At 26.2% G+C, this 72089-nt stretch overlaps 2 protein-coding genes and 2 non-coding genes across 5 annotated transcripts; 2 read left to right on the top strand and 2 right to left on the bottom strand.

Moving 5' to 3' along the window:
• Nucleotides 1-1593: 1593 nt before the first annotated feature.
• LOC145840652 (uncharacterized) lies at nt 1594-13131 on the top strand. Of its 2 annotated transcripts, none has more exons than XM_082947973.1 (9): nt 1594-1735; nt 3533-3660; nt 4104-4296; nt 4464-4572; nt 6423-6628; nt 8164-8270; nt 8343-9485; nt 11899-12087; nt 12848-13131. In XM_082947973.1, exons 1-9 carry the CDS (start codon nt 1701-1703, stop codon nt 12850-12852), a joined length of 2115 nt encoding a protein of 704 aa, XP_082804099.1. In that variant the 5' UTR covers nt 1594-1700; the 3' UTR covers nt 12853-13131. The 2 variants fall into 2 exon arrangements, with proteins under 2 accessions (XP_082804099.1, XP_082804098.1); XM_082947972.1 differs by having other exon boundaries at nt 8340-9485.
• A 24597-nt stretch (nt 13132-37728) lies between these two features.
• On the bottom strand, nt 37729-38658 carry LOC145841504 (cathepsin G-like). The gene has a single exon (XM_082948864.1). It carries the CDS (start codon nt 38656-38658, stop codon nt 37729-37731), a length of 930 nt encoding a protein of 309 aa, XP_082804990.1.
• Nucleotides 38659-41088: 2430 nt separating this feature from the next.
• On the bottom strand, nt 41089-41195 carry LOC145841776 (U6 spliceosomal RNA). Its single transcript, XR_014370153.1, has one exon. It is a non-coding gene; the product is annotated as a U6 spliceosomal RNA (small nuclear RNA).
• Nucleotides 41196-44661: 3466 nt separating this feature from the next.
• Nucleotides 44662-44768, top strand: LOC145841775 (U6 spliceosomal RNA). Its single transcript, XR_014370152.1, has one exon. It is a non-coding gene; the product is annotated as a U6 spliceosomal RNA (small nuclear RNA).
• The last annotated feature ends 27321 nt before the right edge of the window (nt 44769-72089 follow it).

Genomic DNA, 72089 nt, shown 5'->3' with positions numbered 1-72089 from the left:
GCTCTCAGCATGGTAATTCTGTTCAAGCACTTTAAAGTTTACTGGAAGTTGCCTTCGGAAAGCGCTCAACTAGAACTTTTAACTGATTTATATGCAGAAAGTCGTGAAAGAAGAATGAAAAGAACTTGCCCAGCTGTAACACAGCATGCTATAAATATGAGAATATCTGTAAAGGAAAAAATGCTTAGAATGGCTGCCTGTAATGATTTGCATCCTCATAAAAGTAAAGGTGTACACAATGAAAGTAACACGGAAAACAATGAACTGTTACACAATTTCCCCCAGAACTTTAAGTACCAACTAAATAATTTTCTCTATGAAACTGCTGAAGAAACACCCTTGGAGGAAGTTACAGAAGAAGATGAATTTTGTGACACGACTGAAAAATATTCACAAGAAAACACATGTTGCCTCACTGATGACATTGACTTCTAGCTTTGAATATCTATCTTGTTTGTAACTTCACCAATCTAATAACCGTTGTTTTGAGTTATTTATAAGATGAAGTATATTAGAAGCAGGTTATTTTTTATCATTAAGCATTAAAAGTTGTTAAAAAAAAACTACAAGATTTTATACCTTAAAACATTTGAGTCAGCTATTCTTGATTTGTTTTTATAAAATAACTATAAAGACAAATTGATTGAAGATTCATTTAATAAATCCTATAAGTATGATTTACAGCTGAAAGGTTAAATTTATTGTTAAATTTATAATTATATAAAATGAGCAATAAGAACATAATTTCATTGAAAAAGCTATTAATTTCTAACATTTTGAAAAAACAGTTTAAAAAAATTTAGAAATTAGTTTAATGGTTTATATTAAAATTTTAAAAATATAATCAAAATAATAAAAAAATCGAAAAGTTATTAACTACAAAAATAAATCACAAAATGTGTACCCTATTATATTTAATCAAATACTTTCAAAGATAACAAAGTTTACTTAGACTATTGCTTTTTGTTAATTAAATGTAGTTCACCTTTGTTAAAATTTATGTTCAAAGTTTAATAGCTTTTATTAAAAAAAAAGTTAGTTCTTACTGCAGATCTTAATGTTTTTCTTTCAATTTTTGAAGCTTAAAATAGTTTTTTTTATAGTAGTTTATTATTAAACTAAAAAAATATAAATTTATGTATAGATTACTAGATTTCAGTTTTTTATTGTTGTCGATATTATTTTATCTTACTTTGTGTTTACTGAACTGACAGTAAAACTAAAGCAAAGAATTAAAGACCATTAGAAATAAATATCATAGCTTTAATTTTGAATAAAAAATTATAATAACTAATTGATTTTAAGAATATTTTTACAAACATTTTTGGTGCTAATAAAAAAAAGATTTATTTTGCACTAATTAACATGATCTTGTACTCTTTTAGTTTAAAAGTTAATTTTTCTCATGATTTATATAAAGTCTTAAAAGTAAGTTATAACATCACTTTTTAGATATATTTTACAGTGTTTGATGCTTTAGAAGTGAAGCAGAGCTTGTCATAGTTAAAAATAAAAGAATATTTGTTTCTATTTTTGACTGTTAATTAAAAACTATGTATTTACTGAAACAATTAGTAAAATGATAACTTTATCAGAAATTTCAATGAATTAAAATAAACGTTAATACAAGAAACCTGCTTAACAAAGAAAAAGTGAACCAGCCTGCAGCAATCTAAAAATTTAAAGTTTAAAAAATATAAATGTGCAGCTGTTTTTCGTCAACTGTAGTTGAAAAGTGAGTCTGCTTTACTAAATTTTGTTGATGTTATTTAAAATAAGGTTTGTAATTTACTTTAGCATACAAATATAATTCCTCTTAAGATGACAGTTTTATACAAAAAGTTATATTAGTCTGGAAAATTTCAGTCATATTTTAAAGATTTTGACATATGTTAGCAAAAACATTGGCGAGAGTCTGCAGAGCAGAAACCTGGACTCTCGTATGCCGTGAGACAAAGCTCAAGTTTAACAAAAGGGTTGATCAAACCAATTCGATCATCAGACCACAAGCCTTCGGTAGACTGAGACTGTTTTCGTCCTGATTAGGACTTGTCATTCAGCCTCAACCGAAGAATCTGTAGTTGTCAATCTACAAACAGTTTATATATGCAAGCATGAAGCAACCATTTGCTGGTAATGATCAGTGACGTCAGCAAAAGGTTTCAAGTTAAGGCTGACTGACAAGTCCTAATCAGGGCAAAACTAGTCTGAGTCTACCAAGGGCTTGTGGTCTGATGATTGAATTGGTATGGTCAACCCTTTTGACATATGTTAGTTGATAAGTATGCAGAATTTTTTGATTTTTATTTTTTATCCAATACTGTAACAAATGAATCAGGGTTGCCACACACACACTCAGAATGACTAGACCAGTTTGATTTTTTTTTAAACTTGGGTTAGTTTGAGATAAAAAAAACTCAGACTAGTTTTGATGTTTCTTTTAATCTCAAGCTACTATTTTATTTAAGATCTTCTTTTTCTAAAAAGTTGTGTTTTTATCAAGTCCTTTGAAATTATTTTAGTTTTTGTGAGTATTGAAGCTTGATCAACAGTATTTTTTAAGTTTTTAGCCTAAGATGTTATTTTTAAACTTTTTATTAATTCAGGTCATTTCAGACTATCTTGGTGTAAATCATGCTAGTTTTTGCTCATTCAGGCTAGTCTTTTTGCCTGAAATTGTAAACAACTTTTTTACATAGAACATATATTTGTTAATTCTACTAATGATTGGTGTTTTTCCAGTATAGTTCTTAGAAAAAATAAACTAAAAGTATGTCTCACTTTTTCATAATACGTTCCAAAATATTTATTAGAGACACTACCAGTTTTCAGGATTTCATAGGGCTATTTTTTTAAGTAGGTGAGTGTCTTATTAAAGTTATATATAATAACAAGAGCTATTACAGATTGCCAAACTACTTGTATAACCAAGAGCATAAAGTGTTATTTTTTGCATTTGTTATAAAAGTATACTATTAATTTTAGTTATATATATTTTTAAATATAGTTAATTTAAATAACAAATGCAGCTATTATTGAAGTTCATGTTTTAGTTTTTATCTGATTTAGTAGTACTTTATAATTATTTCATTAATTCATGAAATTTGTATATCAAGTATTGTTTTTTCTATACTTTTTAAAAAGATTCATTTTGTTTTTAGTTATCAAGGTCAATGAATTAAGAAACTATGCCGACCACTTGGAACAAGTTTTTAAAGTGTTCACACTAAAATTTTGTATCATAAAAGTTCTGCACTGAGGGAAATAATATTAAAAATGTTTTATTAGAAACTACAATTAAGATGTATTACAATGTGTTCTTGTCTAAGTTTGGTGCTATGCACCTAATAGTGCGTGAAAAATATTGTGTGAGTAGAATTCCTCTGTCAAAAACAGATTTGTTACTGATTAAATATATTATAAATTGTCATAAAATAAAATTTAATTAAAATCTTTCAAAATTAAAACTTGATTATTAAAACTAAGTTGCTCGCAATTAAAAACAGAATTAGCTCATTTATATTTTAAACAGTGAAGTAACAATTTCTTTTGTTGGACTTGATGGTGCTGGAAAGACAACAATAGTGAACAGACTTGCTGGGCAGCCTGTCAACACTGTGTCTCCCACATGCGGCCTTAACAATATTAGTTTCATTAAAGGTACGTTTTTAGTTTAAGAAAAAACATAAATTTTGAGATTTATTGATATTCATCAAGTTTGTATGTATTACATTGTAGTTTTTTAAAAAGATAAAGATGTAGATAAAACTGTGTTAAAAATAAAAAGTATGATGATTACAAACTTAGAATAACTTCAAAATATACTTGTTACTTTTATTATTACTTATGTTAATATCAAATTATTTTTTTTGTATATAGAAAGAAATATGAAGTAAGATTTTTACAAAAAAAGATATGTTATATATGTTATATATAAAATTGTTTAAGAAAAAAAAATTGTAAAACATTAATTTCCAACATAAAGTTTTTAGAAAATTAAAAAAAAAGCAATTAAATTTTTTTTAAAAGCTTCAAACTGTTGTTAAAGTATTAAAGGTTTTACATAACTTATATAGTTATCATATGGGTTTAAACTTTTACAGGTAAATTCAACGTTAGTGTTTTAGACCTTGGTGGGGAAATAAGAATAAGAGATATTTGGAAAAATTATTATCATGAGTCACATGCATTTGTTTTTGTTATTGACATTTCAAATTTAGTAAATTTAGATGAGTCTCAGAAACTGCTCTCATTTGTATCAAATGACCCGAAAAATAAAGGAAAACCTTTTTTAATGTAAGTATTTTATTAGAAAGAATATAATAGTATAATTTTAGTTAGTAATAGTTTTTTAAATAATAAAAAAATAAAAATCTAATGTGTTTTTAGATTGTATTTATCCTTAACTTAAACTAAAATAATAAAAAAAAAACTTATTAACAAATTTTTTTTTATATCAACAGACTGTTCAACAAGCAGGACAAAATAACAAATAAGGAAGATGTTGAACTACTAAAGCAAAAACTCAAAATACATGAACTAACAGAACAGACACAATGCTCATTTGAAACTGTAATAATAGTTTTTTATTATAAAATACTAATAAGGTTGAATTAGTTCAAAAACTACTAAAACTTAGTTTCAAAAATAAATAAAATTATATATAAGCTTAAAAGAAGTATTTACGTTTTTTTTTTTGAAAATAAGCATATAATTTAGAAATGTCATAATTTGTTTTAAGGGACTTATTTTGCTACTTTATTTTTGTGAAGTATGCACAATGTAAATAAATCAATTACAGGCACAAAATTATATACAAAAATTCGAGTAAAAAAAAATTTAAAGTTTATTTAATAGCATTTTAAAGATTAATAACCTTTTAGCTTCTATTAATTTTGATTCAGATGGTCATATTCTTGTTCTTGAAATATTTAAAGTTATAGAGTTATATTTTCAATTGTTTGTTACATTTTCAAACGTAAAAAAATCAGTTTTACTTCAACATATAGAATATTTAAATAACATAAACTTATTTAAAGATTGTTTTGATACATTCTGGAAAAGCTGTTAAGTAAAAGTTTAATATATAAGCCCAAAACGTCTTTAAATTACTTTGAAAGTAATAAAAGTTTATAGCTATAAACTATGCTTATAATCATTTATTTTAAACTAAATGAAAGCAAAATTATAACTCCAGGCAAACTTTTTTTTTCTCAGAACTTTGTTATAAAAAGATCTGTATTTAATAATATTTTATGCTGATTATAATTTATTTTGACATGTACTTTTTAATTTGTACTATACTGACTTTTCTGATATATATAAGATTGCGCTATTTTCAGGCTAGTTTTAATTTTTTTAAAAACTCCGGTTGATGCAGACTTGTTTGTTTTTTTTTTGCAAATTTTAAGCTACTTTTATTTACTTAAATATTTAATTTTGAATGTTTGTTTGTCGAAATTCCCTTAGTAGTTTTTCGTTATTTAAGTTTGATGGACAGTTACTTTTTTCAATTTTTGACTTATGTTAACTTTTTTTTCAAACTTTCTAATAAACTCAGACAAACTCAGACTAGCTTGATGGTACTCAGACTAGTTTTTATTACTTGGACTGACTTTTTTGCCTTAAAGTTTAAAAAGTTTATTGTTAATTAGATAATTCAACTAAACACACTTGAGTTATAATATAGTAGGATAAATACTGCAGTCTAGCTTTTTTATAAAGTTAAAATGTACAAGTATTTTAAACTGATTTTGTGTTTTGTATAATTTGTCTTTATTTAAAGGTATAAACTTTTTAAATAAATATTTTGAGTATGTAAACATACTTGTTGTCTTTTTTTTCTTTTGAATAATGATGTTTCTTTGTTTTTTATTAAGTTTTAAATTTTATTGGCTACATAGTTTGCAAATCTTGTTAATTATTGGTTTTGTTTTGGTTCATGTTATACATAAATCTATGTTAATTATTGCTATTTTATAATAAAATCAGTTTTAAATACGTAATGAAAAAAATTGTGAAAACGAATAGTTCTATCAAACTAGCTTAGGGAAACGTTGTTAGTTTTAATAAATTAAAAGGTTGTTTTTGTTTATGTATAACTTGTTTCTTTTATATTTTTTGTTTTAAATATTTATATAACCAAAATATCATATACTAGGGCTAATAGAATAACTTATCTCAGTTATCAAAATAGTTCGAAGTTAAATCTAAATATCCATACCTTTGAAGTTACTGAATTTTGTAATTAATTTCATTTAAAAAGAGTTTTTAGTAAAACGTGCTTTATAGAAACTTTTTCAAAAAAATATAAACATGTGCAATGTGCATTTTAGTTAAATTTACTATCTCTATTGTTAGCTTTTAAGTTGTTTTCTAAGTAATTATCAACATTTTTCGTATTAGCTTTTCTATAACATCAGGTCATAACTTGTGCTGTGCGAGGAAAAAACTTCAAAAGCTACGACAAAAGTCTGAAGTTTAGGTTTGACACTCTGCTTAAACAGTTGTCGCTGGACTTTGAAAAAGTTAACAAAAAGGTTTTGGAAGACACGGAGGTCCACGATGCTGAAATGAAAGAAAAAATAAAATTGCGCAATGAGAGAGTACAACAAAAAGTAGCTGAAAGGTGAGATAGCAAATAGTATGCCATAAATTGTTTAATCTATATATACTAACTATTGTATTTTAAGTTTAACAAAATCCTTGTTAGTAATCGAAAATTAAAACGTTTAGTTTGAAATATTTTCTAAACTAAGTCAAAGTATTAGGTAGTAGAATAGGAAGTATATGTTTTGTCTTCTCGAAATTTCTTTAAATTATAACTAGTAGTTTACTAAAATATTTATAACAATGAATACTTGTGTTTTGTTCCTTGATATCCTGATCGAGATAATAAGAATTTTTAATCGTTTTTTTTTACCTATATTTAAAATACTGAGTATAGTTTTAACCCTGTCAGAAAACTTAAAATTGATTTAGTTTTAAACTGCTGCATGAAGTATTGTATAATCACGCAAAGAACATTTCCTTTTGTTAATTTTTTTTTAACTTCTTACTTTTCTTGATAGTAGCCTCAAGCTTGTTTTACCAATTTTCATTAGGATTTCATTATATTATATTGTAATTTTCTTTTAAATTAAACAGTTGAAAATTCTCAATTTAAGTAGCTTTAAGGAAATTAGTTATATATACCTTACATTTATTTGTTCAAAAACTTTTTTTCAGAATTATTTTAACAGCTGACGATCTCTTATAACTTAATATAAGAGTGAAACATTGTTTTGTTTTTCATTATATATTTAATTATAGTTCGTAAACTTAAGCTAATGTCTCCATAAATTTTTTAATTAGATAATCAGATACTTATCATCACCAAGAATCTCAATTCATTATAATTATTTTATATATAAGTTCGTAAATCAATTAGTTTGTTTTATAGTATACATATAGTTGTATTGAAAGACTGACTAAACCTCAAAAGTTTATTAAAATTTTTATATCTAAAATTATTTGTAATTCAAAACTTTTGTTAAAAAAAAATAACTAAACGTAAAAAAAAAGTTACAGAAATCAATATACTAAAAGAAAGGGTACTATAGAAAGATTTAACTATATCAAAACTAACTACTGGTGCAATATAACTAAAAGTATAATTATTTTTACCAATTTTGTAAATATTATATGTTTAGTACTTTAGCTTTTAAACCTTTTGAACGTTGTTTTATTCAACATGTTTTAACAAGTAAACGGAAATATTATTTTTCTTGAGTCTATCATGTTTTTAGTTCTACTCCCTACAAATACATAAATACTTTAAAAAGTTATGCTCTTCTGTACAATAAGTTTCGTATTTAAAGTCAAAAACAGCCTATTTTTTGTGCAAATTTTATTTTCATTTTACTTATATATTATTCATTTAGTTTAACGAAAATCTTTGAAATCTATGGCTTTAATAACCACTTAAACGTTTTGGTATAATTTTTCAATCTTTTAAATTAAAAAAAAGTATTGTTTTTATACTAGAAAGTTTTACAAGATCAATTAAATAAGTTAGATATAGCAATAGTAAAAAAAAAAACTTTCATCAAAACAACAGTTTGGTTTTTAAAGTATTTTTAATTAAAAATTAACAATAAACTTAAAAGGCATATACTTTTAAAGAGAACGCCTAGAAGCAGCAACCAAGAACGAAACGACGACGGACAACAAAACTGAAGCGGAAGAACAACAAGAAACCACGTTCATCAAACCGCCAGAAGTTCTAAAAGGTACTTTTAGTTTTAACCAAATTAGATCACGAAAATCATCAGTTAGCTTAAACTCACGTTGTAAATCAGTAGAAAGTACTCCTCGCGCTTCGCTTGAAAACAACAGAAGCGAAGTCGTAGTCAACAGCTCCGTGCTGGAAGAGGCTTTGAGGGAAGCGGCAGAGTGCCGGAGCGTACAATCAGACGGTTCTAAAGAAGGGGAAAATGAAAATCTTGGTAGTGAAAAACTTGAAAATGACCGAACACCTGATAGCATAAACATGAACGAAGTTTGCGCGATCGTTGACAAGATGGGGGCTGACGGGCAACAAGAACTGTTTGAAAAGAGATGCAAGTCAGAGTACTACTTTGAGAGGTCGACCACGTTCGATGAGTTTTTGGACGAGCTGAAGACGGGAAAAAGAGTGGGCTTGGCCAAGCTGCTGCTGCAGTACTGCGATGAAATTGGTCAAGAAAAAAACTTTGGGGTTGAAATTAACAGTTTGATGACAAACAACAAACTTGCGAGTGGAAACTACGTGAGCGGTAAAGCTGACAGCAACAGTCTTTCTGACCTCACAGAGCTCAGCAGCAATGACGAGCTTGTTCAAGAGTCAGTGAACGAAGTTGTTCGGGAAACCCCCCAAGAGAAAATCCCGCCTGTCCCCGTGCCGCAGCCGCGTAGTTCAGTCGAGGCAAAAAGCAATCGGACTTCAGACGAAAGCTTACCTGAGAATTTTCCCATTCCGATTCCAAAGACCAGAAGCTCTACGAATAAACAGCTGGTTCACGTCAGCCAAAGCCTTGATTCTGAAAACGAAGCAGTAGTTTCGGTAGAAGAAAAGAGCTCAGACGCCAAGGCGCTGAACACGACTGGCATATTCAACATAGTCAACATGACGAGCACTGTTAAGACGAAGAAGAGAAATCGCAAAAAAAGACGTCTTGCAGAACGGTTACTTGGCAGTAAGCTCTCAGCTAGATCTGACAAAGTTGAAAAAATATCAGAAAACGGTTCGGAATTGCGCGATAACTCTGAAAACACGGAAGAAATTACAAACAAGCTTTCGGGTGTGGGTGATCAAATTTTAGATGAGTCTAATGATGTTTTGGGAGATCAAATTCTGGACGAACCTGATATTATCCCTGGATCGGTTCCAGAAAATGTCAACGACACTTCCTCGCTACTAAACGGAGAAAAATCTGAAAAGGACTCAGTGATCAGTTTTTCAGAAGGTAGTTTTTGAATGCCGCATCTGTTTAATAAGTAAAGTTGCATGTAAGTATGATAACTAACAGAATGTTGCGGGTAAAATTGCAATTGTTAGCGACGCTGCGTTTAATTTTTCTCAACTTGTTTTAAGGCGAGGTTGAATATTTACTTTTTTTCTTCATAGCAATTATTTTTTTTAGTATTGGAAAGTTGATTTCAAAATCTTACTAATATACTAATTCAAAATTTACTCATTTTAATTTTACAAGAACAATAAATTAGTTTAAAATAAAGTATTGTTTGCTACAAAACTATTTATTAAGGATTCCACGAATTTTATTTAGCAATGGCTGTAAAAGTTTATTAAAATCCTTACCTTAGTAATAGATTAAATGTAATCACATTTAAAAAACTGTTTAGAATAATTTTCAATATGAACTATATTTTAGGAAAATAAAACTGTTCTTTATAAAACTACTAAATAATTTAAATTGAAAACTAGATTTTACTATTTGAGGGCTAAAAGAAAAAAAAAAGTTTATTAAGTATGCTCAGCTTATTTTTCTTTTAAACTAGTTATTTTTTAAAAAGAATATAGAACTACATAATAGCTATTTATGTTTGTTTTAAATATCTATATTTTTGATATATATTTTTTTTAAATTTAGGAATATATAAAAGTCATCATCAAAACATGCTAGTAAAGACTATTTTTAGCCTTAGTTTTCTCTTAAAACACCACACTAGACATACTTTCAAATAACAAAAAATTTTATTGTACAAAGTATAAAGTTTGTGTAATAAATTTATGTATAAACAAAACACAGCTGCTCTAATTTAATTCTAAAAAACCAAAAGCTTTATTTTCGAGTTTTGGTTATTTAAGATGTTAACAATAAAAGATCCAAACATAAAAAGTTTGTTGGAATATAAAAACAATCTTTTCAAGTACTTCAATTTGTTGAACTAACGTTTTAATATTAAGTTAGCACAATAAAGCAATGTCAATTCAATGTTTTAAAGTGCTTGAAAAAAATTTTGTAAGTTATATGCCTAAACATTATTCGGTAAAAATTAATAATCTTTTATAGTTGTGGACAAAAAAAAATTAAACAGTAAAAAGTATTCTTTTTTAACAACTGATTTTTAATAACAGCTTTTTTATTAACTGCTTTCAAAAAAAAAAACAATTAATGAATTATCTTAAGTTAACATACTACTTTTACGTATACACATACTTTTCATCTATCATATTTTGTAATTATAAAAACTAGCTTCTAAAACTTAACAATTTACTAATGAAGTTAACTATTTAACAGTAAACTTTGTCTATCGTTTACACACAAGTTCTAGTAATCAATAAAATAGAAAAAAAGATAGTTAAATATACTTTCTGTTTTAGTATACATTCTTAAGTTTGTAAATATTTTGTGTTTAAAGTAAAAGCCTTTTTATGTTATCCACGTTTTACTTTCGTTAAAAGTTTTAAAGTTATATATAATGTATGTTCCAGTTTTAGCTAGACTTTTGTTTTAACAGTATTGTGCAACTAAAAAACCTATAATGTTATTAAAAAAATTCTATATAAATTGGTTTATGTACAATAAATAAAAATTACTTAGTGTGCTTACCTTTACTAAATGTTAAACTTTACTAAACACAACTTTAAAAACATTTATTTATGTATTTTTTAGTACCTCAAGTAAAAGTTAACTAGTTTTAAACATATTGTTGTATTTTGTATAAAAGTTGTTCTCACAAATTAACTAACTGTTAAATGCTTTCTATAGTAAATTCATATGGGGCTTTTAAACAGCTTCTGCTAGTTTTACTATTTTAAACGTATACTGCTTATTGCATGTTATGTTATTCAACAAAGTTTTTATTGTACAATTGATTTATTTTTATTTATTGTTGTTATCGGTTACTTACAACTTTCGTTACCTAGTTTAAGTAATAAAACACACACAGTTTTAGATATAAACTAATAACTACACATTGCAATTAATCTTAATTGTTTATATTTATTTAAATATTTAAATTTAAACTTTCTCAATTATTAACATTATCCATAGTTTGCACACTTTTGTTATACATTCACCATATAGTACGAACTTTTAACTGCTTATTGCTTTTAACTAAATGCTTAGGCTTACTATAAATAACAAGCTTACGAACTTAAATATAGTTAAATTAGTTTTATTTATGGTTTATAAAATTAACAAAAGTTACAAAAATTAAGTATACAACAACCTTTTTCAACTTGAAGTTAAAATTAAACTTGCAAAATTATACGGTAAATAATAATATTCTTTAAAGAGACATTAAAAAAAAAAAACTCAAGTTATTTAAGTTGTGATGTCTCTTATTACTAAGCTTTAACTTTTTTATTTCTACTTTAGCCTTTTTAGTTTTTAACTTTATTTTTTCCCATAGAGCACCACGGAGAGCCCGCAGAAACGGAAAGGAAGAAGAGCAAGAAGAAGAAGAAGAACAAGGTGAAGCCGATCATGAGCGAGCTGCCGCCGCTCAAGCACAACAATCAAGCGATCATTCTCCCTCCGCTGGGTGGCGTCAACAAGGCGTTCGTTCACAACGAGTCCGACCAATCCTCTGTTGTCATTGGTTAGTTTCGGTTGGGTTTTGTGTACATAAGTTACTAATTTGTTTTGTATTTATATATCATTTTGTGTTTAGCGGATTTTTTACAATATGATTATTGTTTTTTTTTATATTGCGTGGTGAAGTAAAATTAGAAATACAAGTAAGGTTTTAATTGTACTTACAAAAATACTATGAGTTGGTAAGTTTTATTTTTTCGAGATTCAGTTTTGTGATGATTAGTTTTTAGGAGTTCTGGTGCAATCCGCTAAAAAGTTTTCAAAAAATGCATTTATTTTTATTCAGTTTTAATATGAAGAAAGACTCAAAATTAGTTAGATTAAGTTTTGATTTATTTTCTTACACAACTCGTTGTATAATGTAGAAGCTCATCTATATTTTTCTATATGACTCAGGGTAATTCGAGAAAGTTTTAAAAGTAAAGTTTTTTATCTTTTATTTGTATTTTTCCGGAGCTATTTCAGTGTAAACTTTTAATTAATTTCCCAAGCGTAAGCTAAAGTTTTAGTTAAATCTTGTATTGCCTACTGCTGTTTTAAAAACTTATTTAACACAGTATTTTATAATTTTAATCTAGATTAGTGATTGATGTTATATGCATCTTTTAAGTGTTTTAATTTCGAACTAAACTAAAGCACAATTTAAACTAAAGTTTAAACTAAATTTGTTTAAAAATATTGTTGTTGATTTTGATCATCGTTTGTGAAAAATTTTCACTATGTCATTAGTAATGCTTTTTTAAATAATGTTTATAATTTTGTAGGATGATCAACACCTCAGAACTTACTTCAAAAATACAATCAGAATAAAAAAAGCCTTAGAAACATCAAAATTATTCTTATACTTTTCTTCAATTGACCTTTATAATTTTTTTATTTGTAACTATTCTAAAACTAACTGTCATGTTTTTGTTACTGTGGTAAATTTACGTTGCAATTAATTTAAATTATAATTTAACACAAACATTTGCTAATAAACTTTTTTAATAGCTTTTTTAATAAATAACAAACTATCTACTTATACGAGTTTGTTGATGCAATTTTTTTTTTTGATAATTTCAGAGAAGTACATTTCGATCAAATTACAAGAACAATTATTTTGTATTGTGACTTTTTTGTATGATTTTTATCACATTTTTAAAACTTATTGATTTTGCCAGATTATATTTTGAATGCAATAGCTGATAATTGAAACTTAGTCTACTATTATCTAGCATATAAACTGTTTATAAACTTTTCATGCATATAGTTTTTATACAAAGTAACACAATTTTTTTTTTGAAATTTTTTAATATAATTTTAGTTTATAAAAAACAAATTAAACGAATTAAAAATCTATAAAACCAGTTTATACTAAATAAAACTAACTTAAAATTGAATGAAAATGCTTAGTAAAGGCTTCTTAATTTTTACAAATATAACAAAAAATTTATACAATACTTATTAGTACATAAAAAAAATCTATTTTTAAAACTTCATACCAATTCTTAAAATTTTTAAATAAACACCTTTTAAAAACTAAATTAATTCTTTTTGCAGCAAGTCGTTTCAATCAAAATTAATGTATGATTTTTTTATTAAAAATAAATAATATCAAAATAAAACTTTTTAGTAGGAATTTTATGTTTTAATTATAAGCTCATATTGTTTGTTTTGATAGCACTTGTTAGATATTTATAAAACAGCAAGTATAACCAAAACATGTAAATTTTATTAACCTTTTTTGCATATTTTTGATTTGATTTGTATACAATTTTAATATTCTCCGCGGATTAAAAAACTTTAATCCGGTAGGATTCGTACATTTTGTATACCATTTTAATTGCTAGACACATATGTATTGTCTATTGCTGTTCATAAATTATTCAAAATTTTATCTTACTTTTACATATACTGGTATAAATCTCAGTTGCAAACTAAATATATTTACACTTGCACTTAAAATTAAAACGTAATTAAACACTATTATTTTTCAGTAAGTTCATTTAAATAAATAGTTGAAGAAAAAAAAATATTACAAAAACCTTTATAATGCGACCAATTTCAATTAATAAATTTAGTGAAAGCCGTTTTATATTTCAAGAAATTTTTGTTTAAATTTTAAACAAAGCTTTTAGATGTATTCTTTTTATTTTGCTAAGATTATATTAGTATGCTTAAATGTGAACAGAAAAAAGTTAAGGAACATTAGTTAATAGTTTTTTTTATTTATTTTAGAAGCACTTAATAAACTATTAAAAATTAAAAAGGATTAGTCACCTTTTATAAATATATAAGTAAATATCGTAGCTTTGATGTTACTAAATGTAACTCGATGCAGTTTTAATTTATTATAATAGGTCTGTAAAACCATTTTTTCGTTATAATTTTTGAAGGAAGTTGTGAATAAAATTTTCACTTATCCAAATAAAAAATGTTCGTCTTTAATTTAAAAAGCTAATTTTTTGTGTTCCTTTTCTCGTTTTATGATAAATTAAAAATCCTTTTTTTTTGGAATTTAGATTATTGACCTCTTACAGAAAAAAAAAAAATTTAATCAATAAGTTTACAAGCGGAATTTATGTACTTATTCTATGCTAGAGAACACTTTAAAGAAGCTTTTAGTTACAACAAAAAGCTAAGGTACCGCAATTTAATGAAATATACTGTATACTAAGACATGTCAGCTTTTTTTTTTCGCCGATAACGACTTGTGAATTAGTTAATGTGGTAATTAAAACGATAAAACAAATTTATTAGTTAAGTTCTACAAGATCATTAAAACATAGTTGTTACTAATGGTTACTAAACTAAAGAAATCTATTACATTTAAATCTATAAAAGATACCGTTCGTATGCTTTTATGTTTTCATTAAACATATAGTAAAAAGCTAGCTAATAAAAGAAAATCTTTATCTAAGATAAAGTAAAAGAGTATACATTGAATAAAAAAATTTAATGATCAACTAGATACTTTAATACAACTTCTACTTAGGACTTCAACTAATTAATGTTGCTTTTTTAACTTTCGTCTAGGAAATTTAGTAATAGTTTACTAATTTAAGTTTAAAAATTTTTTCGATAATGATGGTTTGTAAAAACAATCAAATTTTTGTCTGTTGTCACCTTGCACCAATAAGTAAAAAATTAAATATTTCACTGAAGTTTTTAGTAAGTGTTTTTTAACTCTAAAACTAATCTAACAATAGCTCACGTTTTTTTTTTGCTATAACTTTTAAGATGTTTTCGAGGCTTATTTTTGTGTTTTATACTCATTATTTGATTATTGCTTAATTTATTTCTTTAATTGATACCAAAGTTAAATGCTTGTTTTGATACTTAAAACTATAAATAACTATGTAATTTTAGACACGTTATCAGCTGAAACCGGCTACGCATGATGTGCTCAAAGTACGCATGGTGTGCTACAAAGTACACTAAACTGAAACAAAAAGGTGCATAAAAGTGAAAAAAAAAATTAGTTTAATTGCCTGCTTGGGTGTTTTAAAATACTTGGTTTTCTCTTTTTTTGGGTCTTTTTACACAATACATCGCCATTTGTCACTTTCATTAGCAAGTTTCGACCACTTGTCAGTAGTGACATTTTTGCTCCCTAGGTCGCGCTGCAGGTGTCCTTAAATCTTGTGCTGTCCACCCGTGATTACCGCCCATGGTTTCGTCTGCCGCCTCTCTTTACAACTGTCATTGGTATCACTCGTCACCACTGACAAGATCAAAAACAAGCCACAGAAATCTGCAATGACTGATGGTAATAAACATAGTATGTAAGCCAGTACGCCTTAGCATTTCCTCTTTGGTTATCTTTACTTGCCATCTTGTTTTATTGTAACGATGGCGTTATAAAACTCGGAAGATGATGATCTTTTTTTCTTGCGCATTCGACAAGGTCCACGTTTCGCCACAGTAAATAAAAACTTAAGTTTAAGAAGTTGACCTCTGATGTGATATCATAATGCATAGGATAAAACAGCAATACAAAAGTACACAGCTTAATTTTTTTCTTTTTCATAGCTTTTTTATTACATTCAGCAGCACTCATTTTGAAAATAAATACTTTACCGTAAAAAAACTATTGTTAAAGACTTTTCCGTACAACGCCTTAATAAAAATACTAAAAAAAGAATAACAATTTAAGAACATAGAATGAAGAAATAAGCGAAAGTACAATTTAAGTTTTAATAAACTAAGAGTTATAGCAACATTATTGTTGAAAATTATTAAACTCTAAAATTAAAATCACACTAAACGAATAACGAAATATAAAAATATAATAACAAAAATGAATTTTTAAAGTACATGTTATTACAATTATTATAAAACTTTAAAAATAAAAATTTAACAAGTCTAGTTTGAACCACAAACTTATTTGTTTACATAAACTGGGCTTTAAAAATTGTGTACATAAATGTTCTAGACTATTTAACTGATAAATATTTTTAGCTCGCAGTAAAATAAAAATCTTTTCATCATTATTGTCAATTAATTATTAGCAAATCGCAGAAAAATAACTTATCTTAGGTTTTTTTTTGGTACACTGTTTATTTTTAGAACTTTTTGCCATGCTGATTAATCCGTAAGTGAAACTAAACGTAGTGAAAAAAACGTCTAAAAGGTTTCACTTGCCGACCAATAGTGTAGTTTCTAATAACTAACTACTGTGCAATACTGTGCAATTACGATGCAATTATAATACAATTACAATGTAATTACTTTGCAACTACAATACAAGATTGTAGATATTTTTGAAAGAAAAATTTTATGAATATTTTTGGTAAACTAGTACTACATTTTTTATAAGTTTTGTTAGCTAAATTTAACATTTTTTAACGTGACTAAATACATTATTGGTTGTCTTTGTAATAAGTTTTTTTTTATATAAAAATCTTGCTCAGTATACTTATTTGTGCTTCAAAGTTGTCTAAGTAAATCTTATTTTAGAACGTTATTAAGATAGATGATTTATTTATATGGTAGTTATTTCTTATATGGTTTAAATTAGATTTGAAAATATCTGAACGTGAATATTTTGTTCATATTATCTGAATAAATAATTTAACTTTTCATTAATGTTGTATGATAACAGTAACTAAAAAATATTTCAAATTAATTTTTCAAACTAATACTTGTTTGAAAAAATATAAAACTATTTTTTCAAAGAGTTGCAACAAAACTTTGTTATGTTTTTTTTGTTTAAATAAACTAAACTATAGTTGGGTAAGAAATAGTACTAATACTAAACCTTAGCTTGAATTCTTTCTTTAAAAAACTTTAAAGCTAAATTTAAATTGGTTGCAACTTTTAGAAAATTGAAAAATGAGCTTTTTTTTGAAATAATATAATAATAAAAATGCAAATTTTTCTAAACTCTACAGCTGCCTGCTCGTTGGTCTTTCTGCTAAAACAGTTGCAAAACTGAGCTATTTATTAAAATCTTAAGCTAGTTGACTAAAAACGATCAGTAAGTAAAGTTTTAAATGGGTATATATTGTATTATACAAGATATAACTTATTATTATTGAGTTATTTTTTTACGTTTAATTTTTTCATGAGCTAGTTAACTGTTTAACTTAGATTTTTGTAGTTAAAAAAATTTGAAAGATGTTTTAAATTTTATTACTGTTTTAAAAGAAAAACATTTAAAAAAAAAAATCTTTTTTGCTAACGACACAATACAAGTTCTTTTGAAGTGTAACAAAAATTTTGGTTACGTTAAATATTGTTTGTAATTTCTTAAATTTTAAATAATAGATATCTTTGTTTTAGTTTTGTAACTATCAAATCGTATGAAAGTTTTAAACTAGTTTAAGTAAAATATCTTAAATGATAAATATTTTTAATATTATTATCAAAATAATGAACAAGCTTTAATTTTTATCATTTAAAAATATTAAAAACATGTAGCATTTTAAGCTAAGAATGTAATGCTATTATAGGTACAAAATACAGTAAAGTACGTACTTTAAGAGGTGAGATTGAGTCCGTAAGACTAATCATGAGTGGATCAAACTTTTTTTAAATAAAAGCATGATCTTTCATTGAAAGAATGAAGTTTAATAAACAAAACATGATTTTGAATTTATTAATTCAAATAAAAAATAGTTTTTATTTTAATCTATACGTTTTATATAAATTAGAATAGGCAGAATTTTTGTTTAAAATTAGTAGGTTGGTGCTTAAAGGGTAACGTTTGTCAACAAACTACTGAAAGGTTCACACAAGGTACGCACTTTTTCCTGAGCAATTGTCGACGTTTTTACTGCAGTTATAAAATAAGTTATTATTACGTCACATCAAAATACGTATTGAGAATTGAATTAAACTTGTTAAACATTAACTAGAATTTTAAAATTGTGTATTATTTGCACACTATCTTTAAAACATATTTTGACGCTTAAATATAAAACTTGACAGTCTATTATTTCAGAAGAAATACTTTATTTAGGTTAACAACAAAGTTTTACATATAATTTTTCGTTAAAAAAAAGTTTAATAAACATTTATTTTAAAAGAAGATGTATTTAGTTTTACGTTGCAAGTTGTTAACTTAAAGGTTAATTTTATTGTTCAAGTCTTATAAAACCTATTTTTAGTTCACGTTGTTTATAAATAAATAATTTTAAATAAGCTTGTCAAAAATTGAAACCTTTTTCATCCAGTATTACTTGCTGTCATTTCGCAGCTAAATCGCAAACTGAATAAAATACAATAATTTATTGCTATAATTTGCAGCAGAAAACTATTTTAATATTTATTAGAAATAGATAACCAACTTGATAAACTAACTGTTTTATACGTAGTGTTTAATAATAGAATAAAGTATTAGCTTATTCTTATTTATTTTTAGATATTCATTTTAACCAACAGAAATAATCATGTTTTAGATATACTTACTAACTTAGTTTGTAGAGATAAATTTTCAAAAGATATATGTTAGTTTTTTAAATGGTTAAGACTAATAGTTTTCTTTTATTATAAGAAAAGTCAAAAACGTGCAAACTTAAGTTTTAGACCAAATCATTACGTCAAGAATTAAAAAAAAATTCGAAAATCTATAGCGAAACTTTTTTGAGCATAGTGTAGAAAATAAAAATGTATAGGAAAATTTTTATTATACATTCAAAAACCAAGTATCGTTTTTTAGTTCCTCAAAACTTATTATGTGGAGATTATAATCCTACAACATTGAGTAACGATATATTGAAGTACTGCTTAACTTTACCATAATAATTTACTGAAAAGACGTGATATCAAAAATTCACATAATAGAAACTTCCTTGTTAGAAAAAAAATTATTCTAAGGAAGCGTAGCGTAAAGAAAATGTTTTCATGGGACAATCTCTTAAAACCCTGCGTATTAAACAAAGAACACTTTTCAATAAATTAAAGTTTGTGTCATATTTTACTTTAAATTTGTTAGTTGTTTAGGAAGACATATTTAAAATTTTAAATATATAACATTAAGGAGTTTTTGTAAATGTTTTTTAAAGTTTTTACAAAAAGGTTGATTTTAAAGTTTGGTTAATAATCTAGTTTTGTTTTAATATACCATTTTATTTGTTCAAAGAAGTCTGTTAAATTTGTATGTATATTATTAAGTCATGTTTAGAAATTATTTTAATTACAAATAGATACTATTGTTTGAAATTGTTTTAGAAACTGATTTACTTTTTGTTTTAAAAGTTTGATTGTAAAAACTTAAAAATTTAAACAAACTTTTGCTAAGCGTTTTAATCGAAATTTTAGGTTTCTTTTCATACTAATGCAATTAAACTTAAGTATCCCAAATAAACTTTAATTTAAAAGTTGTTTTAAATTTATTAGTTTATTAAAAACCTAGCCATAATTTTGTTTTAATTTAGTTTTAAAATGAAAAAAGGTTTAGTTATAAGAAAATAAATTTATACGCATTGATGATAAATAAATAAGTTATAGTTAAATTATGTTTTTTGAAAGTGCTCCAAATTTTTAATCATAAAAACAAATTTAACTTTTAGTTTCTGATAATATTAGCTAATAAAATATATAAAAAATCTAAAAATAATAAATAAGCTTTAAACTTAGACTAAAAGACGTAATTTTAGTTAGGTTTATTAAGTAAATAAAACATTATACTTAATAAAAATCAACTAAACTTTTATTTTAAACTAAATGTAGTAATGATTAAATATGTTTTATAATTTTACTCAAGAAAATTTATGTTTTCACAGTTTTTATTTTACTTACTTGCTTAGAAAGTTATTAAAAAGTACATCAAGTAAAAAAATCGAGTATAAATAAAAGTTTGATTAGTTTTTTTAAAGTATAACTCTTGATGTATTTAGTAAATAAAGAAGAATAAAAATCAAAGACTGATTAGCATTCCAGGAAAACTTGAGAAACTTAAATATTATAGAATTGTTAATGTTTGTAGGTTTAAAAATGTTTGGATAAAGATGGTGTTTAAAATTTGCCAAACCAGATAAGCTAATAACAAATTACACAACTTGTAGCAATTTTACTTTAAAACTTAACCTGATATTTTGTAAAGTATTCTAAATATAAATTGTAATGTTCTTAAAATTTCAAATTTCTGTTGATAAAGTTTAAAGCTTGTATGAAATAAATAAACTTTTATCTCTATCGTCAAATAGTAAATACATATTTATTTATTTACTAGAAAGTTTGCAAGGTTTATTAAACTGTGTTGTAATAAAACAAACAAACTAAATCTTGGCGATGTATTTTACTATAAGTTTTTTAAATTTGTAACTAAACAAGTTCATCAATTTTAATGTATTTAAATTATCTGCTAATGTACAATATAAACAAAAATATTTAAGAGTTTTTACTATTATGCTAGCTTCTAAAACTACTTTGTTTAGTTTATAATTTTATATGTTTTCCCCCTTTTAGTTTATAAAAAATTAGAACAGCACACATACAGTATTGTTTATTTTATAACTTTATTTATTGTTTTTGCTAAAATAAATATAGTTTAAAAACAATATATGTATTTTAGACTTAACAGTTTTTAAAAAATGCATCAAATCAGTTCAATAAAACAAAGAAGAATAGATTACAGAAAGTGGTCGACGACTTTTGCAATAATGACTTGCTTCCTGTACTCGAGCTTGTTTTTCTTGCTGCTCTTCTTCTTGTTTCCCAGATGCCTTTGCTCGGACGCTTACGTGCACATAACGTCAATCCCCGTGTACTACACAGTGGCTTACGTACTAGCTGTTTTGTACAACCTCGGCGGTGTGATAGCAACAGTACTCGTTGTTTTGCAGTTAAGTAAGCGGCAGTGCAAATATTTCAAGCCGTACATTGCAATCACGATATCAACCGAAGTGCTCTTGCTCCTTGTCGCCATTTTCACGGCCTACTTTTCTTCTTTCGACGTTTCGGAGTACGAAGCGATGCTTTACGAGTTCACGACTTCCTTCCTGGTGAAAGATGAAGTCCGGCCGCACATGACGAACTTTTTGAGCGCAATGCAGGGGTTCTTTTCCGTGCTAAAAACCGATTTGGACATTGACAAGGAGTCCTTCGGGATGATAGAAATGTTCGAAGTTTTTTTGAAGCCGGAGGTCGTGGTGATATCGGAGGCCGCTTTGAACGTGTTGAAGATTTGGGTGGTGTTTCAGCTGTTTCTCGTGAACTGCATTTTCGTGGCAACCTGCGTTTTCCTGTACTTGTACTACCGCGCCATAACAGAAAGCGAAAAGTTCAAAACGGCGCACAGAGTGCAAGAGGTCAGCATAAATGAAAACATGTTGAACAACGAGAGGGTGAGTCTAAAAGAAGGTGGGAGCTGTGAAACCAATAAAAAAACGATGCAAATAAGTCTGACGTCGAGCAGTTATTTGAATGAATCTTTGCTTTGAAGTGAGCCAACAGTAGGTTGCAAGTGATCGAATTTCGAAAGGTTTAATTGGGTGTTAACAAATTTACAGAAAAAACATATAAAAAAGATATGTAAATTAGTTTTATTTGAGATAAAACTAGTTTTGAAAAGTTACAAACTTTGAAAAGACAGTAATTAGTTCAAAGAAACTTTAAGTATTGTGAAATCTTTAAATAGGTGCTTACATTTTTCTGTAGATTAAACAATTCTTTACAATGGTTATAAACTGATTAAAACATTCTAGAATATTATATAACAATGTTTTCTTCTTTATTGTTTTTCACTTAATCTTATACATACTTAAACATTGCAAAAACATTCTCAATTTTAAATAGTGTATCTTTTTTTTATAGGTTTTTTAAAGTATTGTGTACATTTATACAAAAAGCGTCATTGTTTAAGACCAAAAATTTTTCAAAAAGTAATTAAGAAACGAATAGCTGTTAATAACTTTCAAATTAAAGTACGTAATTTATTAATTATATTTTAAGTTTCTGGTTTAACTTTTTTTTAGTGTTTTTTTATTAGTAATATTAGGTTAATGAAATTTATAAATGATATTTTTCTAATCTACTCCTCTTTTGTTTTGAGTTGTTTAAATTTTACTTTAAGATGTAAAGTTAAAACAATTTATCAGAAAGTTTTTTTTAAATTGCATAGTATTCTTAGCTGACGTATTTTTATACTTTAAATTATGTTAAAGTTTAAAAACTGTGCACATTCTTAAAATCTTTTTACAAACTTAAACCAAAACTGTTTTGTTTTCATAAGGTACCACTATTGTTTATATTCTGAAACTTTGATTTTAGCACAGAAGTATAGCCGACTTTTAAAACAAAATACGTTTCTATAAATAAAATTTTATTTTTGCAAAAAAAAAATCTTTTAAAAATAGTTATTAAACTATAGATAAAAAACTAAGCCAATATTTCATTTGTTTGTAGATAACAAGTTATAAGTTATAATTTTGATTATAATGCTTCTGTTGTTCTAAATCGTATTTAGGTATGATTGTTTAAAACACTGTGAAGTAAAGCGAATAATTTAAGAGTTTTAGTTATTACAAAATCAAGTTTAATCTATAATTATTTAAAAGTTTGTAGGTCAATCGAACTCATAATATTTAAATGAAAAACAAAATGACTTTGTAAACTAAATTAAACCAAGTTTTTTTTATTGATTTTTATAATAGCTGTTTGATAAATTTTAGTTTATGTGTATTTCAGAAGTATTTGATAAATTTTACCAAAATGATGTTTTTTTTTAGTAAATTAAAGTTCACAATAAGTGATATCAAAAAGTTATTTTCATGTTAAGTTTAGAAAATTAGTTTTTAATTAAAATATGTTTAAAGTTTTTAATTAAAGTTTAGAAACTTTTAAATCTTAACTTTAGTTATATCCAAATTGATTAAAGTCGTGTTGTACTTAATTTTTTCAATACTTTACCAACGCCATACAAATAGCATTATTTTTACTTTTAAACTTTTCACAAATTTATTGTTAATATGTTTTTGTATTAAATGATAAATTCTAGTAAAACAAAATCTTAAACATTTACTTTTTTAATTTAATGTAATTTTATATTAAGTAATCTTTTATCAACGACATGGGTCAACGGTTTCTCAATTGTTAAAAGTTACACACCTTACTTTGATTTACGTATAAAAATTTAACAAAAAAAAAAGGAAATAAAATAGATTAAAGTTCACATTAATGTAGCTTTAAGTGTTTAAAATAATAAACCTAGTTTAGTTTAAGAAGCACTTCTAAATAGTGTTTAAAACCTTTTAAAAAAGATAAGAGCGGAATCTTTATATAATAAGTTTGGTATTGATAAAAAACTTTTATTATCGGTCAAGTGCCTTTCACCTCAAATTTAGATTAAAAGAATCAAAAATTGATACGAAATAAAGTACTAAGAGCATATTTTAATTTATTAACAACTATCATTTATGTACTGTACATACAGTTTATAAGAAAAAAAAAATTGCAAAACTTGAACATTTTGGCTCAACTTTGAAGACGATTAACATTGATTTTTTTTAGTTTAACCAATTTTTACAAAAAAGCTAACAAATAAGTTAACATATAGTTTATTGAACGACAAACAATACTTTCAAAGTATTTGGTCCTAGGACCTGGTGCACGAAGAACCTTTCGGTTATCGAGTCTGTACTATAACAAAAATTAGTTAAACAAACCTAAATATCGAAACTAGTTAATAATTAAAACAAAACAAAATATAACTTTCTTTCTTAACAGTAAGCATGTATAAATATGCTTTATCTAAAAATTTTCTAAATAAACGTACACATTTTTAATTTTTTTTTGATTTTTTAGCAAAATATATGACTAAAAAAAATAGATTTCAATTGTATTTCAATTATTTGAATTTTCAACACTTTGTAAGTCCTTAGAAGATATAAATAGATTGGGTTCTCTTTAATTTAATACAGTTTAAAACGTATTAAACTATATAACGTAATAACAAACAGTGCAATTAACATTTTCTACCCATGATTAAAACATAAGTATAAAAAGCGTATATAAAGGCTAAAATAGAAAATTATATTTAACGAATGTAATGAAGAATGCATTTAAAATGTATTCAGATTTAGAAAAATATTTGTTAGTAAAACTATATGAGTTAAAACTTATCAAAGTGATTTTTTGAACTTTTTATAGAATTATAAGTCTTTAGTTATTGAGTTCAAAACAAATTTGACACAGTAATCTATCTAAGAAGTAATCGTAATTCACATAAGTTCTAAATTGTTTGTTGTTTTCACTACTATTATTTTATTATATATATTTATTTTTTGAAAACTAATAAAAAGATCTCAACTTTTAGTGGATAAATTATGTTTATAAACTTCTTTCAAGATATTTTAAAGACAAATATTTTAAAAATTTATTTGGAAAAGATTTGTAGTAATAGGTATTTGTTAGTAAAACTATATGAGTTAAAACTTAACAAAGTGATTTTTTGAACTTTTAATACAATTATAAGTCTTTAGTTTTCGAGTTCAAAACAAATTTGACACAGTAATCTATCTAAGAAGTAATCGTATTTCACATAAGTTCTTTATTGTTTGTTACTTTTACTACTATTATTTTATTATGTATTTTTATTTTTCGGAAACTAATAAAAAGATCTCAACTTTTAGCGGAGAAATTATTAAATTTATTCAAGATATTTTAAAGCAAATATTTTAAAAATTTATTTGGATAACATTTTTAAACAAGCACTGAAGAGGTCTTTGACCGAAACTGAGTCAGCTTTAAAATATCTTGAAAGAATTCAATAACTATTATTTTATAACAGATTTAAAATTTAAAAATCCGCTTTGCGGTGAAACAGTGTAATTGTCATTTCTTAAATTATCATAATTTTAGTAATAAGTCTTTCCAATAATTTGTTATAAAACTTACTAAATACTTAATCTTAATTAAAATTTTACCTGCTTTATTTTTTCCAATGTATTTCAAGTATAATTTCATTTCCATCAAAGTTATTTATTTTATATCCTTATCCTTAAACCAATTAATTTGTAACTTTTATCAATATAAAATCTAATAACTTAATTAAAACGACTGAGAATATATAGTTTATTGAACGGAAAACGGACGCTAAAAATATTTGGTTCTAGGACCTGGTGCACGAAGAACCTTTCGGTTATCGAAGTAGCACACCACGGATACCTTAACGTCTTGTCCAGGAAAAGAACAAAATTATACGACAAAGTGGCGAAGTTACGCAGCATATAAATAACAGTTAAAATAGTTGTGAATAGTTTATAAAGAATCACTATGAAAAGAAAAACCTTAGCTTTAAAATTTCGTATAAAGCTTTTATGTAGTACTGAATACTAATATCAGTTTTTTAGGTAGGTGTCAGAAATACACAAAGGGTCACTTTTGCACGAAATGACACTTTTGCACGACTTCAGCTTAGCACGGGTTGAAACTTTTTCATTTTTATTATTTTTTATGCTTTTTTATTTATTATTATTTATTTCTTTATACTATCACCTTTGACCCTAACCCTTAACCTTGGTCGGTAGGGTAAGCTTTATTTTCTCTTTTTATTTCCTTTTGAAAAATTTTTTTTGATTTAATTTAATTAATTTATTTTTTATCACTGTTGCCCCTAACCCTTGAACAGTAAGCGATTCCTTGTGCCGGCTTGGTGCTCCGTGCAAAACTGTCACTACTGCAAAATTGAACCTCCATGAAAAACTGACTGCTCGTGCAAAAGTGACTCCGTGCAAAAATGACGATTTATGAAAAACTGACTCCGTGCAAAGTTGACAACTAGTGCAAAACTGAATGCTCGTGCAAAAATGACAAATCTATAGTATTTTTATACTATAGTAAAACTGAACCGTCTCGCAGTTTTTTTTTTTAGTTTTGATAGTAAATTTGAAGCTGTTAAACATGAAGGTCTTTTTGAAAACTTTTACTATATAAACAATCTAAGCAATCTTAATTTAAATAAACCGTTTTTAAATGTCAAACAACTAAACTTAACCTACTTCTTGTACTTTTTTCAATGCTTAAATGTTTTTAACACTGATTGTAATATTTTTCGTACATCAGGTCCTTGGACCAAATTTCTTGAGCGCTTTTATTTGTCTTTAAAGAACTTTAATACATTTTTTTAAGTTAAAATTAAGTAAATAAGTAAAAATTTTAGTATACTTCTAGTCAGGTCTACACCAGGCTTCTAGAGCCTGTGCTACAAAACTAGGTTTAATAATTTGCTGAAATTTTTCTTTGAGACAAACTACTATAATAAATCTCTTCGTTAATAATTATTTAGAAAAATTTTAACTGTTTATTACGTAATAAGTAAAAATAGTTTTAAGCGTAGCCAGAAGCAAAAGTAAAACTTTAAAATACTAAAAGTAGACTTTTTTTTAAATTAAACTTCCTAATTATTAATTTTTCTTTAGTTGAAAAAATTTATTATAATAAAAATGAAAATAAATCTATAATCTAATAAATAATCTATAATTATATAATCTACAGTAAAAGTTCGTTGTATTTAACTCTCATATAAAATAGGTCTAATTTCCAAAAAAAAAAGATTATTACTAGATAAGGATGGTTTTAAAGATGCATGTAAACATTTTAAGAGTTTACTATATAAAGTCTAGAACAAGAAACAAAACGGTATGACTCGAAAACCAAAAAATTTTTCGTATACCAGGTCCTTGGACCAAACTTTTTGAGCGCTTATATTTGTCTGTAAGAATTTTAAAAAATTTTTAAGTTAAAGTTAAGTACCAAAAATTTATAATCAAAAGCATTATGAGTTTTGATTAAATGTTAAAATATATACTTAATTTTTTTTATATTTGAAACGTCACATACTTGTGTAAAAACGTTATAATGTTAAAAATTTAAATGAACAGTTTAAATATGACTATCAAGAAAACAAACATAAAAGTTTAAAGTTGTAAGCAAATAGATGAACATTAAACTATCATTATAAAACTTAAAAAAACTTATTATTTTTATTTTTCTATTTTGTAGTATTTTTGGTAAACAACATATTTGACAGTACAGTCACCTCTCGCGAATCTAGCACATTGTGTCCATAGCAAAGGTGCGTAAGTAAACGCGATAACTTAACTAAACGAAAGGTAGGTAATATACCAACTATATTGGCTATTTTATTATAATGTTTTTGATTAAACTCAGTTTGTTGAATTGATAACTTTTTTGTTTACAAAAACAGTTTTCATTCAGGTTGTAAAAAAAAATTAAAAAAAAACTGTTTATGTGTATACAAAGCGTTTTTTCTACTGTGTTCCTTTCCCAACTAAGACTAAACTTGTCTTGCATGGTATTAGAGAAAGATCTTTCTTAGACAAGTGTAATCTTATATGGGAAAAATTAGCTACAAATAAAAGATTAATTGAGATGAAATGAAACTTTTTGCTATAAATATTGTGGGGCATTGAAAATTGTACCTTGTTCGGTTTAAAAGTATAAGGGGACTAAGACATCTAAAAAAAAGTAAAGTCAGAGTTGTTTAGGTTCCTTGTTAACTGCGCAAACTAAAATACAAAATCTTAATTTTGTTAAAAATCGGTCTTATCTTATATTAGCAATTAGAATAATACATAAAAACCCTAATATTATTTTCTAAATCAGGTATTTTTTAACTCATTACATACAAAAAATTTTAAATGTTAAATACTTTCAAACTTTTTTTGTATATTTTAAAAATTCAAAATGCGTAACTAAACGAGAATGCGTAAGTAAACAAGTACGTAGATTCGCGAGAGGGGACTGTTTATTTTGATTTTTTATACTGTATTTATTTTAATTTATTTATACGTCAAAATCTAAAGTTATTTTTTGAGCTGTTCACTAATGAAAAAAAAAATCAAATTTATTTGAATATTTATCACTGAAAATGGAACTAATATAGTTTTGAAAAGCTTTGAAATAAAATATAAAACAAAATGATTAATCTGTTAAAAATAAGTTGCAAATGGTATATAATTCAGTTTAAAAACCTTCCTATAATAGTACTTATGAAAACAGAGTTTATATGGAAATATTAGTTGTCAACTTCGTACATTTTTGACTTAAGAAAATTTCATGATGCAATATAAGTAAAAAAAAGGCATAATTACTGTTCATATTTTAATAATAAACTATAGGTCTTTCCGTGTTGTATCAACTTTTTTAACCTAAATTTGTTTTCTAGATTATATTTTGTTTTTTCTAATTTTTTTTTATTGTGATTGTTCTTAAAAAATTTCCAAGATGTAAGTTTATTAAACGTTGACGTTGGAAATAAACGTAAAAAAAAAGATGATCAGATTTTGTAATTTTTCGGTTCAAAATATTGATATCTAAATACTAAAATTGATATTAATTAACTGCATAATTTCATAAGGACGAATTCTAATTTTAGTGTATTTTGATATGATATTACATGTTAAACAACTACACTCATTGTTTTTAACTTGGTTTTTCTTTAGTTTTCAATTAGCTTATAGTTTAGTATAATTGATTTAGAGTTTCTGGATTACGTAATCAACTTTCTTAGGTTTATACAGTGTATAGTTACATAAACATCTACATATATGAATACATCCTTTTATGGCTAGTTTTATTAAAGGAAAAAAACTTTTTATGTGAATAAAACATAAAGCCACGAGAAAAACCAACAAAAATACTAGAAAGAGGTAATTATGTTACAAACGAAGAGTTGAGGAAAAACTAAAACATTCATTTTCAACAAAAAAAAAAGTAGAAGAACTAAAAAGTTTGAGCAAAGATTACATCTCCATCCTGAATTCCAAGAGACATAGGACTGTCAGCGGGCTTAACAAGATCGAAACCGTAGCGGAAACACAAGCATTTCTTTCCATTAAGTTTTCTTTCTTGCAGTACTTGGTCATCAACCTACTAACATTTTTGTTTAAAAAAAGCTTATTGCAACGATTTGTATAAGACACATGTAAACTTTTACTATAAGATATGTGCTTAAAGTTTATGTTTAAAACATTTTGCCAAGAAACTAAGGCAATGGGCTAATTCTGACTGTCAAACATTAAAGTAAAACCTTCTTAGATACTTCATAAATTTTATAGTTTAGATTAATATTAGATAAAGAAACTGACTTTTCCATTTTCTGTCTCACATTGACTATGAACTTTCTTTTTCTTCCTTCCTGGTTAATTAATTTCAAAAAAACCTCTGAAGGTTTGATTGCAGGGTTAGAAGTCCAATAAGCACCATGAAATTTTTTTTTGTCACTAGATTTTGATTGTTCAAGGAGACTTTTCTTATCTGAACATTTAACACTTTTTGGAGTTAACGACTCAACTGAATTAATATTTGATATCAAGTTGTTTTCTTTTGCGGTTAGCTGCTTCGTAGGCCTAAAAATAAAACATAATGTTTACGTTGAGTGCAAATCTAAAGTTCTTATTTACTTCATTAATAAGAGAAATATAACCACTACAGTTTAGAATCTATGAGTAATTTGCTTTTGTTTGAAATATGTTTAGTAACAATATAGTTTAATTAAAAATTACCATTGGTATAATTTTTAAAGTATTTTAACTTTAACAACACAAATTAATTAAAACATAAGTAAAATAAATATTCTTACACCAAAAACGCTGATATTGCTACTTAAGGTTGCTAGAATTAGAAATTCAAACATTTTTTTAACAAAACATTAATTTACTTCTCCAAAACATCAATTTTATCGCCTTTCTTCAATGCAATAGACTTTGGCGTTATATGTTAATATATGGTTAAATTGACCTGAAATGTTCTCTTTATCAGTTACATTCATTTCTCGCTGTTAAGTTATTTGATCTTCTATTATTTTATTACTCTGTTCAACTTGGTCGACAGCTTGAATAGTGTTCATCAACTTTTTGGCTCTCAACAAAATCCCTAAAGCGTTATGTTACTTTTACTAATCTTTAACCATATGAATTAAAATCAAAGCAGTATTGAACCAGATTTCTATTATAACATAATTGTTTAAATTAACTACTGCTAACGAAATACGCATAATAAAACTAGATTACCTGTCAAAACAATCAATATTGTCTCCTTCTTTTAGTCCAATAGACTTATCTGTGTCTGTTTCAAACACCTCTTGCCCATTATACATAAAACATACGAAACCTCTTTTAAGTCCTCGAGCATTACAAAATTTAGTCATAATTCTGAAAATAAAGAATATTGAGTAAAATGATATTACATTTAGACTAAAATTGTTAAACAGTTAATAAGCTTTAGTATAGGTGTACTGCTACTTATCCTACCTAAAACATAGTTAGTAATAAAGTTAAAATGATAATTTTATTTTATAAGCTCAAGGATTCAAAACATTTTCCAATTTTACTCAATTATTTTAAGTTTTACCTTTTTAAGTGATTGTTTTTATTAATTTTGTAGTACAGTGTTTTACTGTTTTTCAAAGTTTTGCTTTCATTTACACTACTAAAATCATTTTCAATAGTTGCATCTGTACTACAGCTTGTTGAAGATTCGACACAACTTTCATTAGCTGAATCATGTTTGTCTGAACTGATTTCTGATTTTGACTTTAGACCTAATTCAAAATCTTCAGGTTTTGATTCACTTTTTTTACCAGAAGTGCCTGTATATTCTACTACATTAGCTACAGCTTTTTTACACAAAAGATATTGCAAGCTGCTTTCTTCCAAATTTGAAGTTTTTACTCAATTTTCAATATTTTCAGAAGCCCTATAAAATTCCAATATTTTTGAAGTATTAATAGTCGTTGAATAGTTGCAAACTATATCTCTAACAAAATTTGTTTCTTTTGTTAGATGATCTAAGTCAGGGGTCGGCAAACTGCGGCCCGCGGGCCAATTGCGGCCCTTGAAGGGTCAATCTGCGGCCCGCGAGCACGATTTTTTTTTGAATGGAATGCGACCCGCGAATGAAATTTCTGCGGCCCGCGAGCATGTAAATGTGGCCCGCTGAGCAAAAACATATTCTAAGTACAGTTTTCTATGGTAAAAATGTTGTAGTTTATTTTAATTTTGTTAGTTTCATTTGAAGTCCTTGTATAACATTTTGAAACTATTAAAAGGCTTCACTGCTTTAGGTTAAAAGTGTAAAAAATACAGATTAGCATTCGAGCTGTGTTATTTTCTCAGTTTTATAATAACTAACTTCTTACAAATCTTACTGAAAAAATCAGTCTTAAAAGTAATTAAAAGTTGTTTATATAACACCTTTTAAGTAAATGAACAAAATGCAAATGTTTTCCCTTGTGTACAAATTTAATGCACAATAATTAACAAAATGTCATTTCTTTACAGTTTATACATTTTGTTTAGTATGTAACTTACACCTAAGATATTTTATCACTATATTTAAGCGTATACAAAATCATTATAAGTAACATATTATGGTTTGTTTTGTTTAGAATTAAACATATTTTGAAATTTGTATAAGTTTTCTGTGCACTTTAATTTAAATCCTATGCATACCAATATACAGAAATGTTCATTCTTAGACCACTTTTAAAACATTATTTAAGTTATATTAAGTTCAATTTAAGCATAATTTGCGATTATAATTGTTTTTACATACAATATCTAAGCGTATAAAGACACATTTAAAACAGTTAATATGACATAACTAAATTAGTTTCTGTTCAGTATAAATTTTAATTTTACAAACAAAACTTTTTGGAAATTTAAATTAATTTCTTTACATTTCAATGCACACTTATAAATACAGGTGATTTTTTTTGGAAATACCTGTTTAATACAAACTAGATTTAGGGATGATAATTTTGTTGAGTCTGTGAGTTTCTAATCAAAATTGTTTAAATTTAAGCAAATAAACAACTTAACATTGTCACACACTCAGACTAAGTTAGGCTAGTTTATAAACTTTTCGAATATCAGGCAAGTTTAGCCATTTTTCAGTTTTTGACTTTAACTGTTTTTTTATTCTAAATTGTAACGATAGTTTTTTGATCAGTCAGGCAGGATTTTTTACTTTGAAGAGTGGCAAAGTAAAATTATGGTGTATGTTTCGTTCATTTCACAGCTTTGGTTTTAATTATGATATATGTTAAATTTAAAGTCTCGCAGCTGCTGTAATTGGAGATATAGTTTTTATTATTGTTTACATATAAATGTGAACAATCATTGTTGCCAAAACACCTTGAATTTTGAAAAAAACTTTAAATTTGACAGTTTAGGCTAAAAAATCTGAAACTTTAGAATTTTCGTAAAAAACTTTAAGTTTTAAACAATTTTTACATGTAAAGTAATGAAATTTGACTTTACAAAAAAGATCTATCATATAATACGGTTTTTATTCTCAAAAATTTTATTTATTAAAAAACACATTTAAAGTCGCCTAACAGTATCTTTTTAATTTGCTATACTATTTAAGACAGTTTTTTTTTACTTCAAGCTTAATTTTTTACTAAAAATAGACTTAAAAACTTGCACTTTTAAAAACATGGAATAAATTAAGAAAACTTAGAAAAAGTTTTTTAGAATCCTTTGTCAGCCCTGAAACTGTTTACATTCTTTCTAAAAGTTAAAAATAGCACAGATATTTTTTGCTTGGTATAACTTTTTTATAAGTTTTCTGTGTGTTTTAAACTTATTTCTACGCACACCAATGTACAGAGATGCTCATTTTAATTCACATTTTTTTATAATACTTAAGTTAGTAAAAATACCTCAAATAAATATTTTCAGATGAGCAGCATTTATTGTTGCTTTCATCTTAATAGATCGATTAAAGCCCTAATTTGATTTGTTTGACTTTGAAGTATTAGAAATTGCCTAAAAAAGACATTTTGTTGCTACTGAAGAAATTAACACAAAACTTTTACTACCACCAACACAAGTTCTTCAAAAAAGTTTTTAAATCAAACGGTGTCCACTTTGAAGTATTTACTTTTGCTTCTTTATATCTTACCTTGACAAATTTTTCTGATAAGTTTGTAGTTACTGAAAATAATAGTGTGCTTTGTTAAAAGTGACTTAAGCGATTTGTTTTTTTTTTTTCGTTTCTCGCAACAACTTCTAGTAAACGTTTTGTGATTTTTAGAAATCGTCTTATATATCTAAGATACTCTTTTTTATAAGCAATATTTTTATTGCAGATAAAGCAATAAATAATTGCTACAATTATCTTCTATAATTCGTGAGTTTTATTTAAAACAGGGCTGCCAAACAAACAAACTAATTGAAAAACTCACACTTGGTTAAACCTTTTTAAGACATTTTAGAAAACTTAGGTGTGTGTGTAATTTTTTTTTCAAACACTTTGAATAAATCTTTGAATTCTCAGAATAGTTTTTATGGATGTAGTGAAGTTTACTCAGTAAAAATTTTACTTTTCGTTTTAAATATTTGTACTTTTTTATGATGATACTTTAAAACTTTTTTTAAGTAGTAAAGCTTTTTTTTTCAAAGCAAGTTTTTGGCTTTTTTAACTTTTAATAAACTCAGGCTGGTTTTATGTAATTCAGACATTTTTGCTTTAAAACAGGGAACCATGTAAAAGACTAATTGATTATTAATAAGGTATTTTATCAAAGTATTCAAGCATTAATTATGTAAAAAAATTCTTATATTTTTCTACATAACATATAGGTATTAAATTTATTTAGTTAACTAGTTACTGAATTTTTTTGAAAGTGAAAATTATTTAAAACACAAAAACCATTTTCAACAGTTAATTTTTTTTTCAATGCAAAAGTAGTTGACAATATGAAAAATAAATAAAAAAAGACTTATAGATGGTTTTAAAGCTTGGTTTTTATAGAGAGTTAGGTTGTAGGTAAAATAAAAAGTACATTAAGTTAACCTTGTTAACTTTTAAAAATAGTGCATAGTTATAAAGTCTTGAGTAGATTAGTTCATGAAAATTTTATTCCATTGAATATGTATAATTTAAATAGGTATTTTAATTGTAGCTAAAAGTCTTGAAAAATTATATTTTGATAATAATGTTTTTTTTTATATGACTAAAACTAAACCTGCGGCCCGCGAAGATTTTGGAAACTTGAAATTTGGCCCGCGAGCACCAACTGCCTGCCGACCCCTGATCTAAGTACTTAAATTATCTAAATCAAATACTTAAAAAAATATTTTACCTTTTATAGGCACAAACTATATCTCCATCCTTAAAACTAATTGAAATTGGTGTGGCAGTTTCAATAACATCCTTTCCTTTGTAAATTAATCCAACTTTGTTTTTTTCAGCACTAAACTTCTCAGAGTACTTGGCCTTTATTCTAAAAACAAGAACTAATGTTAAACTCAGTAAAAAAATACCTATATAAATAATTAAGTTGTTCAGCTTCATGATATTTAAGTTAAGTATTTTTAATCAAATATTTTTGCCTATAAAAACAAAACTAAAAAAATTATTTTTAAAAATAGTTGTTTGGGATGCATTTTAAACTTGCACTTGTTGCCCATTTCATCTTGAACCTTTAGAACTACACTTTGGACAACTTTTTTACAAGGATTGAAACGATTTAGCTCAATAAGTTTATCCTCAAACATTTAAACTTTTAAACCTGTGGTTTAAGATTAGTTTTAAGATGTAGTATATTCAAATATTTTATTGAAATTCAAAATTTATAAAATTAGTAAGTTTTAACTGGGTACAACTTACTTTAATATTAGCAAGTATCTTTATAAATAACTATTAAGTGTGTTATTATTTTAACCAATATATATAAGACAAGTATTATCAAACTACAGTAATATTACCTAGTTTATACTTTTAATGTAACATTGTAACTTAGAAAAAACCATAACCTCTGTTTACGAATATCAAATATATAAGCAAGAAAAATTTAAATGTTTAAATGCATTAATTACATTTAAGGTAACATGTCTTACAGACAAGTCTAAAAATAAAGCTGAATATTTGTTTTTTAATTAAAAAGCTTTAAATCATAATTAAGACTGCAACTATAAGCAGCAATCTGTATTAAACTAGTGATCATTTAACTAAACTTTGTTACTCTTAGTATCATTTAAATGTTTATGTTAATTAAAGTTATGCAACTAATTTGGAAGCTATCTATATTTTAATTCTAGTCAATTAAGTTTAAAACAGTTAGATTACAAAATTAAGAAGAAGTAAAACATTTAAAATAAAAAAACACATTTTGAACAAATCTCGCTAACTGATAAACAATTATTTTTTATAGCAAACAAAAAAGCAAATTTTATTCTTTTCTTTGTAACTTTTTTTGTCAACAGTATCAACTGATATTAGAAAAGCTATTCGCAATAATTTTGAATTCATCAATTTAAAACACAAACCATTTGTTATATCTTTAATTAGAAAGGCTCGTATTAATTTTTAATACGAAGCTTTTAGAAAAATAAAGTTTTTAAAGTAAAAAGTTGATAACTTTTGTTTAGTAAAGTTTTTAAAGAAGTATATTATATTAAAATAAGATCATACTTCTTAATCAAGCTAATGAACTTTCTTAAACTTAAACTTAAAATATTTTTTTAATTGACATTAAATTTTTTTAGTAAACAAAGCATACTTATCAAACATTAAAAAAAATCGATAAAAATAATTCTACTTTAGTTTTATAAAATGTCAATTTTTTTGCTGGCGAAGTTATGGAAATATAGCAAGTATATGCAGTGGAGGAAGTGATTATCAATGAGTTAGATAATTTAGTAAATATCAAATTATAGTTAGAATCTCAACTAGATTACCATTTTTGATTTAAATTGAAATGTAACGTCGTGCAAAAGTTTTGACGTGTAAAAATGTCGCCGTGCAAAAGTGACGCCGTGCAAAAATGACCCTGCGTGCAAAAGTGCAAAAGTGACACCGAGCAAAAAAGTCCCCTCGTGCAAAACTGACGCCGTGCAAAAGTGTCCCCTCGTGCAAAAAGACGCCGTGCAAAAGTGTCCTCTCGTGCAAAAGTGGCCTCGTGTAAAAGTGACGCTCGTGCAAAAGTGACCCGTTCCCATTTCAACACCTGTCTGCGCTATGTGTTACTTTCGTAAACAAATCATTTCTTAACTTTAAACTAAGAAATAACTTACCACTTACCTTATTAAGTTAAAGAAAAAAAAAACTGATGTACTTTAAATTGTAAAAGTATTTCATAAGTTTATTACAAGAAACTTTAAATAAATGAGTGTTTGGTCGAACAAAAATTTTACAAAGTTCATTACTCTTGTTATCATTCTGGTTTTAATTTTGAACATAACTATTTTGTGATAGTTTTTCTATTAAATTATAGTTATGCTATGTAGAAAAACAATTATAATCTTTTGGGACAGAAAAATTTTAATCAAAAAGATTATAAAACAAGCTAAACAATTTCTTAAGTTTAAGTTTTGCCAAACATTTCTATAAACTAATTTATTGTAGTAGTTATTATAAACTTATTTGATGAACTAAACTATGAATATAACAAAAGTCTAAATTTTTTTAGTTTTGGACGTATAAATTATCATTTCAAAAACGTTCAAACAAAAAAACTAAAAAAAAAGACTAAATCAAAATTAATTACCTAGCCTAGATCATAAAGGTCATTCAACTTTATTTCACAAAACTTTAAGTTTTTTGTATCATTTTTGTTGGAAATTTTGATAGCAGCATGTATTTTATATTCTACAACAACATCTAGTTGCATTTTCTCTAAATAAGTTTCCCTCTGAATATCTTTTAATGACATATTTGTTGTATAATTTAAAGATAGTTTAACAACCTACAAGGAAGGTTTGATCCTTTCAATTGCTTATATTGCAATTAATCTTACACCTTAACCACTTAAGCTAAATCTTCTTTATACCCTGGTATGCTTGTTATAAGCTTTGTCATAAAGATTAAATTTCAGAAGAGAGATGTGAGTATGTGAAGTTATAGTTGATAAAATTTTTAAACTTGTTTATATGCAGAACATAAGAATAACAAAATTAAAATTGACTATAAATTTTTAGGTTCCGCTTTTGGCTTTTATTTCATCTTTAACCATAGCTTTGTTCAAGTCATTCACCGGACAACAGTTATTAAGTAGGAGTAAAATTACCACCTTGTAACTTTAAAACATTTTATTTGATAAAAAAGAAAGTTTAACTTATAATTAACATTTTTTTAATTTTAGTCGATCAATAATAACTGTATAGCCGAAAAAAAGTTATTTACAGACTTTTTTATTGTTGCAAACTATTTTTCACTTTCAGTGAAACAAAGCACATTGAGTTCAAACGTTTCAGTTTCTCAACTTCATGAAAGCCGCAGCGCCGATCGCAGCCGCCAATAAGGCACAGAGCGTTTCTCCCGCGAAACTGCGCTGGGGGCGCCTCCTTTCCATCGTCGTCCTGATCCAACCATGCACTTTCCTCACGTCCACCGCCACGCTCAGCCCTTCGTTCGATAGGTTTCTGGAAATGTTTCTCGGCACTCCGACGACGAAGCCGGCCACGACTTCCTCCCTTTCTCCTATGCGGCACGACACCGGAGTTCCCGAGTCTCCTTTGGAGGCCATCACCAGCTCTCTGTGTATGCCGATGCATAGGTGCTTTTCTCCGTCGAAACTCCTCATCCACCGGCACGCCTCGCCCGCCTTCACCACATTCTGCCCCCCAAACGCCCATTGCGGAGTCTCCCACTCGCCGTTTTGCTTTCTGTGGTAATTTCCCCATCCTGAGATCATGCAGAGGGTGCCGACGGGCAGGTCCTGGCCGGGGAGCAGCAGATCGGCCCGTTGAACTTTCGGGTCGGTCATGTCGATTCTATGTCCGGACCCGAGGTAGATGAGGGCGGTGTCCATTTCGCGGTTCTGGAAAACGTTTCTGTCCATTTGTATTTTCACTTTTCTGGTCTGACCCCCTTCCTTCTCGTCCTTGGTGCCGGCCCTTATGGTCATGCCGTAGGGTCTGTACATGGTGCCGTTGACCACCTTGTTGCTGAAGCTGTGAGCGCATGTCAGCACCCATCGGCTGTTCAAGACCGAGCCTCCGCTTTGTGACAACTTGACGGGCTGCCGGGCATTTTCTTGGTCCGTGACTCTCGCGATATTGATCAAGACCAGGTGCTTGATCTTGTTGTCGTCACTTATTTCCCCTCCGATGATCTGAGAGCTTGCAAATGAGAAAAATGCGAGCAAAATAAGAAGGCTTGTTAATCTTTTAAGGATCATTTTGTTGAAGTTCAGAAACCTTAAAGCACCGGAGAGCTTTGATAAAAACTTGTTTTTAAATTAGAAATTAGTTTTGGTTTTTTTTTAACTGGTTATGACGTAGCTAATGTGATGAAAATGTTTCTGAAAACTGGTTGAAAATAAGTTATCAAAATGTTCTTCATAGCTTTGTGAAGTTTTTATTTTATTGTGATTTGCTTAGAAAATAATTTTTGGTTATAAAGTTACTAATAACACTTTTCTATATATTAAATAATAGTAGTTAGCTAGCTACAAACAATTTTGAACTTAAGCAAAAAACTTAGATTTTAAGCTAATTTATTGTTTATTTTATCAATAAAATGATTTAGAAACAGTTTCTTTAAGATAACTGATAACATCAATATATGTAAATGATGGTATAATATCATTAAGTTGGTAAAATTATGTTTGTTAAAACAGCGATTGGCATTTATTTGAAATTGATGGATCTGGCTTACAAAAAATAACTAACAAGGGAATTAAATACAAAAAGTTTCTTTGTTGGTATTGTATGTACTTTTTATTTTATAAAATTACTAACTTATTTGAGAATAAGATTTGAGCATACGACACAACAAAAATAAATAAATAATAGTTAAGAAAAACTAGTTTTTAAATACTTTGAGTATTTTAATTTTTGAAAAGCGTCCTTAATACTTTTTCATGTTGCAATCAGCTAATTTTGATAGCAAAAGACAACAAAAGCGTAATATAATAATATTTTTAAACATTGTTGGTATTAGTAGCTAAAATAAAATATTCGAAAAGAAAACATACATACTTATAAATTCAAAATTTTGCAAAATATATAGTTATAACTTAAGTATAAAAACTACCTTAGCGTAGGAGTAGGCAAAGTACGGCCCACCGACAGAAGTATCTGGAACGTATTTGTTTATAAACTTTAGCTACACTTGATTTGTAAATTTTATTCAGTTTTTTATGCTAACCTGTTACTCTTAGCTCTGCAAAAACGTTTTTTGATGAAACGCCATATGTTACTTACAATACAGTTTTATTATAGAATTACTTATGATTAAAGTTCCTAATTAGTTTAAACAGCAACGTTTATTAAGTTTTAGTGAATTGTAAACAGACTGGTTTAAAAGCCTATTTGATAAAATTAAGGATTAGTTTTTTATGCAGTTTTAAAAATAAGCTGTATCTTTTTCTAATTCAATTTCTTAAATGACTTTTTTTCATAAAAAATTTTTTTAAAGTTGTCCATACTAAAAATAGTTTGTATTTGGTACCTTATTTTTATAAAACATACGAATTAAATTTAAAATTAAAATAAAATTTATAAAAAACAAACATTTGATAAGAATACGTTAATATTATAAATCAAAAAATACTTAGAAGTAGGAAAATCTTTTTTGAATATTAAATTTAATAGTAGAGTTTTAAAATTAAAGAACTAATTAAATTAGTTTCAACTCAACATTAAAACATCAGTCTTTTGAAGCAGTGGCGTTCAGCTTTTTTAAAAGCTGTGGACACTCATTTATAGGAAAATAAGGTTTGTGCACAAACATGAGTAATAGTTCAGAAAACCTAGTTTTTAAATACTTTAAGTATCTTAATGCTTGAATAGCGTCTTTAAAACTTTTTTATGTTACAATCAGCTAATTTTGATAGACAACAAAAGCGTAATACATAAGTATTCTTTAACTTCACTATATTTTCTGTAGACAGTAAAATAATATCTGTTCACACGGAAGACCACGGTTTTAAAGTAATTGATTTATCAGAAAAACCACATATTTACGCTTAAAAATAAGAAAATCAAGTAGGCAGAAGAAATGTAGTAGGTTTCACAAATTACTTATTATATATATATATATAAATTTTCGAAATATTAAAATGCTAAAATTTCTGTCAAAAAGATCCAAACGAAACAAATTCGTAATAAATAACAATAATAACAGTTTACGAAATACTTCCTTTATTGAAACTAACGTATGTTTCTCTGTGTTAAACCAATATACGGTATTCTTCAAGAAACTTTCTAAGGATTCGAGTTAAATTGTGTAATTTTATTTTTTTTTACAGTTTCATTATCAATAACTTAGTTGTTTAGATTACACTACTTTTTAAAATACTTATCATTTCATTTTTAAAGAATTGAATGTGCTATGGTTTAATTTAAACTACAACTCTGTATATTAGAATATTTAAAATCTATACTAGCTACACAAGCTATCAAAATTATATATTTTAATTTATCGAGCATTTTGATATAAGTGTCAATTGTCGGTTTTACAAAACAATAAGTTTTTATAAAAATCACTTTAAGGAGGCTATTGAAATTTGTTCAAGCTTAAAAATAGAAATTTATGTATTAATTGATATAAACTATTTTATTCAAATTTTTGAACAAATTATAAATAATGAAATGTTTGTAATAAAAAAAAGTAGGAACGCTTCACGATTTTGCGTGTCATCCTTGCGCAGGGGCCATGCTAATCTTCTCTGTATCGTTCCAATTTTAGTATATGTACTGCCGAAGCAAGTACGAAGGGTGAATGAACATACTTGCTATATATACACGTCGGTTAAGTGTGATGCATACACTTGTGTTAAACAACTTGTGACGTCATGTAACGAGAGCATATCATTTATGCTCTCTCTTTTTACCAGTAAGTATTTTCTTGAATATGCAATTTAGTAACTGTAGTAAGCAATTTTCCAATAATTTTACACTGTTAACAAAAATCGGTTTTTTTAAATCAGGCTTTTAAACTTTATATTTAAAATATTTTATTAACAGGATAATGATTATTTAAAGTTTTATTAGCACTATCTTATTTCATATATAAGTATTATGTAAATAACTTATATTGATGATATATAAAAAGTCATATTTGTTATTCAGTATTCAATTGAACTAACTTAAGCTTTTGATAACCAAATCAATTCTAATCAACTCAATAGTAGTTTTATAAATTAGTTTATCAAACTAAATTTTTAGTCTAAAAACTCAAAATTAAAAAAAAAAAAAAACATTAAAACTTAGTTTATACTATTAAAACAGCTACTTTGGAAATGACGTAGTTTTATAAGACTTTTTATAGAACAGCTTTTTTCCGGTGCATAACTTATTTAAAAGATATAACAAATTATAGTTCATTCATTTCCAAATACAAAATAGATTTTCTTAAATTTATTTTAGCACTATCGTAGTAAGGCTCATCAGAAATTGTATCTCACTAAGCTAGAATGAATACAAATTGAAATAAAATCATACTGTAGTTTAAAGTTTTAAAATATAAAATGACGTAATAATTGAATGTTAAAAGTTAACTAAATGCTTATGCTGCCTACATTTGGTATACTAATAAATTCGTTAGATTAAACACAATCTAAAATAAACCAGCGATAAAAATTAAAATCAAAACTACACTTTAAAATAAAGTTTAACGAGAAACTAATTATTTAAAAACTGCTTAATTTAACGATTTAAAAAGTCTAGTTTAGTATAGTACGAATTTTTTCTGCTTGCATAAACTGGGCCTTAACGATTCAATACATAAGGCTTCCAGAATATGCAGTTAAAAAGAGTGCTAATCTCCGCTCTCACTAAGACTGAAAAATTCCTCTTTTTATAATTTTTAGCACACTCAGGATTGTCCAACAAATGGATTTTCGTTGGTTTCTCCGAACTATTTATAGAAAAAAATATATTAACAATATAAAAGTTTTAGAATGTCATCTAGAGCACATTTGAAAAAGGAAAATTTTCATTCAAAATACTTTTGAATGATTTTATAATTCAAAGGGTTTTATTTTTAACCAGGAAATTTACGATTATACCACATAATATGTTTATTTTTACAACATTAGAAATACCCAATTGGATATAAATCTCCTTAAAGACTTTTAAGTCGAGAACTTTAAATTGTTTGATTTAAAACAAGTTACATTATTATAACATTAGAAATACCGTAGTTTTACAATTTAAATTGTTTTTCGCGTCTGCTATAAGTTAGTTTTTGATTTACTTCTGATTTTTAGCTAAACTACTTTAAGTGGAACTGTTTGACTAAATAATTTTCTTTACAAATCATTGAATATGATTTTATACTATTTAGACAGGTAGTTTGGTAATTTTGATTAGTAATTTATTTTTTGTTTCCTATGTATAAAAAAATTCATTTTACATGTTAACTTCACAATTTAAGGAAAAAATTTTAACATTGTCAATGATAACAGATATAGGTTCATATCTAATTTATTTAACTAAAAATAAACAACAGGATCATTTATTAAGATTTTGTTTTCTGTTTAACTATTTGTTTCAAATTGTTTAAAGTTTAAATATTTCTACGTACCTGAGAAGTTTTAGAAAGATATGTAATAGACAGTTATATAATGTTAAGCAGTTTATCACTAAAAGTTACTACAGAAAATACTCTATTAGTGAACAAGAAAATTGTGCAACACCACTTTAAAAAGTTTAGACACGCCTCTTGTTTACACTCCTTTTTAAATTTTGTAGCATAGTTGCATAGTCTTACGAGTTACTTTCTTAGTTTAAAAATTTTTGCTATTTAACAATATGCTTAGATTTTTTCAAGTCCATATTGAATAACAGTGAATAGAATAAGTCTTTGTCTCACAGCTTAGAATTTAGTAAAAGTATAGAGTGCACATTTACTGGGCTGCTGTTTATTGTAATACTTTTGGTTTAATATGAGAATGTAAGTTCTTTTTACTTAACAAAAAGAGGTAAGTTCATTAACAAAAAATGCAATTAAAACATACTGAAGTTTATATAAACTTTGAAATATAACTTGATTAATTTATGTTAAAAAAACGAGCTAATTATACAAATAGTGATAAAAAATTTACTAAGTATAATTTTTATTTCAGTTTAAAAAACTTTAAACTTGACATTAAAAATCTAAGTTTTAAATAAACTATTAATAACAGTTTAACTATTTATAAAATTCAATTAGAAAAGTAAAAAAAAACTGACAATAGTTATAGACGAATGTACGTTTAAGTGATAACTAAATAAATAAACAGTGAATGTCTCTTTTACCAACCATCTCAAAAACAAGTTTTTAACATCTTAAATACAGAACTTGAAATACTTAAGAGGAAGAACTTAAAGCTATCACATAAAATTTATACTTTTATATAGATATAAGAATGAAAACAATAATTAAAAATAGTTAATCAGAGTACTAAAACTAACTAAATAAATTTCATTACGGAAAATGATAGCTTTACCAAAAAAATTCAAATTTTTGTAATATTATTCAATTAAAGTATAAAAAAAACAACCATTTTTCTGAAAGAGAGTAGTTGAATTGTTAAAATTAATAATATTGCTTTCGAAATTTTAGCTTTAAGTCGTTTATTTTTAAAGTTCACCTTTAGGATTAAATTGAGTGAAATCAGTGAAATTTTGTTTTCAGAAATGCAGTGTAAATTACTTATAAACAGCTTGTTTTTAAACTTCAGTAAAAATTTGTAATATTTTTTCAACCACTGCAATTTTTTTAAATTTTGAGTTTTTAGACTAAAAATTTAGTTTGATAAACTAATTTATAAAACTACTATTGAGTTGATTAGAATTGATTTGGTTATCAAAAGCTTAAGTTAGTTCAATTGAATACTGAATAACAAATATGACTTTTTATATATCATCAATATAAGTTATTTACATAATACTTATATATGAAATAAGATAGTGCTAATAAAACTTTAAATAATCATTATCCTGTTAATAAAATATTTTAAATATAAAGTTTAAAAGCCTGATTTAAAAAAACCGATTTTTGTTAACAGTGTAAAATTATTGGAAAATTGCTTACTACAGTTACTAAATTGCATATTCAAGAAAATACTTACTGGTAAAAAGAGAGAGCATAAATGATATGCTCTCGTTACATGACGTCACAAGTTGTTTAACACAAGTGTATGCATCACACTTAACCGACGTGTATATATAGCAAGTATGTTCATTCACCCTTCGTACTTGCTTCGGCAGTACATATACTAAAATTGGAACGATACAGAGAAGATTAGCATGGCCCCTGCGCAAGGATGACACGCAAAATCGTGAAGCGTTCCTACTTTTTTTTATTACAAACATTTCATTATTTATAATTTGTTCAAAAATTTGAATAAAATAGTTTATATCAATTAATACATAAATTTCTATTTTTAAGCTTGAACAAATTTCAATAGCCTCCTTAAAGTGATTTTTATAAAAACTTATTGTTTTGTAAAACCGACAATTGACACTTATATCAAAATGCTCGATAAATTAAAATATATAATTTTGATAGCTTGTGTAGCTAGTATAGATTTTAAATATTCTAATATACAGAGTTGTAGTTTAAATTAAACCATAGCACATTCAATTCTTTAAAAATGAAATGATAAGTATTTTAAAAAGTAGTGTAATCTAAACAACTAAGTTATTGATAATGAAACTGTAAAAAAAAATAAAATTACACAATTTAACTCGAATCCTTAGAAAGTTTCTTGAAGAATACCGTATATTGGTTTAACACAGAGAAACATACGTTAGTTTCAATAAAGGAAGTATTTCGTAAACTGTTATTATTGTTATTTATTACGAATTTGTTTTGTTTGGATCTTTTTGACAGAAATTTTAGCATTTTAATATTTCGAAAATTTATATATATATATATAATAAGTAATTTGTGAAACCTACTACATTTCTTCTGCCTACTTGATTTTCTTACTTTTAAGCGTAAATATGTGGTTTTTCTGATAAATCAATTACTTTAAAACCGTGGTCTTCCGTGTGAACAGATATTATTTTACTGTAAAATCAGAAAATATAGTGAAGTTAAAGAATACTTATGTATTACGCTTTTGTTGTCTATCAAAATTAGCTGATTGTAACATGAATAAGTTTTAAAGACGCTATTCAAGCATTAAGATACTCAAAGTATTTAAAAACTAGGTTTTCTGAACTATTACTCATGTTTTAGTAGTGTAGTGTGCACAAACCTTATTTTCCTATAAATGAGTGTCCACAGCTTTTAAAAGCTGAACGCCACTGCTTCAAAAGACTGATGTATTAATATTGAATTGAAGGTAATTTAATTAATTTTTAATTTTTAAAACTCTACTGTTAAACTAAATAATTAAAAAAAAATTCTTACAAGTATTTTTTTGGTTTGTTATATTTACGTAGTCTTGTCAAGTATTGTCTACCGCTTTTTTTAAAAGTTTTATTTTAGTTTTATATATAACTCGTATGTTTTATACAAATAAAGTATTAAATAAGAATTATTTTTAGTACGGAAAACTTTTAATAAAAAAAAAATTAAATATTTAATAAATTGACTTTGCAAAAGATACAGCTTATTTTTTAAACTGCATAAAAAAATTATAATTAGTTTTCAAAAACTGGAAAAAGTTCATGTAAGTAGTTTATATTATGATTTGTTATCTTGTTGTGTATTTTAGTTTACTTTGTTAAATTTAGACTTAATAATTTCAAATATTATATAGTTTTACAACAGTCGGATTTAACATATTGTTAATATTATTAGCCATGGCTTATAATATAATTAAACAATTTTTTTTTCATGAAAGTTTGCTATTTTTTTATATTACCTTTATGATTTTAATATAGATATTTCAAACTAAAGTGATTTTTTAATTTGACAATGTCAATCTGCAGTAACCCCTAACAAAAAGACAACGCGACGCCACTAATAGCCGTTAACGGGTGCACGACTATTCAAACTCGGACAATTCAAATTCCGACAATTCAAATTCTTAATAAAAGGTTGAACCGACTAAAATTAAAAAAAGTAACGTATATTTGTCTAAAATAAAAAATGCATATATGAATCATATTAATATCTACAGGCCATTTTTTTCTTTTTGTAAAATATTAAATATTTTTTGAGATATGGCTTATATAAAGTAAAAAACATATTTATTTTTATTAATTTTAAAATATCTTGAAAAGTATTTTAGATTTTGAAAAAAAGAAAAAAGTAGCTTTAGATAATATTAAGATCTACATATGTATTTTTTAATTTTTTCAAATTTAAATTACTTTTTGAGATATAGTCATTTTAATATTTTTCTAAGAATTTGAATTGTCCGAATTTGAGTTGTCCAAATTTGAATAGTCATGTAACCGCCGTTAACCTACAAAAATTTATAGCAATTAATTTTATTTTTAATGGATACCTGTATATACCTACTTTAGCTTCTATTTTTTCCTTACAGTATTTATTTTTTTACAGAGCTCAATTAAAGTGTGTTGATCCGTTAACACACAGAAACATATGTCAGTGTAATAAAAGAAGGATACTGTATAATTTGTTATTTTAATTGTTTCTTTTTGAAAATTGAAACAAACATAGATTTTAAGCAAAATAATATTAAAATATTTAAAGAATATAAAATAGATATTTTTAAAGATTCCGTAGTGCTGTTCGAACTTTATGAGAAGTGTAACGCCATAAGTCAATAAAGTGTTTGGTTACAACTTTTTTTTAACAGTAAAATAAAGTAAAAAATACTAATTATTTTTAGATTTTAGTTGTTTTGGAACAGTAAATGAGTAATTGTAAATTGATGTAATGACAATTGCAAATTGTTCCTGATTTGTATAGTAAATTTGATTTGAAAAGCTGAAGTAATGTTTAAATCAAAATATAATTATAAAGTATTTTTATTTTAATTTATCTTATGGTTATTTAAAAAAACACCTTTTAACTTAAGATAAAAAATATATAAATTTTGGAAAGTTTTTGAGCTTGAATTAAATTTTGACTAAAATACAGTAACCTGCCAATTATGTACGGACTTTAAACACAGCGCAAAAATGCGTACCCAGTTTGCAGTGCGTAACTAATAAAATTTTGTCTTTTATTACCAACATTATGTGTAATACAAACATTTTATAAGATACTACATGGTACAAATGATTATTTTATCAAAACTTACCAAAACATATAACTTTAACCATAAAACAAAACATATTTTTTGGTATTGGAAGTCTTGAGTATTTATTTAATGAATGTATTTATACGAATGTGTAGTTATACTCAAAGCAGGGGCGTAGCGTGGGGAGGGACACTGGCGCATGCGTGCCACTCAAAAAAAGAAAAGAAGAAAAAAAAAAAGAATATAATATCTCTATCCTTTATTGTTTATTTTTTGTGCTTAATTTGCCTTTCTTCAATTATGTTTATCTAGTATTCAAAAAGTTAAACGAAATTTTGAATACCAACTAGTGACAAGTTAGGAAAATTACCCAATATACTGATTCGGTGCGTAATTGCAAATGCGCTCCGATGTTGATGAAAAACTCCATAAGGAAAAAATTTATTACTTCATTAACTTCATAAGAATTTAGACTCAAAAAGCACGCAATTAATGTAATGCACCGCTGTAGTATAACCTTATGGCAGATTTTTCTACAAAAAGTTTACAAAAATACGTCACGCTTAAAGAAAAATAAAACAATTTTACAAGTTTTTTTTTATGCTACAATAAATGTTAAGACTACTGCTAGTTTTTGTTTTTGTACAAATGCAAGAAAAAGCGTGTCGGCCTATGAAAAATAAACTTTGTTTGCGATTTTTATTTTAAACAAATACAATCAGATAAATTAAATTTATAAAGTATACATTTAACTATTTTACAAAGTTGTAATTAATTGTAATAACAGTTATAAATTTGGTCTATCTTAACTTCTGTGTAACTTAATTAAATTATTTGCAATGAGGTGTTGTTATCACTGTTGTATAGTATATTAAAGAGACTGATATTTTGTTCGTAAATAAAACAGATACTTTCGTTTTATTGAATGTATTCATTTTCAAAGATATAAAGTTTACTGTAAGTAGTAAAAACAACTTTTATTTAGTAAGTTTACATTTGTGCAAGTATAAGTAATTCTAAAAAAATATACTTTTTTTAGTTGTTTAATTTTGTTATATATAAGTATTTTTTAAAACAGTAACTACGAATTTAATTTACTTAATGAATTTATTTCAATTATATTACTTATAAAAAGATCTTTTTATCGCTAATTACAAAAGTTTTAATTTAGAGGATTTTTCGAGAAAAAAAATTGCGCACTCCCTGACCAAAATACCACGCTACGCCACTGACTCAAAGCACAACGTTTAAACAAATTAGAAAAATATATATGAATTTTTTTTAAGCTTTATTAAACTGTGCTTATTCAAAAAGCTTGTTTAGAGTTAGAGTATATTACTCTCGCTTATTATTTAGCAATGTTTGTATTCTAACTGGTTGTCCTGGTAGAAAATACAACAATAAAAAATAAAAGGATTCAACGCTATTAGTAGAATGTGGTTTCCATAGTCAACTTTGGCAGTAATGGGTTATAAAAAAAAATTTAACAGTTTTATAAATTAATTTTTAGTTATTTTCCTTATAACTAATTGTCAGGGTTACCACTTTTTTAGGTTGATCAGGCTAAAAGGAAAATTTCAGGCTAGTTTTAAATACTTTAGAAATTCAGTCTATTTATGTTTTATTTTTGAACACAGCGTTTAATTGGCTAAAAAGTGCTAGGTCCTACCAAGCTAGGGCTGTTTAAAAATAGTAAACTAATTTTTTACTCAAATACGACATTTCGTTGATATAAACCTAGAAACAATTTGCAAATGTTATGGGTAGTCCGTACACAATTAGTGGACTTTTAAGACAAAGACAATTTAATTTACTTCCAATTGTTATAAGAGGATTAGAAAACAAACGTTTACACTTATATAAAATTCTTTATGCTTACAAAAAGTTAGGCTTGTTTTGACTTTTCAAACCTAATGTTTTCTTTTTTTTTGGTTTTTAGCTTATATGTATCATTGTTACAACTGTATCTATGATTAAAAAATGGCCTGCTACTTAAAAAATAAGTGAATTTAAACTAATTTCTGTGCACACTACCCTACACACATTAAAAAACACTTGTATATGCAACAAGACACAAGTAGATTAGAGTTAAATAAAAAGTCTAGCTTAAGAAAAAATATTTATTTTAGTTTTTTTTATACCTTAAGTTTTATTTAACTATATTGTTTATTGAACAATAAAAAAAGCGCCCAAAAAGCTTCGTCTAAGCACCTGGTGTACGACGGAACCTTTAGGTTATCGAGTTGTAATCCCTAAGCTTTTACAATTTCTTACGAGCTAATAAAAAAATATTTTTCATTTTCTAAACTTTTAAACTTTAAGAAATAAAACAACAAACAAAATGAAAGAAAAGAAAAACAAACGAAAACCAATTAAGAAATGTGATTACTTAAAAAAAGGTTATATTCAAAATGTACTCAAATCTTGTCTAATAAAAAAAAATAAAGTCTAAGCCTAAAACTTCAATAAAATAAAAATAGAGAAAATTTTTAGAATAAAAAATCTAACTCTAACTTAGATTATAAAGCGGAATAAACAGTACGAATGCCAAAAGTTAAAATACTTGAATGATGGGTTACAACTTCTTTTAATAAGGTAAAAATGTAATATGCTTAAATGTTTTTACGTTAAATTTTATCAGTAAATTTTGCTAAAAGTTTAATTGTTCATTTTTTATTAAATAATTTGGTCGAAGTAGTTAAAAAAATTATATTTGAATCAATGGAAAATTATTGTATACTTTTGAACTCGACCATAAACTAGGCTTTATTTTTATAAATAAAAATTTCAAATAAGTACTGTTACAACTACACATTATGCACTGAAAAAAAATAATGATAATTAAAACAAAAAATTACCTTTTCTTTAAAATAATTTTTTTTTATATTTTGAATACTTTTATAAGCCTCAAAATGAAACTAAAATTGAGTAAACGATATTTGCAAATACATAAAAAAAAAAGTTTTACAGAAAGAAGGAGACTAAGTTTTTATAAGTTTACTTGAAACAGCAATCTTAGCTTATCATTTATAGACTTAACTATCTGTTGAAATTAATACGTCTAAATGGCAGGCTAGAAAAAAAGTAAAAATAAATACAGTAACCTCTTGCTTATTTAGGCACATTGTGTTTACAGAAGAAATGCGTAAAGATAAGAGAGGTCGTAAAGATACGAGAGGTACCAAATATACTTACTGTAATGGCTGTTTTTTGATATTGAGCTAGGTAAAAGCAGACTGGGGACTTTCCAACTTTTAACAATTTGTTTACTTTATTTATAAAAATGAAAACAAAAGATAAAAGTATACATCTAATAAAAAAAAGTTATATTTATAAAAAACAATAATACTTGTAGAAAAATTTTACTAATATTAATAATAAGCAGATTTTATCTTTATTTATATGTGAGTTTTTTGATACTTAACATTTATGTTCTATAACTACTTAGCAAATTCAATTAAAAAATAAGCATTTATTTACAATTAATAAATGTAGTGGTGTCTATATTAAAATTTGTTTCTATAGCCTTGTACAAAAATATGCATTTGGTGCTGTAATGGATTTCTTCTTTTGAACAGAAATATAAAAATTATCTCTTATTCTTAAAAAAATTTCTGCCATACTGAGGTATAACTAAATGTTTATCAATTAGTAAACGAACATAAGTTTACAAAGTCTAAAGAAATAGAGAGGTGAGTTTGCATTTAAAAACATATTTTAAATTAAAAATATACAATAAACCTAATTTGTGCAATATTGAAAAAAGTTAAAATTTTTATTTTTGAATTTTTCAGAATTCTAAAATTCGTAACTAAACGAGAGTGCGTAACGTCACAAAGGTTTAAAGATGCGAGTGGTTACTGTACGTAAATATTCGGAAGTTAATTCAAAATAGTAGTCTCAATAAAGAATATAAAGATAGCCAGGTAGAAATGCTGCAGTTTAGACTAAGAAACTATTATTGTAACCAAACAGATCAACTTTCGAACCAAAGTTTATGGATATAAAATAACAATTATAATTAACTCCTTAAACTAAAGTAAAAAAACGAGTAGCTATGATCACTTATGACCTTGATTAGGGGCAGTAAAAGTTTTTAATCGGCGGGCCGAATCCGGAAAAATTTAGTCTTTGGCGGGCCGGAGCATTTCGAATTAGTGATCTACTGGATGCAGTATCTGAACCCGACCAGAAAATGGCTTTTTAGATCAAGATCCGGTCTGATCCTAGTTTGAAAATATTATTCTGATCCGGCCAGATAATAATTTCAAAATTAGATCCAGCTAAGTCCTAATTAAAAAAAAAGACAATGATCCGGCCGGCTACTAATTTTATGGATCTGATTTATCCCTATTTCGAATTCATTTAACTCACAAAAATTTCTCAAGTATGACATTTTGAGTGTTTATTAAGTATTCAGAGTTCTATATCTATTAAAACACCAGGCTGAATTAATACTAACTTTATAAATACAATAATCTGTTTACTAACAATTACTCGAGCGTAAAAATTTAAGCTAAAACATACAAACTTTTTATTAAATATTTGGAATCATCTTCTTTTTGCAAGTATTACTGGGCTTGAGTATTACATTAAAAACATTAAATTTACAAATTATGTAATATTAATCTTGGCGGACCGGATTCCATTGTATTAAAAAAACGTCAGGGGCTGGTCATTTTAACTCCGCAGGCCGGTCCGTGGGCTGTTTGTTCCCCAGTCCCACCCCTAACCTTGATAATAACTATTTGATAAATAATTTTTGAATGTATCCTGAAACTTTTTAAAATAACTAAGATTTTTCAAACATAATGGTAATTTAGTCCATAAGTTATTACCTTGGTAGATTTGTGACCACTTTTGTTGTTCAATCTAGGTAGGAAAAGCTTGATTCTTACGACCTCATAATTAATTATAATTATATATTATTATTTTTTATATTATTTATAATAATAATAATTTAATGATAATTACGGAAAGTTTTTAAATTTATAAATAAAGTAAACTGGTACAAATTGTTGTTAAATTTAAATATAAAAGTACCCAATTAAGATACAGACTTTCAATTTTTTTTTAGTTTTTAATTTTCTCACACTATCATCATTTTTTTATAGTGTATGCATTTGAAGACTATAACTTAAAAAACTAAAAATAGCCTATATCTAAAATATATAAGGTTTATAAAAAACAAATTTACTCACAAATAAAGTTAATTCACTGAAGGATAATAAAAAAATAGTAAAAAGTTATTGCAATTTTTGAGAAATGCCGCGAGAGCTTAAAAAAAGCCAAAATGTCCTAACTTTTCAATTGGCTCAAGAACCAAACCAATAAACCCGAATTTTAAAAAAAGACATAACTTATATTAGGTGTATCATAAAGCTGTAAAAGAATATTCTTTTAGAACTAAGAACTTGTTGTGTTTTTAAATTTTGAAGTCAAGAAAAATGAGTTAGATTACATTTTATTTTAGAATGATTGTCGTGATTTAAGTTGTACTTTACACAAGTAAGGGTAATATGAAATGCAGAGTTCAAGCAGAAAAAAAGATTTGAAATGAAAAAAAAGTTGAACTTATATTTATAAGTTACAAAAAAGTGTACTTTTTGAAAAGTATAGTTTTTTAAGTTTGATTAGTTGTGCTTTAAAAAAAATAAACCATGAAAAAAAAAAGATTAATTAGTTCAACTAAGAGAATAAGTTTAGTGTTTAAGTTTGCCATCAGAGATTTAAAAAAAATCTAATTCTTTCTCAAACTACATAAAAGCAGCTTTTTATTAAAACAAAACTAAATATTCTAACTTTAATATTTTTTTAAATAGTCTGTTGCAGGGTTTTTCAAACTTTTTGCAGATGAATAAAATATTTTTATTTATTGATGTGGACATATCAACTTTTTCTTAAACAAGTTATTATTTTAAATAGAGTCAAATAAAGATAAAAAAATTCTTACATTAATCTGGAATAGTTAAGTTTTTTCAAGGTTATTAAATATTTTAATCTCTTATCACCTGTGAAAAGAGACAGAAATTACATCTGAGAATAAATGACTTAAACAAGATAAAAGTAGTCCTGCATAAACTTAAACTTCAGTAAATGTATGTGAAAGAACGGGTCGGTCTTTTTATGGGTAGAATTGCTGCAATCAGTTCTGCCCATAATTTGATCTGATGTCATTAAAGTTATGGGTAGTATTGAGATTTTGCTGCAATTAAATGCAAAATAAAACAGTGTCTAGGCCTAGTATAAATATTATGGATAGCTTTTGTAATTAAGATTTTATAAACGAAAAAATAAAAAAACAACTTAAATACAAATAAAATAATTGTTTGATTTATATGTAAATTTATTTAAACTATATTTTGTAAGCTAACAAAAGTAGTGGCTAGACTTATTAAAAGATTATAGATAATTTTATTATTTAAGATTTAATAAAGAAAAATTTGAAAAAAATTCTATAATTTTAAATCAATTGTTTGATTTATAAGTTTTTCTTTTATTTATATACAGTAAATTTATAGAAGTCGTGCCTTGGCCTTATGTGTACTATTTTATGGGCACTATTTTATAACTAGAATTGTTTCAATCAATTCTGCCCATAATTTGATATGATTTCATTTAAATTATGGATAGTATTGAGATGTTGCTGCAATTAAATGAAAAATGATACAGTGTCTATGCCTTATATAGATATTATGGGTAGTTTTGTAGTTAAGATTTTATAAACAAAAAAAAAACAACTTAAATATAAATAAATTTATTGTTTGATTTATATGTACATTTATTTAAATTATATTTTGTTAAAATTTAATAACTAATTATTTTTTAATTATAAAATAGTGCCCATATAATAGTACACATAAGGCCAAGCCACTACTTCTACAAGTTTACTGAATATAAATTACATATATACAATTAAAAATCAAACAACTGGTTTATGTGTGTTCAAGTTTAACTTTTTAATTTTGTTTATAAAGTTTTAAGTACAAAAACTATTCAAAATGTTTATGATATGCAAACCCATTACTTTTGTTAGTCTACAAAATTTAAATTACAAAAAAATACTTATTAATCAAATAATTGGTTTAAGTGTGTACAAGTTTTTGTTTTTTATTTCTTTATCATATCTTAATTAAAAAGATTATTTATTATCTTTTAATAAGTCTAGCAACTTCTTCTATTAGTTTACAAAATGTAATTTAAATAAATATAGGTATAAATCAAAAAAATAGTTTATTTGTATTTAAGTTGTTTTTATTTTTTGCTTATAAAATCTTAACTACAAAAAATATCCATTATATCTATATAAGGCCTAGACACTGTACCATTTTTCATTAAATTGCAGCAAAATCTCAATACTATCCATAATTTAAATCAAATCACATCAAATTATGGGCAGAATTTATTGAAGCAATTCTAAACATAAAACAGTGCCCATATACCCATAAGGCCAAGCCACTACTTCTATAAATTTTCTAAATATAAGTTAATAAAAAACTTATAAATCAAACAATTGGTTTAAGTGTATACAAGTTTATGTTTATTTTTCTTTATTAAATCTTAAATAAAAAAAATATCTTTAATCTATTAATAACTCTAGCCACTACTTTTGTTAGTTTACAAAATATGATTTAAATAAATGTACATATAAATCAAACAATTAGTTTATTTGTATTTAAGTTGTTTTTTTATTTTTTGTTTGTAGTGTCTTAACTACAAAACTGTCCATAATATTTACATAAGGCCTAGACACTGTTTTATTTTTCATTTGATTGCAGCAACTTAATTGCAGAAACATATCAATACTACCCATAATTTTAATGACATCACATCATATTATGGGCAGATTTCATTGCAGCAATCTTACCCATAAAATAGTACACATAAAAAGTCCTACCGGTTTTATTGTATCTAGGTAATCTAAATTTGATGAATTTCTAAACAAGTTGTGGATTTTAAACAAGTTAATTTCAAATTACGGTATTTTACCTTATTGATTACAGAAAATATTACTAAAAAAAACACTTAAAATAACTAATATTGACTACCACTTACCACCAGATATAAAGTTACTAGGTTAATTAGGTTTTTTAAAATTAAATCTATAATTTTATGAATATCTAATATACTTTAAAATGTAATTTTTGGTTTATAAAAGTTTATTGATTACGTGCTTCTTATAATTTAAACTTTTAAGAAAACAAAAAATGTAATGAAAATTTTTATTGGTGAGAAAAATAATGAAATCCGGTAAATAACCCACTAGTTTATTGTTTGTAAAAGTAAAAAAAAATGTTCAAGCTTTACATAGGTCTTACTAACTTTAGAAATAATATATTTTTTTCTGGCTACCTTTATTCAGTCTCAAAAGGTAACTTTAGCCAACTTGAAATTAATCTTAAATCTAAGTAGTATTTATTGACCCTGTTTGTAATTAATAAATGATTTAATTGTTTTTTGAAATCGCAAAAAGTTTGGTCTCTGATTAAGAAGGAAGATTTCGGTTAATTAGAGCTTTTATTTCAAAAAATTACTTAAGCCGGCTTTTTAATCATTTTTGTGTTTAACAATTAAATATTGACTAAAAATGTACGCAATAAAACAAAATATTTTTTTCTTTTTATTTAATTAGAGTTTTATTTTATTAGGTTTTTACAACGATGACAAAAAAAAACAGCTTAATCATTATTATTTTTTTATATTACTAAGAGATTAACTTTAAATATGAAGTTAACATTTGTGGGTGCTTGACTATTTTAATTCCGACAATTCGAACTCTTAATGTTTTAAGGGTCACAATTCAAAAAGTACTGTAATTTTAAAAAAATGCGTATTTACGTTTACTTAATACCTACATAAACTTTTTTTCTTTAGAAATGTTAAATATTTTTTTGAGATTTGGGTAAAATAAGTTCTAAAATATAGTAAAGTTTGTAATTTGTCAAAACTATTTTTTAATTAACTTTTTTTTCCAAAAGAATAACAATAAAAGAAAATAGGTACTTGTTAGACCTACGTACGCTTCTTTTATTCTTTTTAAATATATATTACGTTTCTAGTTATTGCCCTTAAAAAAAGTTTAAATTTAAACTGTCATGTAATTAACATTATTTATACCGTTGTAGTTCGGTAAGGGTATCCGCACCTTTAAAACCATTTATTTTGAATCAGAAATCAGTTGTGCATGATAAACTTTCGTCTCTTTTAAGAGACCCAAATTTAAACAAAACAATAAATGTTAGTACTTTAGTAGTAAGTAGTTTTTTTAAAAACAATAAAAGTATTTTTTGTTTTCTCAAAAAATTTACAAGTTAATAATGCAATCAACTGAGTTTTATTCGAACTTATAAAAACAATGTTTTGCACAGCTTTAATTTAAGAGCATGAACGATCAAATTGAGAAGTTCCAACTTTTGAAAGGCGATGAAGAGAATGGTGTCACTATGACGTCATTGTCAATGACGTAACTGTTTAACATTCGAACTAATTATTTCGCGCAAAGTTTAACGTGGAGCGATTTCAAGATGGGATACATAGGCGACTGCTGCCTGATAGCCACGTTAGCCAGCCTCAAGCAAAGACCTGAGTTTGCCGCCGAAATTGCGCCTGAGGTGGTCAAAAAAGACGGCGTGCAACTAATCCGTTTCAAAATGTATTGCCGAGGAAAAGCGGTACAAGTGACAGTAGACGATGCCCTGCCGCTTCGCCGACCAAACAACTTTCTGCAATCGTTTTTTATGTCTAAATATTGCGGCTCGGCTTTGGCGTGTGTGCTAGAAAACACGGTAGGAAGGATTTTTCAACCTGATGACTCTCTAGTTTATGCTAGTTCTAACAACAGTAGCAGGCGCTACCTGGCGTCGTTTTTTGAAAAAGCGTTTGTCAAACAAGCTTGCGCCAGCTCTTACAGGCGCGTTGTTGCAGTGAATCCTTTTTGTGTTTGTTCTACTTTCAGCGATTGCATGATTGTCAACAGTCAATGGAATGTAAAAGTTTACGAGCCAAGTTTAATAGATTACTTAAATCTCGAACTTAATAACAAAAGTTCAGTGACCTTGGGTCTCTTTGAGAAGCCGTCGAATACGGGCCACTGTTACACTTTAATCGGTTGCAACATTGAACACAACGCCGTAAAGCTGTACGACCCGCGCTGTGCAAAATGTTGTCTTGAAAACTTTTCAAGCGAAAGTTTGCCGCCATCGCTGACGAAAACCACCGACCCCGACAAAGGGGAAATTTGGGTGGCTGCGAGAAGCCTCGGTGAATATTTTGTGATGGTATGTGCCTTGCAACCGAAAGGCTTGTACAAGTCAAAGTTTGAAATACGCAGAAAAATTAAAGCGGCTAAAATAGTTTACAAGTCGGGTTTTAAAAAACGCAGAAAAATTAAATGGGCTAACCAAATTTGCAAGTATCACGTGGGTTGCAAGGTATCGGTCAGGAAGGCGTCGACGGTCGTGGTGAACTTATTTTCCTACTCCAGTCGCGTCATGGCTGTGAGGTTGAGTGTGTCCACCTTCCAGGGACGTCACAGGCAGTTTGTCGACCGCTTTTACGGTTGCGGCGAAAATCTCGCGACGCAAGTGAAATTATACCGCACGTGGAAATATGAGCTGCCGCCCAACGACTACAAATTTTCGTTTGATGTATCCTGCTTGGAGAGCAAAAAAAAAGCTGATGAAGAAGACATTCTCATAAAAATCGGATCCACCTCGGAATCTACTGACTTTGCTCAACTCGGATGATGTCACTTAGTTTGTCTGTTAAAGACACAGGTTTAAAGACAAACGTGACAGAATTTAGTTGTTTTCGGTTTTAAGTGCTGATTTGTTTGTTTAACTTCGACGTTTGTAAATAAATTAAAAAAATTAACGAAATTGCATTTTAATTTTTAGTCTACCGTATACACTAAATTAGGATCCATTCGGGCCCGAATGCAGTTAATTTAAATTTTCTAACCTTTTAGTGAGTTAAACCGTAGACCTTAACAGTACTTACAATCTGTCCACACTAAATTTGAATGTAAAAGTTCTGTGCACCCAAGTTTAAAACACGCACAAGTAAGCCGGATTTTTTTTTGCAATTATCCATTAACTCTAGAAAGTCTAGTGTTAGTTTAAAATGATTTTTTTTTGCATTCTAACATTTTGTGCACCCCAACATATAATAAGTGCACACTAGTGTACATGGATATTTTTATTTATTTTTAAAATCTTAAGAAACACTGCTTTAGTCTACTTTGCTGTAATTAGCTTTCACTTTAACACAAATAATGCTAAAACAACTTTAAATGTTTTTAATTTTGTGTTAAAAATTACTCGCTTCAAAAAAAGCTTACACTTAAAAAAATACTTAATGCATATAGTTGTATGATATTACAAAGCGATAGTAATTAAGTAAAAAAATACGAAACTTTAACTATATTTGTATGTAAGTATTTATTTTTGTCATTGTGTTGTGTGCAACTTTCTCAAAACACTTAAATCTTCAAAAGACAATAATTGTTTAAGTTACTAGTTTTAGTTCAAACACAAGTTTGTGCATAACTGGTGATTTAAATAGGCAGCATATAGAACGGTTGTAAATATTCTTGTCCATAATTTTTTTTTTTACTTTAAATAAAAACCATACTTTAAAATTAATTCTAAATACCTGATTTTAATAGTTTTATTTTTTCAGTGTTGTAAATTAGTTGCTTCTAAGCTAGAAAGATCTTCAAGAAAATTTCTGCTTTTTGGGATCGATCTGGACTGCAGGTTTTTGCCTAAAAATGCTCTAAAAATATTAAACCATTGCTGTTTTTGATTGTTAGCTTAAATAACGGTATGTTTAAAAATAAAATAAACAAAAAACTTCTATCAAAATTTTGTGTAGTTATTTGAATAATTTTACTTTGCAACCACAACAACTAAGAATGTGTTATTTTGTAAAAGAAAAAAAAAGTTTTCATACTCCAATTAGATAAACACTAAAATTTATTTTACTTGCACTACGGAAGTAAAACTTATGTGATCATACGAAGAAGTATTCAATAAAGATTACAGTGTAGTCTTAAGCCTGGAGTAGGAACTACCTTAATTGGAGGAAGTCCCCATTTATGTGCTAAACGCTTTGAGCGTTTAGCTCTTAAGGCTTTTACTGAATTTACGTTACTCATTAGGTTTAACTTAATAGTTAATAAATATGTAACAAGTATAATATATATAGTTTCTTTAATGAAGTAAGTTTATTTAAAAATTGATGTTAACGTGATAACTAGAAAATAGAAGTGATAAAGCAGATAAATATATCAGTAGAACAAAACTGCGAAAATAAACACAACAACTAAATACAAAATTCTACAAATAAAAATGTTCTTAATAATGTTCTTTAAGTGTTTAAATGTCACAATCTTAAATGCAAAAATAGGTCTTACTGATAATACAGAGTCTTAATTTATGTCGTGCTTCATACACAAGGGTGGCTAAACTGAGCACAATACAGTACAGTAATACAAATAAACATAAACATGTTATAAAACGAAAATCATAAAAAAGTTCTTAAATTCAATTAGTTTTTTAAAGTCTTAAATTTGGTGTGCCTTTTGCACGGTCTTATGGCTATCTGAGCGCAATAACAAACATTGTTAAAATTCTGTTATGTGATTTAACTGTACCGCTATAGCGGTAAGTGTCATCTTATTTCTTTTCTTCTCTTCTCTCAAACTTTTTATGAATTGAACTAACGCGCTTAAATTAAAACAGGCTTTTTAGTTTTGCTGTTTGCTTTAGTCATTTACGTTTAAGTTGCTTGTAGCTTCACGAGCTAACAGTTATTTTTTTTTGTAAAGTGATGTATTTTCCGATTGTTTTTCGTTTTGCTTTTTGTCAGATTATTTTATTTTGTGTTGTGTTTTTAGTACAGTTGTTGTATTTTGTCGCTATTTTATTCGTTGTAAATATAGTTTTACCTTATTGAATTGATTTTTTCATACAAGTAGTTTAAACTTCCTTACAATCTCACTACTTAAGTAGTCTAAGTATCTAACTGCTGATAACCCTATCTCATTAAACAGCAGCTTAGGTTCAATCAACACTTATAGTATAGCCTATTAGACTAATAGTATAAGTTTAATTTGCATTTTATAAATCGATTTAGCTAAGTTATTTAGCTAAGTCAATTCTAAACATTAACTTAAGTAAATGTCAACGATATTATTATAATAGCGCGTTAAGTCAGTAATTGCCAGGTCTGCGTACAAATAAGTAACAACATTGTGTGACCGGTTCATGACAAACAATCGTCTAACGCCCCCTGGCGGTCATTTAAAAAACAACAAAATATAAATTTTGTCACAATAGCAGGTACGAACAAGTTGATTGTTTTCTTATTTATAAGAAAGCTATTAAAACATAAAACTTAGATTTTTGTATATTTTTGTTGCTTAAATGACAACAGAGTCAGTATGTGACCTAAGAAAATATATTACTAAGCTAAAATATTACGCAAATAAATTTAGGTATAAAAATATAGTAACAAGCAAGCATAAGTAACTTAACTTTACGAGTTATAACTTCTTGCTAAGAAGTATTTTTGTATACAATTTATGTTAAACATATACTGTTTATTGGACAACAAAAAAAGCGCAAATAAGTTTGATCCAAGGACCTGGTGTTAAAAAAAACCTTTTGGTTATCACGTCATACACCGGGGATGCAGTTTAATGTCTTGCCCAGGACAATATACTGCAAGTTTAGGCTTCAATGAAGTCTCTAGAAAATAAATGACTTGTAAGCTGGGTATTGTAAGCCTAATGTTTTTCAATATCTTTCTTAACCTAATCATGCATTTTAACATTTTGACTATTTTATTTACTCTACTTTAAATCTTTATAAACATGAGAAAATATTGATGAAAACATGTAAAATATCTATGTCTGATTTTATTTTACATTAGATAGAAAATCTTTTTAGTAACGTTTTTGCGTAAGAAAAGAGTCAACTGACTGAAGAAAGTTCTGACTCAGACTATCGATTAGAGAATGACTAAGTTTAAAGCTCGAAATTGTAAGAGAAACTCTTAATAATCACAACATCGAGTGACAAAAATTGTTGTTGAAAGTAAAATCTCCTATATTAGAAGCAGTGTTAGATCGTCTAACTGCTTAGAGTCAATAACCGAATGTTGTAAAAAAATCAATTCAGATCATGGAGAGAGATCGTATAAGATCGTATAGGGAAGAGAAATTAAGGAGGATGAAAAAAGGCTAGAGAAAGCAAGCAGGCTGCTGGATGCTGAGCAAGAATCTCCAACATGACTCTCGCAGATGTTAGATCCAACAGAGGAGTAGATTTTCAAAGACTCGTTATTTAGTTTTGAGTTTGAATAAAAAAAAATGTTGAAACCAACACCATCTAATTAATCATGAAATACTTTTTTGAACCCAATTGAAGCAGCTCTTTTCAGTTTAAGTTTAAAAATAACATTGAAGCTTAAGACTTTATAATTGCAATAAAAAGTTATAAAAACAGGTGAAAAGTATTATTCTTATAACATTTAAATGCTTAAACAAGCAGATTAGTTTCTTAATTTAAAACAAAATATTTCAAATTTTTAAAATCTTACTAATTAACAATGTTAAGAAAAAGGATAAGTGTAATTAAAAAAAATTCAAACTATCATATTAGTTTTTGATATACAATTCTAAACGTGTCATACTACAATATCTAAAGTGGCTTAATAATATAAAGCTTATTTTGCACCAATTATTAGAAGAAGAAATCTCTTTTTAATCTGACAATTTAAAAATTTGTGTAGTTTTACTTTATAACATTACTATAATAGTTCTCAAATTATAAATATTGAGAATAGTATCACTTTTAATTTTTATACCAAAACAATGTTTCACTTGTTGGACATCGATCATAATCCTTTCTCAAAGCGACTAAAAGACTTTCTCAAACTAGTTCATTTAAAGAAAGCTTGAGAGAAGAGAAGAAAGAAATAAGATGACACTTACCGATGGTACAATAGTAACAAACATAGGCGGTCATTAATTAATTAAACATTTTTTTTTTTCTAAATACGATTTAAACTTTTTAATGTACTTTCTATGCTTTTAATAAAGAGAAAAAATAGGTATTTGTAAGTACATAATAAAATATTTGTTAACCAGGCTGATTTTTCTACTCTGTTTAATCTAATATTCAAAAAAAAACATTTAATAGGTTAAAACTTTTATTTAGTTATTTCATAGGCACAAAATTGCTTTCAAATATATAAAAAATCTAACAGAATTAATATTTTTGGTAATACTTTTTGCCAAAAATTTTATGAAAAAATCTTTGTAAATACTTGATATAAAATAAATTTTATAGCGTTTTTACACAAAAAAAATTGTATAGCTATGAGATAGCTTTTTATTTTAAATCAAAAATGTAATAAAAAAAGGAAAAATAAATCACTAGTATCTACCAACTGTCAACCTCAGAGCTTTATTGTAAGTTTTAACCGCAAAGACTTAAATATTTTTATTGTTTTTAGTAAAGTATGTTTCTGGCTAAAAAGAACCTTGCTGGCCGCAGTTTTTAATTTGCGAGCCGCAGTTAGCCGACCCCTATTATGAACAGTTATAAGAAACTATAACTATGCTTGATGCCTGTTCAATGGCCTAAAAGAAAACATTACAGCTTTTTAAAAAAAGAGTTAAAGTTTTTGAACAAAATATACATATTGATAAAAAGCATTTCTTCATTTAGCAGGGGTTTGCAGACTATTAAAAAAAATTAAACTGGTTTAAAAACAATCACTATTTAAAAAAATAAACAATGCTTTTTATTTCTTAAATGTAAAAATAATTTTAGATCAAGTTTTCGCTAAATTAGCACCAATAATTTCTAACAGGTGAGTTAACAAAATAAAATATTTTATTCAATATCGAGTTTTGATGTTTTAACTTAAATTAATTCGCAGACCGGAGACCTGTGCTAAAGCGGTTTATCTATAACTAATATAAAGTATAAATAATTGTCCTATGAACTGTACAAATTTTATCAATAGAATTTTGTTATTTTATTTCGGATCAACTGTTTTCTTATATCAAAGTTTATATAAACCTAAGCGTGACGCATCTAAATAATTTCAATTATCATGATATAGTGTTTTCAAAAAAAAAAGCTTTAAAATAAGTACATTTCAATTTTTTCACTAAAAAAAATTGAAAATTTATCAAGTTTTATTAGAATGTGAAGCTAAATTATTATCTTACTTATTTATAACTTTCTAAAATTAATAAATCATTATTTTCACAAAATGTGTAACTCATTTAAAACTTTCATTTTAAAATTTAAATTATACAAAAATCTTACAATTAATAGTAGCACTATTTCTCATTGAATTTTATTGAATTCAATTCTATTAAACTAAATAATACAAAAAATTTTTTACAAAATTTTTTTACAGTAGAAAAACAATAAAGCTATGAGAGAGCTTTTTATTTCAAATCAAAAGCGTGATAAATTAAGCAAACATAAAGGCCTAGTAACTACTAACGATCAAACTCAGGACTTTGTTGCAATTTTTTACCGTAAAAAATTATCTTTTTATTAATGTAATAAATTATATATCTGGCTGAAAAGCACCTTGCGGGCCGCAGTTTGCCGGTCTTATTATTAACAACAATTAAACATTATAACTATGGTTGATGCCGTTCAAGTTATTTTACAGCTTACTATGAATAAAAAATAAAAGATACATATTTAACAAAACTTTTTTTGCCAATTTAGCAGGGGTTGCAGACTATTAAAAGCAATAAAGTTGGCATAAAAAGTCATTAATTAAAAAAATAAATACAACCTTGTGTTTGGTTTTGTTACATGTGAAAACAAATATAACAAAATGGTTAAAATTAGGTAATCGCTTTATAGAACCACTACTTTCTCTCACAGGTGTTTTAACAAATAGTTTTAGTTTTTTATAAAATTAGTCAATTTTTGTTGTTTTAACTTAATTATAAGCAGCGAACCAGATATCTCTGCCTAACAGGGCGTAGTTTACCTATCACTAACTTAAAGTACAAATAACTGTCTCATGAACTGAACAGATTTTATCTATTGGAATTTTCAACTATTTTCTGAGCTTTATTTAGTTACAAAAGTTAGCAGATTAATTTGAAATAAAATTGTAAAAGATAACTAAACTTAAAAGCTAGTAGTAAGTCTTAAAACTTATGTACAACAATTTTTTAGTAGTACAAATATATGTCGTGCAAGTTTATTGAGCAACGTAACTACATGACATGGTTGAACTTGCAAATTATATTAACACATTATAGATTAATTAACAAAAAGTCTTTTTAAATTGTCGTCACACTAAAAACGATACTTATTAAAAAAAAATATTTTGTTATTATGATTGCTTAATAAACACAAATGATTATTGGCAATAAAATTGACATTATAACTATATTTTAATTAAATTATCTAACTCCTTGATAAGCACTCCCTCCACTTCATATACTTGCTATAATTCCATAACTTTGACAGCACTTAAGTTGACATTTAGCAAAATTAAGCTAGAATAATTTTAATAAATTATTTTTTTAAAGGGTTCATAAGTATGATTAGCTTACTTAAAAAAGTCAAAGTAAAATTAGATCCTTAATATATTTATTTTATTAGAAAATGTAGTTTTGAACAAATTGAACTTCTGCTGCTTATTTCTTTAAAAGAAACACCTTATTTTCAATTAAAAAACATTTAAGTTATAGAAAGTTCATGAGCACGATTAAGGAGTATGATCTTATTTTTAATATGATATACTTCTTTAAAAAATTTAATAAACAAAAATTGTCAACTTTTTACTTTAAAAAATTACTTTTCTAAAAGCTTCGTATTAAAAACTATTACGAGCCTTTATAGTTAAAGACATAACAAATGGTTTGTGTTTTAAATTAATGAATTTAAATTTATTGTAAATAGCTTTTTTTCACTAATATCAGTTGATATTGTTGACAAAAAAAAATACAAAGAAAAGAATAAAATTTTGCTTTTTTATTTGCTATAAAAAATGATTGTTTATCAGTTAGCGAGATTTGTTCAAAATTTGTTTCTTTATTTTAAAATGTTTTACTTTTTTTAATATTGTAATATAACTGTTTTAAACTTAATTGACTAGAATGACAATATAGATAGCTTCCAAATTAGTTGCATAACTTTAACTAACATAAACATTTAAATGATACAAAGAGTAACAAAAATTAGTTAAATGATCACTAGTTCAATACAGATTGCTGCTTATAGTTGCAGTCTTAATTCTGATTTAATGCTAAATTAAAATTTAATTGAGAAAATTTATATTTAGCTTTGTTTGTAGACTTGTCTGTAAGATATTTACCTGACATGTAATTAATTCTTTTAAAAATTTAAATTTTTCTTGCTTATATACTTGATATTCGTAAACAGAGGTTATGGTTTTTTCTAAGTCACAATGTTACATTAAAAGTATAAACTAATTAATATTACTGTAGTTTTATAGTACTTGTCTTATATATATTGTTTAAAATAATAACACACTTATTAGTTTTTTATAAAGATACTTGCTAATATTAAAATAAGATGTACTCAGTTAAAACTTACTAATTTTATAAATTAAAAATTTATGAATATACTACAACTTAAAACTAATCTTAAACCACAGGTTTAAAAGTTTAAAATGTTTGAGGATAAACTTATTGAGCTAAATCGTTTCAATCCTTGTAAAAAAGTTGTCCAAAGTGTAGTTCTGAAGGTTCAAGATGCAATGGGCAATAAGTGCAAGTTTAAAAAGCATCCCAACCAACTATTGTTGAAGTTAATTTTTTTAGATTTATTTTTATAGGCAAAAATATTTGATTAAAAATACTTGACTTAAATATCATTAAGCTGACCAACTGAATTAATTATATAGGTAATTTTTTACTGAGTTTAACATTAGTTCTTGTTTTTAGAACAAAGGCCAAGTACTCTGAGAAGTATAGTGCTAGTAAAAACAAAGTTGGATTAATTTACAAAGGAAAGGATGTTATTGACATTGCCACAATTTCAATTGGTTTTAAGGATGGATATACAGTTTGTGTTTGTAAAAGGTAAAAATATTTTTTTAAGTATTTGATTTAAATATTTAAGTACTTAGATCATCTAACTAAAGAAACAAATGTTGTTAGAGATATAGTTTGCATCTGTTCAACGACTACTAATACTGCTAAAATACTGCATTTATATAGGGCTTCTGAAAATATTGAATATAGAGAAAAAACTTTAAATTTGGATGAAAGCAGCTTGAATCTACTTGGTGTAAAAAATCTGTAGCTAATGTAGTGTAATATACAGGCACTTCTGATAAAAAAAGTGAATCAAAGCCTGAAGATTTTGATTTAGGCCTAAAGTCTAAACCAGAAATTAGTTCAGACAAACATGATTCAGCTAATGATAGTTGTGTCGAATATTCAACAAGCTGTAGTACAGATGCAACTATTGAAGATGATATTAATAATGTAAATGAAAGCAAAACTTTGAAAACAGTAAAACACTGTACTACAAAATTAATAAAAACAATGACTTAAAAAGGTAATACTTAAAATAATTGAGTAAAAATATAAAATGATATGAATCCTGGAGCTTATAAAATAAAATTATTGTTTCAACTTTATTACAGTACTATGTTTTAAGTAGATTAAGAAGCAGTAAACCTTTATTAAAGTTTATCAAATTTTTAATAATTTTGGTCTAAATGTAACTTCATTTTACTCAATATTCTTTATTTTCAGAATTATGACTGAATTTTGTAATGCTCGAGGACTTGAAAGAGATGTCGTATGTTTTATGTATAATGGTCAAGAGGTGTTTGAAACAGACACAGCTAAGTCTATTGGACTAAAAGAAGGAGACAGTATTGATTGTTTTGACAGGTAATCTAGTTTTATTATGTGTATTGTGCAGTAGTTAATTTAAACAGTTATGTTATAATAGAAATCTGGTTCAATACTGCTTTGATTTTAATTCATATGGTTAAAGACTAGTATTAGTAACATAACGCTTTAGGGATTTTGTTGAGAGCCAAAAAGTTCATGAACACTATATTCAAGCTGTCGACCAAGTTGAACAGAGTGATAAAATAATAGAAGATCAAATAACTTCACAGCCAGAAATGAATGTAACTGATAAAGAGAAAATGTTAGGTGAAAACACTTTGTCTAGTTCAAAACATGAAGTTTGTTCAAATAATAGAGTTTTAAAAAAATCAGAAAGTGCAGAGGTCAAAACTTGCAACCTGAGCGAAAATTCTGGCAATTTATAAAACAATACATATGTTAATGTAAATAATCAAGAATCTTCTATTTTTCAAGAGAACTGGCAGAAAAAAAGACTGTAAGAACTCAAATGACTACAAACGTAAACAATAGTATGGAAAGGTTTGTTTATATTTATAAGAAATGTATAAAAAGAAGTTCTTACAAACTAGTTACTAAGTTTATTTGATTCTGATAAGTTAACAAAGTTAGTTTTTACCTTGCAATACACAGTAACCATAATTATAAGTACATTAAATTTTTCAGTTTGTTGATCTAATACTGTCGAACAAAAATTTTAAGTACGGCGGCCGTTACATAAAAGACCCTGATACACCTAAATTTTAGGATTAAAAAATGGAGATGTAATTGAACTTAAATACAGGTCAACTACAAGATTGAATTTAATATTAAACTTTAACATTTTTATAAAATAAATATAAGTTGCGTAGAAACGATTATTTTACCATATTAATTCCCAGTTGTTAATACATTTGTAAAAACCTTGTTTAGCACATTACCTTCTTTAAACTTAAATATATTATATTGAATAATAACAGAGATACTTTCGCTGATCAAAAATGACTCAAAAGTTCAGATGTTAAGGACCAGTATTTTTGCTCTGACCGTCTAGTTAAAGAAAATAAAAAAATTGAAGCTGTTGATAAAGATGAGAACTCTAGCTTTGTAAACAGTTTTAATGAATCTGTTGTAGTAGATGAAAGTAAAAATAAAACTATTGTAGATGAAAGTGAAAACAAAACTAATGTAGATGATGGTGATAATACCAACAGTAGCAACGCTATGACAAATAGTAGAACACTCCCCTTCAGTATTAATAAAAACGACAAATTACAAAACTTAGTAGTACATAATTTACTTAAAAAACTGTAAGTTAATCAAAACTTAATATCTTTCAAATTTGTTACATATTTTACAATAATATTAATTAATGAGTAAAATCTTATTAATTTTAGTAAAGCATACTCAAAGTTTTCTCCTATAATTTAATCTAAATAATGATAAATGTAATAATCCAAAGAGCATTTTACTTTAGAATGATAAAAGATTTTTGCAAAACTAGAGGTCATGAAAAAATATGGTTTGTTTCATGTATAATGGTCTGGAAGTATCTGAAAAAGACACACCAAAGTCTATTGGTCTCAAAAAAGGAGACAACATTGATTGTTTTGACAGGTAGTTAAATCTTGTTGTTTCACTAGATAAGAAATCTTGAGCTTAAATTTAAAAAAATAAAGCACAATTTAGCTGCTTTACTAAAGGCCCATACTTACTAAGTTAATTGTTATTAAAAGAAGGTATCGTAACTATTTTGGTACCTACAAGTATTATTTTTTTGTTATGGAAATAATTTACTTCACAAGTTACAACTTGTAGGGTAGTTACGGACAAATTAAGTAATAAACTTGTTGCTGACAAGGGACCGAACTAAGCAAAGTTATGATACTAACTTAGTTCAATTAAGTCCAGAGCAATTAAGTAGTCAGGTCGCTAATTTGAAAAATAAAATAGTAGATGATTGTAGCAAGGAAAGTCTTTTAAATAATGCTCCAATAAACGACGGTTTTGAAAAAGCAGAGGTTGCAAGCGTCAGTTTAGACGATTTAAATTCAAATGACGAACAAGTTGTTAATAATTGTAATGATAATGCTCCTACTTTTGTGAACAAAACACAGTCGAACGTTACAGATGTAAATTCTTCAGAACCAAAATTATTGAACAAATTTGCTAGTGAAAATGAAAACCTGAAGTATAAAAAAAGTACCAGTACCACTCTAGAAAGGTTATTTACAGACATTTTCGATAAGTTTACAAAAACAAATTGTTCAAAAATAAAACCTAAGAACGACTTGTAATCTAATACTTTATTTTTTCATTACAGGTTGTTCACGAATTACTGCATAATTAAAAATGTGAAAAGAGATTTTGTGAGCTTTAAATTTCATGGTCGTGAAATTTTAGATACAGACACGCCAAATTCTATTGGATTGAGGGAAGGCGTTAAAATTGATGTATTGGAGAAGTAAATTAATGTTTTGTTAAAAAAAGTGTTAAACTTTCTAATTCTACCAACATTAAATAGCAATATCAGCGTTTTTGGTGTAAAAATATGTTTTTACTTATGTTTTAATAATTTTGTGTTGTTAAAGTTATAATACTTAATATATAATAACAATGGTAATCTTTAATTAACTTCTGTTGCTAACATATTTCAAACAAAAGCAAACTATTCATAGTCTCTAAACTGTAGTGGTTATATTTCTCTTATTTATGAAGTAAATAAGTACTTTAGATATTTGCACTCAAATAAGGTAAGCTTTAGGTTTTATTTTTAGGCCTACGAAGCAGCTAACCGCAAAAGAAAACAACTTGATATCAAATATTAATTCAGTTGAGTCGTTATCTCCAAAAGGTGTAAGATGTTCAGATAAGAAAAGTCTCCTTGAACAATCAAAATCTAGTGACAAAGAAAGTTTTCATGGTGCTTATTGGACTTCTAACCCTGCAATCAAACCTTCAGAGGTTTTTTTGAAAATAATTAACCAGGAAGGAAGAAAAAGAAAGTTCATAGTCAATGTGAGACAGAAAATGGAAAAGTCAGTTTGTTAAACTAATATTAAAGCTAAAAAAATTGTGAAGTATTCTAAGAGAGTTTAATTTAGAAATTATTTTGACAGTTAAAATTAGCCCACTGCCTTAGTTTCTTAGCAAAATGTACTAAACGTAAACTGTAAGCACATATCTTATAGTAAAAGTTTTCATGTGTCATATACAAATCGTTGCAATAAGCTTATTTTAAACAAAAATGTTTGTAGGTTGATAACCAAGTACTACAAGAAAGAAAAACTTAATGGAAAGAAATGCTTGTGTTTCCGCTACGGCTTCGATCTTGTTAAACCCGCTGACAGTCCTATGTAACTTGGAATTCAGGATGGAGATGTAATCTTTGCTCAAACTTTTTAGTTCTTCTACTTTTTTTGTTGAAAATGAATGTTTTAGTTTTTCTCAACTCTTCGTTTGTAACATAACCACTTCCTTCTAGTATTTTTGCTATTTTTTTGTGATTTAAGTTTTATTCAGATAAAATGTTTTTGTTACATAAATAAAACTAGCCAAAAAGTAATGTACTCATATATGTAGATGTTTATCTAATTTATACACTGTATAACCTAAGAAAGTTGGTTACGTAATCTAGAAACTTAAAATAATTTACATTTTGAGATTTTAGCAGCTCAACAAAAAAAATCAATTATACTAAACTCTCAGCTAGTAAATAGTACTTAAAAACTAAAGAAAACCACTTTCAAACCAATGAATGTAGTCGTTTAACATGTAACATCATAATAAATTAAAATAAAATTAAAAAGCGCCCTAATGAAAATTTAGTTTACTATCAACTTAGGTATTTAGATAACAATATTTTAAAACTGAAAAAAAAGAAAAACCGATCATTTATTATTATTTTTTACGTTTATATTCAACGTTAACGTTTAATAAACTTGCATCTTGGAATTTTTTGATGTTTTGCCTAGTTGACAATATTTTAAACTTTGCACGGCAAAAAGACAATGCTGACGGCACTGATTATTGTGTGAAAGCATCATAAACCGTTTGTAAATTGACCACTGCAAGTTTTTTGATTGTGACTGATGAGTCCTAAAAGGACGGAAGCGGTCTCAGTCTACCGAAACTTTTGGTCTGATGATCGAATTGGCATGATCAACCCTTTTTGTAAATCTTTTAAAATTAATAAAAGTAAAATAACAAACCATATAGAATTTATGTGAATTAAAACTACTTCTTAGATAGATTACTGAGTCAAATTTCTTTTCAACTCATTAGACTTAAAATTAAAGACTTATTATATTAGAAGTTTGAAAATCACTTTGTTAAGTTTTAACTTTTGTAGTTTTACTAACAAGAATTTTCCTAAGTCAAAATACTATTTAAATGCATTCTTCATTACATTCATTAAATATATATTTTGTATCATAGCCTTTATATACGCTTTTTATACTTAAGTTTTAATCATGGGGTAGCAAATGTTAATTGTACTGTTTTTTATTACATTATATAGTTTAACTTCAATACGTTTTAAACTGTATTAAGCGAAACAGAACCCAATCTATTTATATCTTCTAAGGACTTACAAAGTTTTGAAAATTCAAATAATTGAAATACAGTTTAA

The sequence above is a fragment of the Thalia democratica genome, chromosome 7 (assembly GCF_965202585.1).
Source record: "Thalia democratica chromosome 7, ktThaDemo2.hap1.1, whole genome shotgun sequence".
In the NCBI taxonomy this organism is placed as follows: Eukaryota; Metazoa; Chordata; class Thaliacea; order Salpida; family Salpidae; genus Thalia; species Thalia democratica.
Note: the sequence above shows the minus strand (reverse complement) of the source record. Positions and strands in the feature narration are given on the sequence as shown.

Excerpts from the sequence above, each read along its gene's own strand:
- LOC145840652 (XM_082947972.1), top strand. The coding sequence starts at position 1,701 with ATGTGCAGCTGTTTTTCGTCAACTGTAGTTGAAAA. Across the intron at positions 4,573-6,422 it reads CACAATGCTCATTTGAAACT|GTCATAACTTGTGCTGTGCG; the intron begins GTAATAATAGTT and ends CTATAACATCAG. Across the intron at positions 6,629-8,163 it reads CAACAAAAAGTAGCTGAAAG|AGAACGCCTAGAAGCAGCAA; the intron begins GTGAGATAGCAA and ends ATACTTTTAAAG.
- LOC145841504 (XM_082948864.1), bottom strand. The coding sequence starts at position 38,658 with ATGATCCTTAAAAGATTAACAAGCCTTCTTATTTTGCTCGCATTTTTC.